This window comes from Talpa europaea, assembly GCF_964194135.1.
Source record: "Talpa europaea genome assembly, chromosome: 2".
NCBI classification, from domain to species: domain Eukaryota; kingdom Metazoa; phylum Chordata; class Mammalia; order Eulipotyphla; family Talpidae; genus Talpa; species Talpa europaea.
Genome location: NC_140068.1, coordinates 150,452,645 through 150,524,733, shown reverse-complemented (window position 1 = coordinate 150,524,733; position 72,089 = coordinate 150,452,645). Strand labels below are relative to the sequence as shown.

The window sequence follows — 72,089 nt, the reverse complement described above, 5'->3', positions numbered from 1 at the left end:
TTCATTCCTTTCTGTATTTCCATTTTCTATCATCTTTCTTCCTTTCACAATTCTGGGTTTTTTTTTTTTAAAGATTTATTTATTTATTTATACAAGCACTGGGTACAGTCAGAAGTGCGGGAGGGTGAGAGAATTCACCAGAGCCAGATCGGGGAGCAGAACAGGCAGACTGATGAAGTACACTGCTGAGGGGAGCAGCAGGCGAGACAGGAGAGGTTTGCACGCCATGTGGGACCCTCACCCAGTGCCCGGGGATCGAACTGAACCGGCGCTGCAGAGGCTGCACCACTGGGGAGGCCCTTCCTTTAACATTTCTGTATATGAATCTATTGGTCATGATTTTTTTCAACCTTTGCATATCTAAAAATGTCCTCAGTTCATCTTTTCTCTTGAAAGACATCTTCACAAGGTATAAAATTATAGTTTGCCACATATTCCTTTTAGGCTTTTAAAATATTCAGTATTTTAAAGTTCCTTTGTACATAGCAAATTTTCTTCTCTGTCTGATTTTAAGATTTTCTCTTATCATTGGTTTTGAGCAATTAATTATAATGTTCTTTGATGTAGTGTTCTTATGTCTTTTGTTCCTTGGCATTCTAGAGCATCTTGGATCAGGGGGCTTATATATTCCATCATATTTGGAATTTTTTCAGTCATTATTTTTTCATACATTTTTACTGCATTTCTCCCTATATTTCTCCCCAACTTTTTCTCTCTTCTCCTTTGGGATCTCCAATTACAGATTTTTTTTTAAAGATTTTTTTAAAGATTTATTTATGCATACAAGAACTGGGGTACTGGCCAGAGGTGTGAAGGGGAGAGGATTCACCAGAGACAGAGTGGGGAGCAGAACAGGCAGACTGACTGAAATACACTGCTGAGGGGAGCAGCAGGCCAGACAGGAAAGTTCTGCTGCACCATGTCGGTAGCTCCCTGGCCAGGGATCAAATTTGTTGTGCAGTGGTTATGGATAGATTCGTAGGTTGCATCTTAACCCCTTGTGCCACCAGGGACGCCTCAATTACAGGTATTTTAGGCTACATGAAATTGTCCTTTACTCCACGGATACTTTATTCATTTGTGTTTTCACTCTTTTTCTTTGGTATATTTCATTTGGGATTTCTCTTGTTATGTCTTCAACTTCATTGGTCTTTTTTCTGCAATGTCTAGTTGGTCATTGCTATTGACTAAATGTTTGTGTTTCCCCAGAATTCATATGTTCGAATCTTAACACCGAGTGTGCTGGTATTAAGAGAGAAAGACTTGGGTAGTTGTTGGTACATAAAGATGGAGTCCTCATGAGTGGGATGTGTGCCCTAATAAAAGAGCCCCCAGAGAGCTCTCTCTCCTTCCTTCCACCATGGAAGAATACAGCAAAAGTTTGCAATCTGGAAGACGGTCCTCACTGGAACCCAATGTGCTGGTGCTGATCTCAGACTGTGTCTCTAGAACTGTAAGAAATAAATTTCTTGTTTATAAGCCATCTAGCTCATAGTACTTTGTATAGAAGCTTGAACAGACTAAAACAGTCATTAATCCCGTCAGTTCATTTAAAAGTTTTTCTGTCTTTTTCATCTCCAAAAGTTCATTTTGGGTCTTATTAACATCTTTCATGACTTTACTTAACATGCTCAATTTTTCCTCCAGCTCTTTGAACATATGGAATAAAGTAATAGTACATTTTAATGTCTTTATCTGCTAAGTCTAACATCTGTGTTAGTTTTGGATCTGTTTTGGATGACTTATTTTTCTCCTAATTGTGCATTATATTTTCCTATTTCTTTGCATGACTGATAAGATTTTTAGTAGCTATCTGACATTATCAATCTTACCTTGTTGGGTGCTGCATAGCTTTGTGTTCCTATAAATAGTCCTGATCTTTGTTTTGGGAGGCAATTTCATTATTTGGACACAGTTTCTGGTCTTGTTTTTATGATTTATTAGTGAGGCCATAGTGATTCTTAGTGAAGGTCTGATTTTTCCCCTTTACTTAACACAAGTACTTTGTACCTTCCATATATTCTAATCTCTGCCTCCTAAGCTTTGCTAGTCTAGCTGGTAAGAACAGGCACTGTGGAAATTAAGTGCCTTTCCCCGTAATTCTTCTTGGTGGCTCCTTCCCAAGTCTTGGGTTACCTTCTCAGATGTCTGTGCTGATTAGCCTGAGGGCTGATCAGTCAAGGGGACCCTCTTCAGTCTGGAGAGGTTCAGTCTCATCTCGAGCCCTCTGCCCTGAAAACTCTAACTACCCTTTCCTCCCTGGACTCCCAGCATCTTCTCAATTCAAGGAGGCCGCTGGGCACTTCTGAAGTTCTCGCTCCCTGGACCATCACCTGGAATCCTTCTCAAGACTGTTAACTGGAAGGGATCACAGGACTCGCTCTACTTACTGCCATCTCTGAGGGGTCACTGCCTTTCATTGATGTCCAGTGGCTTAAAAAACATAATTTTAGGTATTTTGTTTGTTATTGTTTCTCATGGGACAGTCAATCTGGTTCTCCTCTTGTCCAGAAGTAGAAGCTCCCAGACCAGGTCACATCAGGGAAAAGGGAAAAAGTGGGGGGCATCACCCTAATGAATTTCTTGAAGCTGTCTAGATTCATAATAATCATAAATTAAGATCATTTTTTTTTCTTTTTCACCCTCTGTTTCTTTTTATATAACAGAGTGAGGAAAGAGGACAGGTGAGAATTCTTTTTTTTCCCCCTCTTATGGCAACTTTAAAGCGTTTTCTGTGTTTTTTCCTTACCAGAATGGGAAATAAAAAAATCTAAAAATTGATGCTGAATTTAATTCAACCCAAACTAAAAGCATATGAGAATAATAAGTTGAATACTTTCCTCTAGCAGTTTGAGGTGGTATCACATTTGCTGCTAACAATTGAAAGCAGACTTTTATTATATTGTACCTTGTCCTTTGAAAGTAAGAGTCTCCCTGCTAGATGAATATCACTGCCAATATCATTGCAAATATCTCTCGCTGTTGCTCTTTCAGCACATAGCTGCTAAATAGTCAGATTAATAGTTGGTTGGATTTAACTCTACAGGGGAACAAGAACAAACTCAGCAGGAAAGTTTTAGGCCTGCTCACTGTGGATAATTCTGCAATTACTCCTGTTAAGTCTTCAGATACTATGCGGAAAAGAACTGAGGTTCTGTTGACTACAAAAAAAAAAAAAAAAAAAAAAAAAAAGGAGAAAACTGTCAGGGGAGAAGAATAATCCCCACTACAGTGCTTGCTGGATCACATCTCTGTCTGAACCACATCCTACATTGCCCACTGCTGCTAACACCTGTGTGTCAAGTGAAATACATTTAGAACCAAGTGGAGGAATTGTATCATGCAAAACAATTCTATCCTATAATGGGTGCAAGAGAATCTTAGCAAAGGGAATAAGAAGCAGCAGGATCCATCCAAAGCTTGATAAACTATCCCCTTTATGATTCTCAGGCTTCTATTATGATGTGTATAATAGTGACATGGCTTTCTCCAGAACATGCACAAGATAGCACTAATTCTCTTGGGGACCCATCCAGTCCTACAAGCACTGATGTGGACATTACCTATCTCCCTGACCTCATCTTCACATTTTTTTTAAAGATTGATTGATTGATTTATACAAGCACTGGGTACAGTCAGAAGCGCAGGAGGGTGAGAGAATTCACCAGAGCCAGAGAGGGGAACAGAACACGCAGACTGACGAAATACACTGCTGAGGGGAGCAGCGGGCAGCAGGAGAGGTCTGTAGCGCCATATGGGACCCTCGCTGGTGGCTGGGGATCGAACTGGCGCTGCAGAGGCTGTGGGCAGCTTCGCAGCCTAGCGCTCAACCGTTGCGCCACCAGGGGAGGACCTCATCTTACATTCTAACTCCTGTGCAGTCACACTGGCCTCCACATGTCCCATCTGCCACAGGAATTACCATTCCCACTGCTTAGAGCACACCTTCCAACTACATCCATGAGAGTCATTTCCTGTCTGTTTTTTCTGACAACCCAAACCAAAATCTCACTGCCCCCCAGCTGCTTTCTCCTCCTTTCAAAACCTTTTCTGCACATCACTCTTTGCCACCATGTCCTGTAGTATTTATCTGCTTGTTTATTTATTCCTCTGCCCCCTAGACTCTAAGTTCCATGAAGACTGGGGTTTGCCTTTGTTTTTTTCTCTCATATCCTCAGCACCTGGGACAGCGCTTGGTGCTCAGTGGGAACTCTATAACTATTGGTTGAATGAATAAATAAACAAATTTGTAGAACCAAAGGCAGGTTACATAAGTGTATATGGAATATAAGAAAATTGGTTGGATTAGATGTAAGTAACAAGGTTAACATTTAATATGTTGACAGTTGGAGATATTATAGAAGTTTGTAGGCACGGGGTCAGCTGGGCTGCCTTGCTAGCAACCCAAGAAAGTGATAATGAGGTGGGTTGGGGCTGAGATCCCCCAAAAAAGGATTAGTAGGGAAAGCCACAGGAAGTCCAGACCTCAATGATGGAACCTGCAAAATCATCCCACAGCAGGTTGACCTACACTCCCCAGACAGTGGAACAGCACAATTCTTTTGACCCATCCACCTGAAAGTGTGGTGCCAAGGAACATAACCACAAGCATAAACTAACTATTGGGAGCCACTCAGGACCATTTATAAAACTGAGCTGGAGCTTTGCATTAGCACATTTCCCTTCCAAGCAGGCATTTCTAACAGACTTTATTCTTTTTTAAGAATGAATGAGTTTCTCACTCTAGGACCACAGCATCCACTTGACACTACTCTTTTTTTATTTTCTTTTATTTTTTTTAAATATTTATTTATTTATATAAGAACCTGGGTACAGACTAGATGTGTGGGAGGATGAGAGGATTCACCAGAGACAGAGCGGGGAACAGAACAGGCAGACTGATGAAATACACTGCTGTGGAGAGCGGCAGGTGAGGCAGGAGAGGTCTGCTGCGCCATGTAGGTTTCTCTGGCTGGCCCGGATCGAACCCGCACTGCAGAGGCTGCAGACAGCACCACAGTGTGGTGCTCAACTGCCTGTGCCACCAGGAAGGCCCTACTCTTATTTAAAAAAAAAAAAAAAAAGTTTTATTTATTTATGCATACAAGAACTGGGGTAGAGGCCACAGGTGTAGGGGATGAGAGGATTCACCAGAGACAGAGTGGGGAGCAGAACAGGCAGACTGACTGAAACACACTGCTGAGGGGAGCAGCGGGCAAGACGGGAGAGGTCTGCTGCGCGATGTGGGTAGCTCCCTGGCCAGGGATCAAACTTGTGCTGCAGTAGTTGCTGATAGCTTCATAGTGCTGACGTTTAATCCCTTGCGTCACCAGGGGGGCCCTGACTCTATTTTTCTAGCTACTTGTCACTAGAAGAATTGACAATTCCACCTGTTGACACAAAAGGTGGTTTTAAAGCAGACATTGCCATGGCCATGGGCCCAGCAGATAATCTGACAGAGAGTAGAAGCCCAATCTGTGTTTGGGGATTCCAGTTATTTCTGCAAGAATGAGGTTGGTGCCACTTGGTGTGAGGATGAAGCCCACTCAGGTGCAGACAACTTGAAGAACTAAGCTCCTCTGTCCCAACAGAAGTTGGCACAGAGTATAAACATGTCCTTGTCTGTCCCGACCCGCGGGATTCGGAGGCACGAAAAGAGAAGGGCTGAGGATTGAAATGAGGGGCTTGAGACAACCTGACGCTAGCGGTTGCGTCTTTATTTTTCCTTTATCCTTTTCCTACTTTTCCATGCCTTTCTTTTCCCTGTCTTTCTTACTTCCCTGGCCTTCTCTCTGCTCCTCTCGCGGTACCCCTCGCCATATCTCCTTCTCACAGTCTCCTTGCAGTCCCGCTCTCTCTCTCATGGTTCCCTTTTTATACCCCGGTCACTCCTCCCATCGTGCCTCTCAGTCTCGCGTGATTTACAGGAGAACACAGGGGTTTCTCTGAAGGCAAAACAGTAAATTGAAACCTAATTCATCGAGCACATGTGCAACACGGCGCATGCTCCAGGCGGCTCCGGACATCTCCCCCTTTTTTCTTTTAAATGAGACACCTGGCCTGTCTTAGGTTGGCACATCCCATAACCAGCCTTACCCGTCATCGCTAATCCGGCGCACTTGGTCCGGTCTGGACCGCTGTCTTAGGTTGGTCTGGACGGGCTATGCTCTTACCCGTCTTTGGCTCTCAGGTTCTCTAGGGCTAAGTTGACCCATCCGGATGCCACTGGGGAGTCCTGGTCATGGCGCCAAGTACTTGCCTGACCGCCATAGCACAATAGCTCTTTGTTTCGCCTCTGTAGCCGACGGAGAAACCATACACTGAAGACACAAACAGTCAAGAGCTAAGGCTACCACCCTGCCCCAAGCTTGCAACTCTGGGAGGAGTCCTTTAAGCCAGGCAATGAGACCCTCACCCGTAACAGGGGTAACAAATAAAACTGTACAGAGGGTTACAAGGCATGTGAGCGGTTAACAAAAGTGTGTCTACCTCTTCTTACATGAGCTAACTGCTGACTAAGCATAAAAAGTCCATTTCGTAAATGTCCATTCATATTTTGCTGTGTTGGTAATGCAAAGGCGACATTGGCAGCTAAATTGTTTATAGTGTCCGTATTTGCAGCAGCTTGAGCAACAGTGACGGCGGCAGCAGCTGCAGTGATGCCAAAATCACGTCTCCTCCTAGGTAGAACAGGGGAAAGACGTGCAGAAGCATCCACGGACATGATTAAAGTGGAAAAAAGTGGAAGGCAGACAGACGATCACAACCCTCTCTGCACTCCGGGTCCAGCAGGCAGAGAGGGCGCAGGGCTCCGCTGAACAGTTCAACACAATGGCATTTCCTGCATTATTGGGGAGGACAAAAAAGAAAGGAGGGGACAGACAGACAGCAGAAGACATACTCTACAATCTATTATTCTGAATACTAACAGATTGTTCAATGGTAGAACTAACGTTTGCAGAGTAAATGCCATTAAATAATTTCACCTCACCCTGGCCCAACAGGGCACTATCCAATGGCTTGGAAGCCAGACCAATAGTAAGATTAGTGGCAAATACTTGTGGAAAAGTGGAATCATGACGATCAATGAGGAGCAAAAAAGGCAGCGGATGCACAATCGCCCATCGTACTAACATCTGGGACGCTTGTGTCATCAAGGTTAGCAGGGTCAGGTATATTGACAACCCAAACCAATCGAGCAGGAACCCATCGGGGTGCTTCTGCATCCTGTGGGAAAAGACAAATGCTGCCTGGCAGCTGTATTAATACTGGCGCGGGTGGTTGCCACTCATTATTGACCTCATCCTTCCATCTTGCTTGCAGCATCGTGACCTGCCGAGGGTCTGGCAACCAGTGCCGATCAGCAGCTGACCGCCCCTGGGTATCTAGGGTCAAAAAATTAAGGGTAAAGAGAGCTGTAGTCAAACGGTCCCTGGGGGAGTGTTCTCCCCCTGTTTGTTTTAAAAGCATAGTTTTCAGAGAACCATGGCACGTTCAACTCTACCCTGCCCCTGCGGGTTGTATGGAATTCCCGTTTTGTGCACATTGCGATGGACCGCACAAAAGGAGGCAAAAGCCTTACTGGTATAACCAGAACCGTTATCTGTCTTAATGACACGTGGGCGTGTCATTACCGCAAACGCTTGTAGCAAATGTGAGCAGACATCAGAAGTCTTTTCACCGCACTGTGGGGAGGCGAAAAGAAAACCAGAGAATGTGTCAATGGAGACATGGACCAGGCTCTGTCGTCCAAAAGAGGGTACATGAGTCACATCGGTTTGCCAAATATGGTTAGGGAGGATGCCCCGGGGGTTAACTCCTGGGGGAGGCACAGCAGCTGGAGCAAAAGGTGCACACTTGTGACAGGCATGAACAATGTCACGAGCTTGACGACGAGTCAACCCGTAACGACCCTTAAGTGACGTGGCATTGGTGTGCAAGACTGCATGTTCTTCCATAGCACTCTGAAGTGCTGGACAAATTAGACGTCCCCTAGTAAGAGAATCAGCTGCAGCATTGCCAGCCGCTAAAGGTCCTGGCAATGGGAGATGACCTCTGATATGACCCACAAAAAGGTGATGAGTTCTCTTACGAATCAGTGTTTGCAACTGATGAAGGAGGGGTGCAGTGGAGCTATGAACAGAAATATGAGCAACAGTTTCCAACACATTTAAAGCACATACCAAATATTTGCTGTCAGAATACAAATTGATAGGTTCTTGTGAGTGGCTCTCGAGAGCCGAGAGGACAGCTGTCGCCTCAACGACTTGGGCCGAACCACTGGGCACCGAGACCACCTTCCGATCCCCTTCAGAGACAAAAGAGGCTGTACCATTACTGGAGCCATCTGTAGACACTGTCCGCGCCCCCGCAATAGGTTCAGTAACGAGGATCCTAGGGAAACAGACTGGATGATTTTGTAAAAATTTGCATAAAGGGCTGCTGGGATAATGCGAATCAAAAAGTACTGACGTGGTAAAATAAAGGATACTCCATGTTTCATCGTGGCGTATTAACCACTGAATTTGTTCTTTGTTATAGGGGAGAATCACCGCTCGCGGGTGAGTACCTGAAAGATGTAGGCTGGAGTCCAGAGCCGTTTGTACAGTTCTGGCAACCGAATGAAAATAAGGCTCTAAGACTCATTTTGGACAGATGTTAAGATGGATCCAATAAACGGGACCATCTTGCCATATAAGTGCTGTGGGAGTAAGGTTACTACAAAATACCAAGACATCAAAAGGGCGAGAGACAGACAACCTATTTAAGGTCACCTGGGCTAGAGCCTTTTCGACTCTAGTGATCGCTTCACAAGCTTCCTTCGTAATGACTCTAGGAGAAGCAGGGTCTGCTTCTCCTTTCAGCATGTCAAAAAGAGGCTTCAGCTCTCCCGATGTAATAGAGAGTGAAGAGCGTATCCAAGCTAGATCGCCGCATAGATATTGGAAATCATGCAAGGTGCGAAGGTGAGCTACTGCCAATTTTGGTACTGCTGGAGCATAACTGCCTTTACTCAAATGGTATCCTAAATACTGAAAAGGCTCAGCCATTTGTAACTTCTCAGGAGCAATCTTTAGGCCTGACACTAGTAAATGATTCTCCAGGTCCTGGAAACAGGCATACAGCAGGTCAGATTGGGAGCTGCCAGTAACAAATCATCCATATAATGATATACATGCACCTGCGAAAGTTTGACTCTAACAGGAGCAATGACTCTGGAGACATAAATTTGACAGATGATGGGACTGTTTGCCATACCCTGAGGAAGGCACACCCATTGATATCTATCACGTGGGGCAGCAGCATTAATGGCCGGGATAGAAAATGCAAAGCGTTTGGAATCTTGATCATGTACTGGAATAGTGAAAAAACAATCCTTAAGATCTAGGATCAAGATATAATGATCTCGCGGAATGGCACTTGGAGAGGGAATGCCAGGTTGCACTGGTCCCATAATCTCCATCGTTTCATTCACTACCCTAAGGTCCTGTAATAGTCTCCATTTTCCAGACTTCTTTTTGATAACAAAGATGGGAGTATTCCAGGGGGAGGTAGATGGGACTATGTGTCCGACCTGTAGCTGTTCTTCTACTAACATTCTTGTGGCCTCTGACTTCTCTTTCGGCAGGGGCCACTGTGGTACCCACACAGGTGTGTCAGATTTCCAGGTGACAGGAATGGGCATGGGTGGAGGCCTAATCACAGCGGCCCCTAGAAAAAAGGGTAACCGAGCCCTCGTTTATCCCCTGCTTCCCTTGTTACTTACTGTAGATTAAAAGAGGGATACCCTTGCTGTTGTTTACCCAACCTTGTCCAGGCACGTAGCCCTGATTAACCATCATTTGGCCAGCTGGACTATCCGTGACTAACGAAGCTCCCATCTCCACCAGAACATCTCGTCCCCAGAGGTTCATGGGGATTCTGGAGAGGACATAAGGTTGAAATTGCCCACTATGGCCCTCATTGTCCCTCCAGGGGAGCACAGTAGTACTCCTGGAAGGGTTTTGGGATATTCCCAGACCCTGCAAGGAGGTGTAAGCGGTAGCCACGGGCCACTGTGAAGGCCAATGCTCCTTGGATATAATGGAAGTGTCTGCCCCAGTATCCAAAAGGCCCTTAAATGTTCTGCCATTAATTATCAATTCAATTAGAGGCCTCTTATCTAATGTCAGAGCCAAATTCACAAGAGGGTTGCCTGAAGAGCCGAAACCTTCAGCACCGCGAGTTACACGCTGGACTTTTCCATCACTGGCTAATCTTGGTAATGGTATAATTTGAGCTATTCTGTCACCAGGGGATATAAGATAACTCCACGAGCAACAGACGCAAGAATCTTAATTTCTCCAGTGTAATCAGTATCAACGAGGCCTGGGATGACCTGAAGGCCTTTAAGGGCACTGGAGCTGTGGCCAATTATTAGCCCCACAATTCCATCGGGGTGAAGGACCATACTGGCCCGTAGGTAAACATTGCACTCCCATGCTAGCAGTAAGAACAGTATATGCGGAGACACTCAAATGGAATCCGCCACTTCCTGGGGAGGTGCGGAAGAGGTCAGAGAAAAACTTTGCCTTATTTGAGGATTGCTCTGAACTGCCCCTATAATTGGCTGAGAGGGTCGCCAGGGCTGCGCCCTCCCCCACGCATTTCCTGGCTATCCTTCCATATGGGGGGTCAGCGGATTTCCCTGATAATCTGTCTTAGACCGACACACGTTTGCCCAATGACTACCCTTTCGGCACCGTGGACAAACTCCTGGTTTCTTTTGAGGGTTAGCAGTTCGTGGTGCCGTAGCACCCCCGCTCCACCCCAAAGACGGGCAGGAGGCCTTTATATGCCCTTGCTGACCACAAGCGAAACAGACACGGTTTCGGGGTCCAGTGACTGGACCACGCAAGGCCTGAGTGATCACCGCACCGGTAACTTGCGCTTCACAAATATCTTTACAAAGTCTCACATAATCATCCAAACTAGCCCTAGCTTTCCAGGGTCTAATAGCTTCCTGACACCATTTATTAGCATTCTCAAATGCAAGCTGTTTAACTATCGGTAGGGAGGCATCAGTGTTACCTAGAATTCGGCCAGCTGCAGTCATCAATCTTGCTAGGAACTCCGCAGAAGGTTCTGTCAACCCTTGAATGACCTTTGTTAATTGAATGTCAGCTCCTCCTCTATCTCCTATTGCCTTCCAGGCTGACCTTCCTGCTGCTGCGACTTGGGCAAATACAGCCAGATCATAATCCTTTGGTCGGTCATTACTATCATATTGCCCTTCTCCTGCTAACATATCCTTGTTTCTAACAGGAAATCCAGCATCAGCATTGAGTTTAGCTGTATGGGTGCAGTTCTCTAAAACTATACCTTTCCATACCAGATAATCCCCTGGGGAAGCCACCGCTCTGACTAGCGCCTTCCAATCCTTAGGAGTCGGATTCATGCCGATCCAGCTATCCAATAAGGTATGCGTAAAAGCACTCTGGAGGCCATACTGAGTAACTGCCTCCTTCAAAGCCTTCAAATCTTTAAAAGCTGTGGAGACATGTACTCTGGTACGCACCCCCTGAGGATCTGTCCCTTCCATGACTGGATAAGCATAATTAGGGGCCTGGGAAGCCAGAACTCTTTCCATCATAGAGCACAGTCTTTCCATTAACGGAAGATCAACCCTGTCGAATGTTCTAGGAGGTGGCTCCCCAGGTGTTTTCCATCTCCTCTTATGCTTCCCTGGCTTATAACAACCGAGGCCTTTCTCATCCTGTTCCTCGTCTCCTCCCGACTCATCAGTAGAATCATCTGGAGAAGGGGCTGTTGTTATTTTGTTGTTATTTTTTGAGTAGAGGAAGGGGGACTTACCGCGGTAGAACTCATAATGGAACTTCTATCTTCTTCCTCCGTTTGTCTCGCTCTCCTGACAGCCTCAGTGGCTAACTGAGTGGCAGCAATGCCACCGGCATGAAGAGCATCTCCCACCACTCCCCAGACCATCAAAGTAGTGCCAGGAAGAGACTCAAGGCCATATAATTGCTGATGCAAGACAATATCTCCTTTCACCTTCTTCCAATTGTCACTATCGACCTGATCCTGCTCCAGAAACCATTTGCTAGTGATACGAAGGGTCTCTACAAATCCTTTAAGAATTTTTCTACTGAGAGGAACCCCAAACTCTTTTAGGAGAGCTTCCAGGGAAATAACTAACTGCCCTTTGGACACTGAATTGCCCATGATCCCAGCTACCTTACCTTACTTTACTTTACTTGCCAGCTCACCACAGCTGGTCCTTCAGCGGGTCCTTCGTTCTTTTTTGTGCCCCACGTTGGGCGCCACCTGTCCCGACCCGCGGGATTCGGAGGCACGAAAAGAGAAGGGCTGAGGATTGAAATGAGGGGCTTGAGACAACCTGACGCTAGCGGTTGCGTCTTTATTTTTCCTTTATCCTTTTCCTACTTTTCCATGCCTTTCTTTTCCCTGTCTTTCTTACTTCCCTGGCCTTCTCTCTGCTCCTCTCGCGGTACCCCTCGCCATATCTCCTTCTCACAGTCCCTCTCTCTCTCTCTCTCTCTCGCTCATGGTTCCCTTTTTATACCCCGGTCACTCCTCCCATCGTACCTCTCAGTCTCGCGAGATTTACAGGAAAACGCAGGGGTTTCTCCGAAGGCGAAACAGTAAATCGAAACCTAATTCATCGAGCGCATGTGCAACACGGCGCATGCTCCAGGCGGCTCCGGACACTTGTCTCTTTGTGAAAGTCCCCCACAGCTCCCTCCCTTCAACAACCTCTGTGTCTCCTTCTCAGTCTATCTCTGTCTCTGCCTCTATCTCTCTAGCTTTCTCCCTTTTCTCTTGTCTCTCTCTCTCCGCCTCCTCTCTCATCCCAACCGCAAACGACAGTACCTGTACCTGAGTGAGTTTCACAGACTTCACAGACAGAGAACTTGGAGGCAGCCTCCCTGTGATGATTCGCCTGGCAAGACTCAGCATTCAACAGACCTCCTCGGGGAGAAGAGCTATAATTTCCCTCCAAGTAATTCTGACTATCAGGCCCTCGTTGCAGCTTCTTCTGAAAGAGAACAGGGAACAGGCAGCTCACTGTCGCTGCTATAATTGCAGGGCCTGATGAAGAGAAGGCAGAGGGAAGGAAGATGAAGCAGAGCGTCACGGGGCTTTGTGGACCCCATCTATGCTCAGAAGGGGGCTTACCTCCGAGAATGAATGTGGACAACATCCACTGTGAAAAGGGCACTGCTTGGGTCCAATTGGTGGCATATGACACTTGTATTCTCTTGATTTTTCCTAGAGGTTTGGGCCTTGGCACCCTGGATGAGAGGGCCATCGAACAATTTGGTATGATATGAGATGGATGCAAATTTGTGGGTAAAAAATACACCAAACAAAATCTCGTCCGAAGGCTGATTTACTCAACAAACTGTTTTCATGGGCCTCCGTGGTGGTGCAAGAGGTTGAGCGCAGCACTGTGAAGTTATCCACAGCCTCTGCAGCACATGTACAATCCCCTGCCAGGGAGCTACCCACATGGCACAGCAGACCTCTCCTGTCTTGCCCGCTGCTCCCCTCAGCAGTGTGTTTCAGTCAGTCTGCCTGTTCTGTTCCCCACTCTGTCTCTGGTGGATTCTCTCACCACCCCCGCACCTCTGGCCTGTACCCCAGTTCTTGTATGCATAAATAAATAAATCTTTAAAATAAAACCAAAACATTGTTTTCTTCATGTAAGTGATGTTAACTTGATACATATGTTAAGTCAGAATTTAGAGTTTTCCTCTACTGTATAATAAAAATTACATTGACCTTAGATTTAAAAATATAGTCTAACTCCCCTTACATAATTACTGAGAGTAAAGTAATTCAATGCTTTTTTGATTTCTGTGAAATCTAATCTTCCCAGTAACTATTCGGACTATTGCTGGCTCCTATTTTAAGATGACTCAACTGGGACTGAGAAAAGCGAAATCACTTCCCAAGGTCAAAGTGAAATCAGGTTATTTTCCCTCCAAAGTCCAGGTGCTTATTTACTGTGCTCTCTGCAGTGTAATTGGAGAGTCTTCTCAAATGAACAAATTCTGGAGGATCAATCTGAGGGAGTCTGATCCAGTGCATGCTGGAGATCTGCATTTCGGACAAGCTGCACAGGTTATTTTGAAACACATGCTGCAGCATCTCGCTCTGAGAAGCAGTGCCGCAGAGTCTAGTATATATATATTCCGCATCTCCCAGCCCAGCCCCGTCTCTAGAAGAGTGAGCGGCCAGGGCTCAGAGATTAAATAACTTTCCAAGGCCAGTCCGCTAGCCCAGAGGAGGCTCAGAATCCAGCCAGCTGGCCCAGTGTTTTTTCCTCCACATTCCAGTGCAGAAAAAGTTCGAGTCTCTTCGAGAGCTTTGTTCTTCCCCTAGTCTCTCAGTTCTGCAAGCAGCCAAACTCCCCTGGAGCGTCAAACAATATGTTCAAGGCCAGCAAGGAAAAATCACACCACTAATTCGAAAAGTCTCAGTGTTTTGTGCCCACGTACTGCCAAAATTGGAAGCAGTGAAAATCATTTAAATAATACTTTTCCTTAATTGTGAGAATATCAGTGTGTGAAAATTGCCATGTGTAACCTTAAGAGTTGTTACAGCTTTCTAAAAAGCAAGCTTGCCTTTCCAACCGCCATTCAGCAAGTATTGTTTTTCCTTTTACACATCCCTATTAAGCTCTCAGCCCAGTATTAGGCTCATATAATATCTAAATGTGGCTCAGAGCTGCTTCTTAAGGGTAGAGGTAAATGTAAGTTTGATAATTCTATGAGATTATTGTGGCTGAATTTACTGTGTGGTGGCCATTCTCTGAGCTATTAGCCTGATTGGCGTTTTACTCTCTGTATTTACCCAGTTTGTGTTGAATGAGCAAACATCGATGGTTGGCTTCGTGCCAAGGTTCCGCAAACAATTGTCCCCCTGTTTGTGGGCTTTTTTATTTATTTCTGCTTCTTCTCTACAAGAATCTGTCATACCGAGTCCCTGAAAGGGATGCCTAAAATATGCTCCCACTCTGCTTTTTGAGGCAACTCCATTAATTCATTGCGGGTGTTCTTGGTAGCATTTGCACATGGATTGCAAAAAATCTTGATTATGCAAATGTGTCGTTTTGTATTTTTTGGTGACAATATTCTGGTACAGTTTTCCTTTAGTAATAGTTTTATCACACAACTGTTCAACCACAGATTTGTAGCTTTCTGAATGCACTTGGTGCTGTTACTGAGGCAACCTGCCCCAGTGGATTCCAGAGATAGCGACTTCAGAGGCCCCTCACTGCTGAGCTACACAACGTGTGTGGGAATGGAGAGGAAGGCTTTCAGAGAGGCAGTGTTTGTGTTGAAGTGTCTGACAAAGGGACTTGAAGGAGCTGAAGAACATGGGGTTTTAAAATGAGGTCCTTAAATTCAAGATGACACTTGAAAGGCCGCCCCATTTCTGACAAGCTGAAACTCTCTTATTTTTCCAGAAGCTACTACCACGTCCCCTATGCCACAGCCTGCCTGTTGAACAGAGTGTTCGGGAAAGCCAAACCCGGGGAGGGCATTAGCGGCTGAGTGAAGCCACTTAACAAAAAGCTTTGTGGGCCTGGGTGTTCAGTTAACTAATGAGATAAATTCCCCTCACGGGGCAGTGCTTCTCTGGAAGTACTTGGCCTTTCTGGAAGCGATACAAATGCTTTCAGTCCATTGGAACTCAACTTTGTGTACCTGGTCCTTGTATACGTTTCCTGTGGAAATTTTATTTTATTATTTTTATTTATTTATTAATGCATACAAGAACTGGGGTACAGGCCAGAGATGCAGGGGGTGAGAGGACTCAACAGAAACAGAGTGGGGAACAGAACAGGCAGACTGATGAAATACACTGCTGAGGGGAGCAGCGGGCGAGACAGGAGAGGTCTGCCACACCATGTGGGTAACTTCCTGGCCAGGGATCGAATTCTTGCTGCAAAGGCTGCCTATTGCTTCATAGTGCAGTGTTTAACCCCTTGCACCACCAGGGAAGCCCTCCTGTGGAAATTTTAAATCAGAGATCAGCAAACAATTTGCTAAAAAGCTGGTCGATAAATACTTTCGACTTTGTGGGTCGTGTGGTCTTGGTCACGAGGCTCAGATCCACCATTGTGGCAGGAAAGCAGTCATAGTCTATAAACAAATGGGGAGTGTCTGTGTATCAATAATACTTTATTTAGAGACATTGAAATTGGAATCCATTTCAGAAATCAGTAAATGATGTTCTCCTTTTTTCAATATTTAAGAAATTATTCTAAAATGTAAAATTTATTCTTAGCTCATGTGTCATGTAAAGACGGACAGCTGACCTGATTTGACCCATAGTTTTCCAATCCCTGGAGGATGCCAGGACTTGACCTATAAAATAGAAAATACCAGCATAGCCATCAGCATCTCTCATTTACCTACCTTAGCAAATACTCAGAAATTTGAACTCTTGTCATCCCAGTTTGTTAGTTAAGACACGTTTGGGACTGAAGGTCAGCATATAATTTTTTTTTAATAATAAATTTTATTTTTATATTCCCCCATACAATTGCAAACGCCCCATTCTGACCCCAATCCTTCCCCTCCCGCCTCCCACCCCCCAAAAAGTGTCTCTGGTTCATAGTTTTTTGTTGATTTTGATTTTCACTTTCTTATAGTTATTCATTTTCCTGGTCCCTTATTTAAGTTTTCTAGATTCCTGCTATGAGTGAGACCATCCGGTATTTTTCTTTTTCTTTTTGGCTTATTTCGCTGAGCATGATCCCTTCCAGCGCCATCCATGTTGCTGCAAATTGCATGTGTTTATCTTTTTTGAATGCTGAGTAATATTCCATGGTGTATATGTACCACATCTTCTTGATCCAGTCATCTATTTTTGGGCATTTGGGTTGTTTCCAAAGCTTAGCTATTGTAAACAGTGCTGCTATAAACATAGGGGTGCAGGTGCTCTTTGGAATTGATGTTTCTGTGTCCTTTGGGTAAATACCTAGGAGTGGAATTGCTGGATCATATGGAAGCTCTATGTTTAGTAGGTCCAGAAATCTCCACACAGCTCTCCATAGTGGTTGGACCAGTTTGCACTCCCACCAACAGTGCAGAAGAGTTCCTTTTTCTCCACACCCTCGCCAACATTTGTTGTTGCTAGTTTTTTTAATATGTGCCATTCTCACTGGTGTGAGATGGTATCTCATGGTAGTTTTGATTTGCATTTCCCTGATTACAAGTGATGTTGAACATTTTTTCATATGTCTGTTGTCCATTTGCATAGCATATAATTTTTTTATTCATGGGACAATGTTAGTAAACAGCAGATTTGATGTTGGGAGCCAAATTGATTTCTCTGTGTGACTTCTTGGGAATGGTCAGGGTCTGAACTGAAGAGTTTCAGGGTGAAATCTGAAACCTCCCAGCTGCTGGTACTGGACCCCAACCTCTGTATATGGCTGCCAAGTACTACAGAGAATCTCCCCTGTCTGGCTTTACCAGCGAACCCTGAAGAGTAACTATCAGAACAGAGAGATTAAAAACCCAACTCCTGGGCCTCCCCTGGTGGCGCAGCAGTTGAGCGCTGGGTTGCGAAGCTGCCCGCAGCCTCTGCAGTGCGGGTTCGATCCCCGGTGGCCAGCGAGGGTCCCACATGGCGCACAGACCTCTCCTGCCGCCCACTGCTCCCCTCAGCAGTGTACTGCATCAGTCTGCCTGTTCTGTTCCCCGCTCTGGCTCTGGTGAATTCTCTCACCCTCCTGTGCTTCTGACTGTACCCAGTGCTTGTATAAATAAATAAATAAATCTTTAAAAGCCGAACTCCAGAACTTGGGTTAAGCTAGTAATGATTTTATTTACTTCTTCACCTTTACCCACTAGCTCACAAAAATCCCTACTCCAAGAGGGAAGAAGGATAAAAAGCTGGCTTAGCACTCAGGCTCCAGTTACAATTTTATTCAGAAAGGCATAAAGACCAGTGTTGGTTAACAACATTGTATACAATATAGGGGTACAGGTTCACCCCACTGAGGTGTATGTTACCACACCATGGCCACCATCAAAGCACCAATTACCTTCACCATGGACCACTGCCCCTTTTCACCCTTTGTGCCCACCAGAATCAGCATTGTAACACAATTTCTGGGATGTGCTTGGAGAAGCACCTTTCCTTGCAATATCCCCATTGCTTAAGAGAAAAAAAAATCAGGATAACTCTTGGGTTTAAATAAATATTAGAAGGAAGTGGAGAATTGAGTCTCTTTGATTATTCAAAGCTAAAGAGAGAAATCAAAGACAGTAGCGAAACTTTAAAATGAACAAGCTTTGGTAACCATCAGAGAGTTTTCTCCTCTAAGAGTCTTCAAGGTAGAAACAAGTTCTACAAAACCAGAACGTGGTAGTGAAGGACTCAGCCTACATCTTTAGACAGCGCCCCAGCTCTAGCATGGAGGGAGATAGAACCGATGGGATGACCCAGGCCCCTTCTCTGCAGAGGCAAGGGTAGACAGAGCAGAGCCATGACATGACATTCTAGAATATAAGGACAAAAAATGGTGGTGTTGTACTGATAGATGTTCAATATCTAGCAGTGGCAACAGGGTGGAAAGTGGGAGAGTGATTTGTATAATCTATTTTCCTAGTGGACAGATCCCCACCTTGGTTGACCTCAAGCTACCAATGTGATATTTCTGAAAATGGAACTGGGGAAAAATACACAGTGGCACTAGAAGAGGGTTCTATAATCCAGATACAGCAGATAGAAATGAGCTCAAAGGCACACGACCAGTACATTGTAATAATATAACTAGGAGCTGAAGAGTTGTATTTAATACCTTTGTTTTTTTAAAAGATTTATTCATTTATGCATACAAGAAATGGGGTACAGGCCAGAGGTGTGGGGGGTGAAAGAAGTCACCAGAGACAGAGTGGGGAACAGAACAGGCAGATCGAAGGAAATACACTGCTGAAGTGAGCAGCGGGTGAGTCAGGAGAGGTCTGCTGTGCCATGTGGGTAGCTCTCCGGCCAGGGATTGAACTGGAGCTGCAGTGGCTGCGGATAGCTTCATAGGTTGTGCCTTAACCCCCTGCGCCACCAGGGAGGTCCTATTACCTTTGTTTTTAATAAAACCAACTGAGTTGTAAGTTTATGCAATTTAATTTTTAATAATGACTGCGTTTAACAATAAGCCCACATAGTCCCGACAATCAGCTCTCACGAGAAGGGACGAGCAGGCTCCAGTGCATCCCTAGAAAATGGGTATTTTCACAACTCTGCACTATCCTCATCACATGCTTCAAAAGCTACCTGCACAACGCATTTGGGTACAACCTCATGCATTCACATACTCACCTAGCAAACCTCTGTTGGCAGGTTGCCCTGAAAGGAAAAAGTTTTATCTGCAGTATTCCACGCTTACAGTTCATCCTCCACACTTTCCTTGAACACCCTCAAGAATATTTTATAGGTGACCTCTGTGTTGAATTATTTCAGTTGGGAATTTTCCAGTTTCTAGTTGGAACATTTCATGAGGCTTATTACACCTATGAGTTAATACCATCAGGGAGGTTCCCAAAACACCATTTTAGCCTTGTTTCCATGCTTCATTCACAAATTTGAATGCTACTTGTTCAGTGATTATGCTTTGACTTGAGTCTCATTTCATTTTCCCCCATCTTCAGTTTTAGTAAAAGGAAAATTGACAGGCAACATCCTCCAAGCATGAAGAAGAGAGTGATATGAGCTGAAATACTATAAAGTAAACAACCAGCTTCTTATGTCAGAACTGACCACTCATTTCCGTAGAAGGATCCAGACTTTTTACATTTCCAAGAAGCTTTACTAGTATTTTCCTGGTGTCATGGGTACATGGAGGGACTGAGTGAGACCACGTGGCTCCTTACCTCAGATTCCTCATTAATTACCCATCCTCCTTCCATTTAATCTACTTAACCCTCTGAGCCTCAGTTTGCAGCCTATAAAATTAGAGGCTGGTGGAGTGATCCCTAACTACCTTTCAGCGCTTTTCATTTTTTTTTTTTTTTTTATTGAGGGAACATTGGTTTACACTGCTGTATGTGATGCAGAGGTACAGGTTCACACTTCTTCAGATGGATATTACCACACCACACCCACCACGGAGGCACTGAATAGCCCCCACCAAAACATTAATTGAAAAATGGAATTAAAAGGGAGGAAATCTGGGCCTCCCCTGGTGGCGCAGGCGGTTGAGTGCAGAGCTGTGAAGCCATCCACAGCCTCTGCAGCATGAGTTTGATCCAGGCCCGCCAGGGAGATACCCACATGGCACGGCAGACCTCTCCTGTCTCACCCACTGCTCCCCTCAGCAGTGTATTCAGTCAGTCTGCCTGTTCTGCTCCCCACTCTGTCTCTGGTGAATCCTCTCACCCTCCTGCACATCTGACCTGTACCCCAGTTCTTGCATGTGTGAATAAATAAATCTTTAAAAACAAAAAAGGGAGGAAATCTGGATAAGACATTATTTAAACAGTCTACCGGATCTGCCTTTTTTTTTTTTGATAGCTTTAATTTAATTCTCTGAGAGAAATTTGCATACCCCTGCTCTCCTTACGGTGTGACAGCTCCTAAAATGCATCTTTCATAAAAATGATTTGCGCCACCCATTTCGCAGCTGCTGAGCTGTTGATGATCCTGAGAGTCTGGTTTTCTTCATAGTGTGGGCTTGTGTTTGGGAGACTGTTCTCTCCGAGGTCGCCCTGTAACGTGGCCGTCTGGTGCTGTCTGGGCCGCCCCCACTGACCACCTGTCCCCTCGGGAGCTGCTTCCGCTGGTCTGACTCCCAAGTCGCCTTCTCACGATCGCCTTGGACACAGTCCCCACAAGAGTCTGAAGCACAGACGCCAACCACTTTAGTGCTGGGCCCAGACACCGGGTGGGCTTGTCTCTCGGCGCCTACGGGGAAAAAAAATACGTCCCTGAAGGGTGCTTAGGACAACCATCCTTTTTTTTTTTTTTTTTGAGAAAAACACTTGTTTTTAAAGATTTATTTATTCATGCTTGCAAGAACTGGGGTACAGGTCAGCTGTGCAGGGGGTGAGAGGATTCACCAGACACAGAGCAGGTAGCAGAACAGGCAGACTGACTGAAATACACTGCTGAGGGGAGCAGCAGGCGAGACAGGAGAGGTCTGCTGCGCCATGTGGGTAGCTCCCTGGCCGGGGATCGAACTCATGCTGCAGTGGCTGTGGACAGCTTCATAGGTTACATCTCAACCCCTTGAGCCACCAGGGAGGCCCCACATTTATTTTATGGTGAATCTGAGGTGACTTTCATTTTTTTATTTTTAATATTTATCACATCATTCTTCATATTTGTACAATGTATGATTTTCCCGTGACATTCCCACCACCAAGTCACCCGTGCACCGTCACCATAATCCCAACCCGATCCCTCTCCCGCCTCCCCTACAGAACGTCTCTGATCAACAGATGTGCCTGTTGATTTTGATTTTTACTTTAATATAGTTACTCCCCCCCCCCCACCCCACCCCTTGATCTCTTATTTGGTTCCTCCATCCTTTTAAAACCAGCTTGGGCTCCAGCAGCCTCTCCCCTCCCTCAGCTCTGGAGAGGTGTGCAACTTGCCTCCCGGTCGTGACTTAGACGCCGCCGATCTTGCAGTTTCCAGCTCCAAAAATCCCATCGCCTCCCAGGTGCCAGGTGCCAGGTGCAGGTGCCAGGTCCGCGTGATGCCGTTTATTGTGGCAACAGTTCCCGGCAACTGCCCAGGTGCGGGGCGCCTCCTGCCGAGCCTTTCAGTGCGGGAGGAGGGAGAGGAGAGAGGTGCCGAGCGCCGGGACCAGGGTGCACAGCCCGGGGCGCGGGGGCGCAGACCGGGGGCTCCCGGGCTCCGGGGCGCAGCAGGGCGCGCGGCCACGGCCCGCGGGAGGAGGCGCGCGCAGGGCGCAGCATGGGCTGCGGACATTCCCAGCCTGCTGGAGAGCAGAGACGGGTCCCTGCGCCCAAGAAGGTCTGGGAAGAGGGCCTCAAGGTAAAACCAGCAAACTCCAGCAGGCATAGAAGTTGGGCCTCTCCGCGCCAGGCTCGGGGGCAGCCGGGGTCCGCCCGCAGGGTCGGAGCGCGCGGCCAGCGGGGTGGGCGGGGTGGGCGGCCTGGGAATGACCCGATCCAGCCGGTGTCGGCGGGCTCAGCCCGCACCCGAGCTCAGCAGGACTAGCCTGGGGGCTGGTTGTGTTTTAAGAGCCTCAAGGGCCGGTAACTTCCCGGAGGGAGTAACTGGATAAGCGGCTTGTTGGGCGCGCGGGGCCGGGGCTGGTGGTGATGCTCAGGGGTGTTCCTGGGAGTTAGCAGGTTTTGGTTTCCGCAAAGTAGGTCCTTGGGGAACGACTTCGATCTGGAAGAGACGGCAGAAACCATCTGCCTTGGTCCTCTTAACTCCCACAGGAGACTCTTGTAGGGCCAGAGGATGCACAGCTTGTCAGGGGACGGTGCTGGAGATACAGCATCTTATTTTCAAAATGTGCTTTTCACTGCTGTTTGCACGACCCCCTCAAGGCTGCATCCCCTGTAATTCCTCTGGGGTCCTGAAGGGAATTGAGGGGTAGGTTGCTCAAAGAAGAAGTGGGGGGGGGGGCATTGTTTCTTACACCATCACCACCAAAAAGATGCCATAAACAGGACCTGCAAGAGCCCTTCACGAGGGGTCACCCACAGATAAAGTTACCCTACGATTTATCATCAAAAAAGGATACTTAAAAAAAATTATTTATGCAGACAGGAACCGGGGTACAGGCCAGAGGTGCAGAGGCTGAGAGGATTCACCAGAGACAGAGTGGGGAGCAGAACAGGCAGACTGACAAAATACACTGCTGAGGGGAGCAGCGGGCGAGACAGGAGAGGTCTGCTGCACCATGTGGGTAGCTCCCTGGCCGGGGATTGAACTCGTGTTGCAGTGGATGTGAATAGCTTCCTAGGTTGCGACTTAACCCCTTGTGCCACCAGGGAGGCCCAAAAAAGAGGACACTTTTGAGAGTGAACGGGAACACTATTAATAATTTTGCCCAGTCTGATTTTAGTCCATACTGCTCATAGCAAAAGAGGATTACGGTCACCCTTCCTCAAGGGCATTTCTGGAACTATGGCTTAAAGAGCTCATACTTTTTCTCAGCAGCCCATGTGCAAGACACTATTCAGTGCAGTTGCACAGCACCCACTGTGTGTGAGGTCCATCTGCTGGACTCTTGGAGTACATCAAAACACAAACACCAAGTTGGTCGAGGCCGAAACCCAGGATCAGTCCCCGGTGCCTTAGGGGAAGCCTGTGTCCAGATGTCCACGGTCTTAGTTGCTTTCTTCTTTCTATCCCAACTGCTGCTGCCTGCTCCCTGGGGCCTGTTACCTCTTCGTGGGTCTTTCTGCCTCTCTAATTGCCGTCCTAGCCAGTCTGCCTTCCACACTGCGATCTGTATTCCTAAGAAAAACAATTCCGGGAGTGAGCCCTTTACATGTGTCCTCGCGGATCCTCCAATGCCACCCTCTCTGCTGTTCCTCTCCCTCCTGGTACTCACTCTGCCAAACCAAGAACCTGCACTGCTCAGTTACTCCAGGCCGCCTCACGCCCCATGCCATTCCCCGTGCTGCTGGGTGCAATGAGCTCCCGCTCAGCCTGATGAGCTCCCTTGGTGTTAAAGGGTTAGCCCAAACCCCACTGCTGTGGCTCTCTTTTGTCATCTTATCACATGACAAGTAAGAAGCGCCTCTCTCTCCTAGGTATGTGGACTTCTTGCGAATACTTTAGTCATCTTTATTATTCATTATTACTTTGGACTAATATGTAGGAACACTTTTATTCACTTTTTCCAAAAATGCATTAATTTGGCCTCCCCTAGTGGCGCAGCGGGTTGAGCGCAGCGCTGTGAAGCTGTCCACAGCCTCTGCAGCAAGGGTTCGATTCCCGGCTCAGCCAGGGAGATTCCCACATGGCACAGCAGCCTCTGCAGTGCTGGTTCGATCCCCAGAAGCCGGCGAGGGTCCCACATGGCGAAGCAGACCTCTCCTGACTTTCCCGCTGCTCCCCTCAGCATTGCTTTTGGTCCTTCTGCCTGTTCTGTTCCCCACTCTGGCTCTGGTGGAGTCTCTCACCTTCCCGCGCTTCTGACTGTACCAAGTGCTTGTATAAATAAATAAATCTTTTAAAAAAAATAGTTAATTCAATTATTATTATTATGGCAGTTATTTATAATATAAAATATTAAGTCCTTAGCATGTCTTATTAGCCATCTTTGAGTTGATTCCTGTCATATTCTCCAGTCTCATCTTTCTACACACTCACATATTTCAGTCAAAACTTGTAATTAGTTAACCAAACTCATTCTGTTTCTACTTACATGATTTTGCATCCACTTTCAGAGCTTCTCTTCTCTCTTTTTAAAATTTTTTTGCATAGAAGAATTGAGGTATAGGCCAGAAGTGTGGGGGTAGAGGGGTTGGTGAGAGGACTCACCAGAGACAGAGCGGGGAGCAGAACAGGAGGATCTACTGAAATACACTGCTGAGGGGAGCAGGGAGTGGGACAGGAGAGGTCTGCTGTGCCATATGTGGCTTAGCTCCCTGGCCAGGGATAGAACTGAGGTCTTAGTGATGATGATGCTGAGACTTAACCCCTAGGCCACCAGAGGGGCCCACTTGGCTCCCTCTTCTTGAGCCACATTATAAATATGTACCTAATTTCTTTGTTTCCATGGTTGCCTCTCCTCCTGAGCTGTTACTTTCTTGGGAACAGGAACTGTTTTTTTAATCTTTGTATCTCCGGTGCTTACTACAGTGCCCAGTGTCAACCAGACACTGATGAATATTTCTTGAGTGATTTCATGTCCCTCCCAGTTCCGCCAACTCCTTAGTGTCTTCTTGTCTCCAAGTCACATAACAAGACTAGTGACAGTCTTGTTATTCAATATTAAAATGTCCTGAAAATAGGCTCAAGAGTCTACTCACACATAGAGCTCTTTTCTGACACCAAGCACTTGACTTTGGAAATCTGATCTGGGAAAGGTTTGGTTATTAATTAAACACTCTATATAAGGATAGCAGTGTTTTTGCTATCTTCATAAATGCATAGCACTGAGAGTTCAGTAATTCAGCAGTGTCTTTAAAATGAGATGAACATGTTTGCTTGTGTGAAATATTGATGTTTCTTAGCTCACAACTTTAAAATATTCAGAATCAAACTTCTTGAAACCTACCCACAGGCTGTTTCTTTGCTTCTGTCTTAGTCTAAAGTGGTGGGAAGCTACTATAATAAAATAATGCATTAAAAAATGTAGAACTTTTCTTAGCTGGGAAATATTATCCTTCTTTGTGATTGACTCAAAGTTTCCTACTTTTTTTAAAAGGGAAGAGACTAGATCGGAATAGATGATCCCTAAGGATCCTTCACAGCATTGCCCTAATCATTGACAGGAAATTTCTTGTTTATTGTTGTTAAATTACTTCTTAATTTAATTTTTTAAGAGATCATATTTCTCAGTGTTTTTTGATGGTTGATCGTTATTATTAGTCATTAAAAGTAAACTACAAGAAATTAAATTTTGAAAAACAAATACTTCCTATATGTCAACAAATATATTTATAAAATGTACCTGCCAATAATTTGATTTAAAGAGGTCCCAGCCCTAGGGTACCTTGACAAATCACCTCCTTCAAGCTATTGGGCAAATTTGTTTCCCAAAATCTTTAGGAAACAGCGTGATGATGCCTCCATACCAAAAATACAAACAAACAAAAAAACTTGTTTAAGTTAAAAAGAATACCTTTTTTTGGGAATGCTGATTATTCCCATACATAGCTGTAAGCTTAAAATTCACAGTTTTTCAATTCTAAAATTGATTAAAATTTTTGTAACACCAAGACAATGAAATATAAAATAAAATTGATATGAAATGCAGAAACACTTTGAATCTGTTCTGCTACAACTTTATCTCAAGGATAGAACACCCTTCCAGCTACCTCCTACCCTCCTCCAGTACCACCAAACACAGATTTCCCAATCCTGTGAAATATTTACTCTGCATGCAAACTCGAGCAAGAAAGCTGTTTTGCCACAGCCCTGAGAGGCATAGATCTAATTAATTTGTAAATGTATTTGGTCTTTGAACTATGTTTATGCTCAAGTCTAGATTATGAAATTGGGTTAAAATTTCCAGAATGTGTTGCATGTAGATAACACATTTAAAAGACATTCTTTGTTTTCAAAATGAAAAAGCCTTAAATTTCTCCTCTGGAAAGTGAAGATCAGAATATGTTATTTTATGCTGAAAGGTTGTTTTCATCTGCTGCAATTTCAGCTTTGGACACTCAAGGGCCTGAAGGCACACTGTATCTGAACAGGAATAAATGGATAAAGATCCTTGCTAAGGACTGGATTAGTAGCTTTGATGAAACCAAGGGGAAGTCATTCAGGGTTGTGCCATTGAAATCTAGTCTGAGTTGTAGTTGATAGAAAACCTTCGTGGAAAGGCATTTTCAGACTGAAAATATTCAAATCTTTCAGTTCCAATGTAAGCATTTTGTTTGTTGCAGTTGTTAAGTCAGTTAACTTCTTCCAGTTCTGGGAACTGTTAATGGCAAAATTAGCCTTTGGGCATAACTCAGTGCTTTGCTAGTTTCAAAAAATGAGAGCTCTGAAAAACAGAAGAAATATATGAAAATACCTTTCAAACTATCACTGCAGATATTGGGTTTTAACAGTTCACTTGGAAAGACGAGAATGTCCAACACAATCTTCCCCTTCAGAATCAACTGGGAGCCTCTGAAAGAACAGTGGAGAACTAAAAAAACTTAACTGACTTAACAATTGCAACAAACAAAATGCCTACGTTCGAACTGAGAGAAGATTTGAGCATTTTCAGTCTAAGAACAGCCTCTAAACACCTTCATCATCAACTGGGAGCCTCTGAAAACAGCATCAGACAGCATCTCTTTTTTCCTTTGAACTCATAGTTACATATAGCCCAGCAAGAGGAGACCCTGTCTGACACAATGATTATTTTTACATAATAATATAAGAGCAGGACCTCCCTGGTGGCACAAGGGGTTAAGTCTCAGCACTATGAAGCTAAGTGCAGCCACTGCAGCATGAGTTGGATCCCCTGCCAGGGAGCTGACCCACATGGTGCAGCAGACCTCTCCTGTCTCACCTGCTGCTCCCCTCAGCAGTGTATTTTGGTAGAGCCACCTGCTCTGCTCTCAACTCTGTCTCTGGTGAATGCTCTCACCCCCTGCACCTCTGGCCTACACCCCAGCTCTTGTATGCATAAATAAATAAATCCTTAAAAATAGATATATAAGAACATTTGACATCATATGTAAAGAATCTTTTCCTGGCTTGGCTGGTTATTGGGAAGAATGTCATTCTGTGAAGAATGACAGATGGAGAAAGTAGGGAAAAGCACACAGTTGCTCTTGGGTTTTCTCCTCGTGCTGATTCACATTTCACATTCGTTGAGGTTTTGTTGCTTACTTGTTTGCTTATTCAGTTGGTTGATTTTCATAGTTTCCTGTGTCGTCCTGAGCCACAGAGTGAATTAATTGTCAGTGACACACAGAATGAATTAACTGTCGGCACAATGAACTGATGTAGCTTTAGCTGGAGTGATCTTGTTATATAAGCACAGTGATATGGAGCCAGGCGAGTCTCCCTAAGAAGATGCAAGAATTGCTAATCGAATTATGGGCAGCGATGGGGCCATGTAACCTAGCTGTTGTGATTTCTCCCTAGTCTCTGAGAGACTCCAAACTGGCGTGGTTCCAGAAAGTGGTCAAATGTGTTTAGGTTTTGAAAACCTGAATGATTTTTTATTGTGCAAGTACCAAGACTTTCACATCAATGTCCCATTTTATATTGTTTTGCTAAAGGAAAGGTTTCTGTTCAGTGCCTAGAGTCATAGTTTAGAGCTAGGAGAACTCTATTGAAGCTAGAAGGGCTCAAATTGAAGTTCTGACAGGTCTGTAATGTACCTGCCTGATATTTCTGGACCCACCTCTTTCATCCATGTTCCCTGCCAATGTACTGGTTCATGTTTAACCAGATTTCATCCGGACAATTCCAATAACCATCCACAGGTTGCCTTGTTCTGTGATTCCTTCAGCACCTTCATTTGTACTAACCCCAGAGTGATCATCAAAACAAACCAAAACAAACAAACAAACAAACAAAAAAGAAAAAGAAAAAGAACACATGGTCATTTTATTTTACTTTCATGTATACAAACCTTACAAAGGTTTTTATATTGCATTGTCACAAAAGACTTCCCTTCCCACCTCTCCAGCACTTACCACATTCTATCTCAATCCATTTCTACTACGCTAGAAAAAAGTCAAGTTCCTGGACATGTAACATTGCTTCATATCCCTTACTTGCATGTATCTGCTTGTGTTTATCTAGAATGAACTTATCCCCATGCCCTCTAGAAACTCCCTCCTGAAGACCCATTTTAAGCATCTTCTCCTCTTAAACTCCTCTCACTGCCCTCAACAAGATACAAACATGCCAATAAAACGGGTTGTGCTACAAATCAGGCTTGGAGAGTAGAGTTCTGAGGCCCTGTGAAGACTCCAGGGAGAAAGGACACCCTTTAGGTCCAAAGATAAAATCAATAGATGTAAAAAGAAAAGGCAGGAGATAATACACTGTAATCGATACTTATGTTCTTTTAGGTACACAGAGGTGGCTTCCTCTGGTAAGTGTGTCTTAGATGGAACTGTTGGTTGATAAATCTACTAGAAGTCTTGGCTTCCATTCAATAAGGAGGGGGAAAGTTGCAACCCAAGCAATGAAAGAAGGGCCAGGGACCTCCCTGGTGGCGCAAGGGGTTAAGCACAGCACTATAAAGCTATCCGCAGCCTCTGTAGCATGAATTTGATCCCCGGCCAGGGAGCTACCCACATGGCACAGCAGACCTCTCCTGTCTTGCCCACTACTCCCTTAGCAGTGTACTTCAGTGGATCCGCCTGTTCTGCTCCCTACTCTGTCTCTGGTGAATCCTCTCACCCCCTCCCCACACCTCTGGCCTGTACCCTAGTTGCATAAATAAATAAATATGCATAAATAAATCAATCTTAAAAAGAAAGAAAGAAAGAAGATCCAGTGCCGGAAGAAGGGTCAAGGAGGTTATAGTTTTTCTGAACATAGTCCTATTGAACACCCCCCAACATAAATGCCAGTTCTTGAAATTGAGCTTAGCTTTATGAAAAACTTGTTACATTTTTCTCATGGACTTTGACAACTTTGACATGGACCAGCATTTGGAGCCAGTCGTCGTGAAATCACACATAGGCTCTGTTGAGTGTACTTTGAACTCCACGAGCAGTAGAGTGAGGTTATATAAAAAAATATAACATCCTTAAAAGGAAAAAGTGGGATTTATGGATGACCCTTTAGAAACAGTTTAATACAAAACAGGAAAGTCTTTCGATCCAGAATGTCACATCCAGGAATTGTTTCTCGGAGTAATTGGGTGAATTTGTGGTATTATATATTCATGGTTATTATGCCTGCACTGTTTTTTATATTGAAAAGTTAAAAACAACCCAGATATATTCCAGTAGGAATTGGCTAAATAAATAGTGATATAATTACTTAATGGACTGTAATACAATAGTCAAATAAACAACTCCTCCTTACCATTAAATAGCATGAGATAGACCTCTGTGGACTGGGATAGGTAAATACTGTTAATGGAAAAAAACAGAAATAGATTATCATTTAACATATAATCTGATTTTATTTGCAAATGCCATTATTGACATATAACCCACTTATCACATGACTCATCCATTTAAAATGTACAATTCACAGTCATCATCACTATCCAGTTTTAGAACACTTGTGTCTTCCCTAAAAGAACCACCTTCCATTAGCAGCAAACCCCCACTTTCTAAGCAAACACTAAATCTATGTTTTCTTCTATTAATTTGTTCATTTGGAATAGTTCATACAAATGGAGTGATCCTTGTGACTTTTCACGGTATAATGTTTGTAAGTGTCATCTATGTTGCAACATCTATTGGTACTTTATTCTTTTTTATTCCTGTATAATGTTCCTCTGTAGGGATATATAGCACATTTAAATTATACATGTATCAGTTGATGGACATTTGGGTTGTCCCCACTCTTTAGATGCTATGAATAATAATGAACATTTATGGATGAGTTTTCGTGACTATATTTTTATCTTGCTGGGGTATATACATTGGAATAGAACTTTTGGTCATCTGGTAACTCTATGTTTAACTCTTTGATGAACTCTCAAACTATTTGCCAAGGTAACTGCATCAACTCTTCTCTCTGACAACATTGTATGAGCGTCCTGATTTCTCTATGCCCTTGCGTATGTTCCTATGATGTGTCTATTCACTACAGTCCTTCTAGTAGGTGTGAAGTGGGAGCTTATTGTGGTTTTATTAGCATCTCCAATGCCTAATGGTAGCGAACTTCTTTTCATGTAATTAGTGGTCAATTTTAATGTACTTTAAAATATTTATATGCACAAACACATCTGGAGTCAAACATGGAAGGTGTTAATAGTGCTGAGGCCTAAGGAATGGTATTTCTTTTTTCTACTGCATTTCTTTATTAATCAGTGTTCTACCAAAACATTACAGGCAATAAGATGAATGAATAGAGAGGAGGGCAAAAGAACAAACAAGGCGAGAAAGGTTTTACAAGGAAATGGCTTATGCAGCTCTTGTGAGGACTTTGCACCCATCTGGATAATCGTGGACTACCTCCCTGCTTCATTGTCCTTAAATTAATCACATCTGCAAAGTCCCTTCTGCCATAGTACCCTTAGTGTCATAGTGCCACAGATGCTTCTTGGGCTACATACTCATAAAACAGATCTTACAGCATAGTTTTTGTTTTCCAGAAAGACATTTTCTAAGAAATCTTGATTCACAAGACTATTTTCCTTTCATAGGCTGATGCTGGCATGACTCATTCCAGGGAGAATTGCAGACCCCAAACTGAAGCTGCCCTGAGCAGAGACATCGTGGGCAGCCCTGAAGGCCTGGGAAAACAGGACCAGTTAGGAAGCTTGCCTGGAACCATTCCAGAAAGTTCTCCATGTTCTAGTGAAAGAAATGGAAAAGTGAATTCAGGTAAAAATCCCTTCGTGCTGATGGCCACGAAGTACTGGTTCTTTAAATATATTTTATATTAAGTGTCTAGTGACCCATTTTTCACAGTTTTGTGAGCCAGACAGTACCCTAAAGAGCAAGGTCGCTAATCATTAGACTTTAGCCTTAGGGCTACATCATGTGAGTAAATAATTCTAACCATTTATCTTCTTATCCATGAAGTATTTAAAATTTTTTTTTCCCCATAGAAACTAACCCCTCACTGGTGGTTGAGATCAGGCCTTGGGAATAGGAACTGAACAGACTTTGGTTTAATTCCTTTAAACTCCCATATGTTAACATTTTCCCCAGAGAAACAGCTTATGTTTATTTATTTGAGAAAATAAATAAAACCTACATCAGTCTGTGGCTCCTGTCTCCCTCCATCCAAAGCATCAGCAAATATACATTAAAAGAATCTTTCAAAAACATAAACAAAGCAATTATAACCTGGTGAGCTCTTCTGAAACGATTGGTGTTTTTTCCTATGGTTTGTTTATGCTTTGCTTGAGTTCCCAGGCATTGATTTAAGAGTTCTTGATATTTTACCAGCCTTTGAAACAAATTGAACTAAACAGCACTCAAGGAAAAGTACTCTTATTTGGGGAGAAAGCTTTCATTTCATTCCTCATCATTCTAGTTCTTTCCCTAAATACAAGTTAAAATTGAAAAATAGATAGTTTAATAAATGACATTCCTTTCCTTGGATTTCCATGGCACACTCGGGTTATCCCAAATTTCCTATTTGCCCATGATTTGAGATTCTGATTTAGTGAGGATGTTACATCTCATGGAGTAGCAGAAAGTAAGATGCCTTGCAGGGGCAAATCCTCCCTCTGTGTGTTCAATCAGTACATTAATTTATTCTCCCTGATATTTCTGTTGGGGATCCCTCCCAGATTGCAGCACCCATATATTGATAACACTTAGACTTGAACAATATCTTTGGTGTTAACACTATGGTTTTTTCCAAAGATTTATTTATTTATGCATACAAGAAATGGGGTACAAGCCAGAGACGGGGGAATAAGAGGATTCACCAGAGACTGAGTGGGGCACGGAACAGGCAGACTGACTGAAATATGCTGCTGAGGGGAGCAGCGGGCGAGACAGGAGAGGCCTGCTGCGCCATGTGTGTTGCTCCCTGGCTGGCGGGGATTGAACTCGTGCTGCAGGGCTTGGCAGCATTGGCAGCAACTTTATAGTGCTGTCTTTAACCCCTGCACTACCAAGGAGGCCTTGGTGTTAATACTATGGACCTAGGTGTGTCCTTCCAGTTGAGAGCATTAAAGGTAGGCCAGAGAGTGCTAAGAAAGCCCAGCTGGGGAGGGAGTAAAGTGCCAGAGGCCATGTTTCCCAAATGTAGTGTGAATGCATTTTCAGGAACTGTCTTATTACAGAATGAATAACACAGAGTGCCCTGAGCTCTGTTCTAGTCCCAGTTTTCCCCTCTGCCTCCTTTCTGCATCCCTGTTTTTACATCGGCAGCGTATGTTTGTTAAAAATTTCAAATTTTCCAAGTATTTCCTTTTGAAAAGTTCTCATGGTGAAGAATTTCAGATTTAAGCAACGTTCCCCCTACTCAAAGAATGCCTCTATTCTTTCACAAATGTTAACCTTAATATCCCATTTGCTTTAGCATATTGCCCCCCATATATAAGTATATTTTTTCAGAGAGTAAGTTTTAGACATAACCATACTTAATTCCTAAATATACCAGTATGTATTTCCTAAAAAGGACATTCTTTTTTCTTTTTTTTTTTTCTTTAAAGATTTATTTATTTATTTTTGTATAAGCACTGGGTACAGTCAGAAGCATGGGAGGGTGAGAGGATTCACCAGAGCCAGAGCGGGGAACAGAACAGGCAGACTGATGAAATGCACTGCTGAGGGGAGCAGCAGGCACGGCAGGAGAGGTCTGCTGTGCCATGTGGGACCCTCACTGGTGGCCAGGGATTGAACTGGCGCTGCAGAGGCTGCGGGCAGCTTCACAGCCCAGCGCTCAACTGCTGCGCCACCAGGGGAGGCCCTTCTTTTTTTTTTTTTTTGATTTGTTTTTATTTATTTATTTATGCATACAAGAGCTGAGGTATAGGCCAGAGGCCAGAGGTGGTGGAGGTGTGTGTGTGAGAGGATTCACCAGAGACAGAGTGGGGCACAGAACAGGCAGATTGACTGAAATACACTGCTGAGGGGAGCAGCAGGCGAGACAGGTGAGGTCTGCTGTGCCATGTGGGTAGCTCCAGGGCCGGGGCTCGAACTCAGGCCACAGTGGCTGGAGATAGCTTGTTAACACTGAGACTTAAGCCCTTGTGCCATGAGGAAGGCCCCAAAAGAACGACATTCTTTCCAAATCACAGTATAAGAATAAAATCAGGAAGTTATTACTAATGCAGTACTATTATCTCATCTACAGACCACATTTAAGTTTCTGATTTTTTCATTTTATGTCCTTTATAGATTTCTGGTTGAAGATCTAACCCAAGATCACTTGTTCAATTTAGTTGTTATGGGGTTTTACTCTCCTTTAGTCTGGAGCAATCCTACAGATTGTCTTTGTCTTTTATAACCTTGGAGAGCTAAGTCATTTATTTTGTAGACTGTTCCTCAATATGGGGCTCCCTGATCCATCCTGAGGCTATATGTCTTTAGCAAGAATACCAAAAATAATATTGCATCTTGCTTTGTACATCAAATCTGGAAGAAATAATATCTATATTTGACTTTTTTTTTTTTTGCTTTGCCAAGTTTATCAAACTTTTTTGAATTTGGATGTTGAGTCACATCAAAAAGCCTTTGCCTACATGAAGGTTAAAGATGAATTCACCCACATTTCCTTCTAGATGTCATTCTTTACACATATGCTTCAAAGGGATTTCCAATAGCTCAAGCAAATGTTAATGTAAATGTTAAGTACATAGGAATCAAAACTGTATGCTCAGTATGATGTCAAATTTTTGAAAATCAAATTTTATATACTAACAGTGGTAATCTCTAAATGATAAGAGTATGGGCATTTTTCTTTTCTTTTTTACTCTTCTGAAATTTCCAAGTTTACTGTAAAAACCATGTATTACTTTTTTTAAAAAAAAGATTTGTTTATTTATTTATACAAGCACTGGGTAAAGTCAGAAGCGCAGGAGGGTGAGAGAATTCACCGGAGCCAGAGTGGGGAACAGAACAGGCAGACTGACGAAATACACTGTTGAGGGGAGCAGCAGGTGCAGCAAGAGAGCCTTGCCGACAGCCGGGGGATCGAACCAGTGCTGCAGAGGCTGCTGGCAACTTCGCAACCCAGCACTCAACCGCTGCGCCACCAGTGAGGCCCAAACCATGTATTACTTTTATAATCAGAAAGAAACTCGATGTTTTTTTTTAAACATTCCCTCAATGTTCTTCCATGTGCCAAAAAATCATGAATATTAGTTGAAATGACTGACATAATCTGGTCCTCTCTGTGCAGTAAGCTAGTGGAAATGTCAAGCTAAATACTTTGGTGTTCTCAGAAAAGAATGGCTTGAACTAATTAAAATAATTTTATGTTAGGGACAGATGTCAATGATGACTTTAAAAAAAAACATCCAGAGGAAGCTGGTCATGTGACATATTTGAGAAGGAATGCAGTGAGGTGGTAGAGGGCAGGATGTTAAAATCAAATAGACTTGGGGCCTCCCTGGTAGCACAGGGGTTAAAGTCTCAGTGTTATCACGCTAATTCATGCCACTGAGGCCTGAGTTCAATCCCTGGCCGGATGATGACCCACATGCACAGCAGACCTCTCCTGCCTCACCCGCTGCTTCCCTCAGCAGTGCTTTCGGTCTGTCTGCCTATTTTGCTCCCTACTTTATGTCTGGTGAATCTTCTCACCCTCTGCACCTCTGTCCTACAGTCCAGTTCTTGTATGCATAAATAAATATAAATAAATCTTTAAAAAAAAAAAAAACAAAGTCACATAGACTTGGCTTCCAATGCTATTACTTCATTTACTACCCATTTCAACTTAAGCAAATTAATCAGCCTCTTTCACATCAGTTTCTCTTTAAGGATAATAATACCTCTCAGAGAGTTTATGTTTTAGTTAAATGTTATGTTTGAATTAGATGTCACATATAATATATTTAGTATAGTGCCAGGCACAGCAGAGCTCAAGAAACAGTACTTATTATTATGTGACCCTGCAAACCCACCTTCGAACACAAATATCTTTCTATTTCCTTGAAGAGGAATCACCTCTCCATTTTTTTGTTGAATTTCCCCCTGTTGTTTCAAGTTTCTAGTTAATTTATCTGAAAGATATGTGTTACTACTCTGTACCAATATTGTATAGAGCAGTTCAAAATGAGCTTTAGCTCTATTTCGAACACTTACATGGGCAGAAGACAGCACTGGCAAGGAAATAAAGGGAATTTATAAAAATAAAGGGAATTTGCAGGGTTAGTTAGAGGAATATCTTCAAACAGGAAGGCTCATATTCTAAAGTGAGAGACATCTGGTTAGAGTGTGTGTGTGTGTGTGTGTGTGTATTTCTATCTTCCCACCATAAATTCATGAAAACTGCCCTGTTAAGCAACAAGGTTAGAAATTGTCATAAAAAGGCCCCATGCACTCTCTGGAATGCACTTGGATACTGTCAGGACTTTCTAGTGATTACAAAATAGAAAATAGCTCATTTCTGAAGACTGAATTGTACATTGCTGTGCTGAAACAGAAACAACTGCTTGTTTGTTTTTTTATATACCTGACTGCCAAGGCCCTGGGGGTGGGGGGTGGGGTCTCTCTCCTCAGTGCAGTTTATAATCCCCTATAAACTATTTCAGTGCTCATTTTAAAATCGCTAAAAAAAAAATGTAGCCAATATCACCAGATTCCACTTTTGATTTGGTTCAGACTCTTCAATGAGACCTACTTTTATTTATGTCAATTTAGCAGATGGCGCAATTGTAAACTCAAGGTTGCAGAACTAGAAGTCTCTTGGCAACATCATGCTGTTTTTCCTTTGTATACAAAGCATAGAAACCAAACTGTTTGCAACTCATGAGAGTCACTGAAAGAATAGCTCATTCCAAGCTGGGGTTTAGCTTCATAATTAGTGCAGAGTCCATGCTGTTGTACCCAAGTGTATAAGTGTCGTTACAACAAGAAAGTTGTACATAGCAGCACATAAAAGACTTTTTTGTTATGTTAACATGTAATCTGCTAAGTAAACAGGACATTATTTTGATGTGTAACCTCTGTAAGAACATTAAGAATTTGAACTTCAAAGGACTACAAAGATTTATAGTAGAAACAGATCTTTAGGTAAGAAGATTGAGACTAAGATTTAATTTGGTAGCATGATTTATAAGACATTCCTTTAGCATTTGATTGATAAAATCTTCATGCTTATATTTCCCTTTCTTTTTTCTTTTCCTTGGAAGACCTAGTGACCAATGGATTAATCCATAAATCCCAGCTCCTAGAGACACGAGAGCGACAAAAGTCATCAGACATTCTGGAGGAATTAATCATTCAAGGAATAATACAAAGCCACAGCAAAGTATTTAGAAATGGAGAATCATATGATGTCATGGCAAGTAATTTTGTAATTAACATTAGTGTATAGTTAAAAACCAGAGAGTATGACTGATCCTAAGTTTTTCTTTTCTAGGATATGTATCTTAAAGCCAAAGCACAGATGACGGCATTTATCTAAGCCAGTTTTTTCTTCTGTGATTTTTAATGACCCTCCACACAGCATTTTTCTCTATTGATTCAGGAATTGTCCTTATTATTAATGATTAATGATTCTAATAAAATATGCTTCTGTTTTCCTAAATTTGAGACACAAAACGTCCCATTAAACACCATGCCTTCAGTCTTTCAGAAATTTTTATGAAGCATTGCCTATATACAAAGCATTGTAAATATAAAATGCATATAAACTGTGATTTATTCACTAAGAACATAAGACTAAATGCCAAAGCTAAAACATGTACTTACACATTTATATATACACGTTCAGGTCCAACATGAGGAAATAATGCAATTGTTGAAATTGTTATGTTATTGTATTTGATGATTCATCATCAATTTTTAATTGTTAATGATAACTAATTTATCATTATTTTTGCATCATATTAACAGTTTTTTAAATTCTAATTTTACCTGGTTGTGGACAAAGTCTTGAGTTCTTAATTTTTTTAATAAGTTCCGGGGAAACTTGCAAAGAGGTTTTGTTGCTGTTATTTTGTTTGTTTTCTTGTTTGCTTGGGTTTTTATTTTTTAAGTCAACACTGAGGCTGCATAGACAGAAGAAAAGTGAGAAGAAGAAATAACACAAAAACAACACAGAAAAAGGAAAGTGAAATAAAGAAATATTGTAGAAATAGTGGAAATTTAGACCACAAATTATATCAAGGGCTCTTGAGTGGTTTTCAATCTCTGTTGTAGGGAAAGAGTCTATTAGGAATAAAAAGACTATTTAAATCAAGTTTGCCATAAATGCCAAGTCACTTAGTGTTTAAATAAAGATGATTTCCTTCTCTGTGTGCAGAGAATGCTGAGAACTCATGAATTCAAGCTGAAGTGGCATTTTCTTTTGAAGAAGGAAAATGTTTGGAGTATTTGGGGAAAAGACCTTGTCAATATATTGTCCAGTACCAATAATCGGAGTGGGTGGACAGGGGAAGATGAAGTCGATACCAGGACAATTTATATTTATGCAATGCTATTATGATCCAAGGCATTTGAAGTATCTTATCTTTGTTTTAAAGTACTAAGAGCAATATGGGTCTTTAATATGCAGGAGAGGATTTTTTTCCTAGTTGTTAGTCTCTGAGGGTCAAAAAAATAAATAAATAAACTGGGGCTAAAGAAAAAGAAGAAAAAGAACAATGTGGTGGAGGGTAGATTGTGGAAATAATAACTTCTTAAAGAACTTTGCTGCTCAGGCCAGTGGGAATAGCATTAAAACACTTTTCGGTGATTCAAACATCCATTCAGACTTACATTCAGACAGGGCCTTGCAAAAGCACCAGCAAGGTTAGTTAATATAGTTGCATTGTGAAAGAGAGGTATCTACTAAAAATGAAACTCAGCTTGACTTTCCATAGCATCATTAAGCGATCCAGAGATGGGGACTGTTTTCATATTATATAGAAATGGAACTGTTGTCAGGAACATGATTGGGATGCTCTCAAAAGGATTTAAATGTTACAGGACATCAGAGGTAGTTAAGAATGGACAGTTTTGTCTTGTTTTTGCTTTGGAATCGACCCAAGTGTCCTTGTATGAGCCCAACTTGCCAGAGCAGTAATGCACATTTCTAAGTTTTGTTGTGCAATGCAGTGGACCTCAGCCTGCCTGCGCATTCGAATCACCAAGGAAGATTTCAGAAATCCAGGTATCCAGGCCCTACCTGGGACAGGGCTGAGGCCTGGGCCCTAGCATGAATGCTTTTGAAAGCATCTAAGGGATTATAGGTCGTGCTTACCTGTGGGCAGCTCACCTGTGGGCTGAGAACCACTTTCCTGAAGTTTCAGTAAACTCACCTAAAACCCCAATTCACTATAAAGATTGAAATTGAAGCCCCCATTCATTGTGAAAGAGGATTCTAAAATATTCCTGGATATAACACATTTCATTTATAGGACTAAGATTACATTGAAGAAACATATGGACATGATGGAGCAATGGCATTGCTCAGTGTCTTGGTAATGTGTTTTTTTTTTAATTCAACAAAAACTGAAAACATAAGTGTGTCAGACACCAAACATCTTGCATATTTGGGAAAAAGCTTTGCGGTCAGTGTAAAGAGATAAGAATGAATATTGAAGGGCTGAGAAGGAATCCATATTAAGAAAGGAAATAACACTCTCTCCCTACCCAAAGCATCACTATGGCCCAGACGTGCTGTGTAATTTCCAGGTCTTCCAAATAATTGTAGGGGAAAAAAATGGAAATATTATTAAACAGTTAATGCTTTAAATATCTAGTAATGATTTTTAAGAACACACAGATTTGATAAAAATGGCTAAAAACAAGTCAAGTGAGGGGAAGCAAAGGGTGGTCGGAAAGGGGATGTTAATATCAGCAAGCACTACAGTGTGTTGAGTCCAGTGAGACAACTAAATGTTAGCTCTCTGTTGCTAAAAATAAAAAAATAAAAAAATATTAATTTAAAAGAATAGAATAATAAATAGGAACACCCTTTAAAAATAAGACTTCTTCTGGAGATCAGTAGTATACTTAAATACAAGGGCATTTTTAGACACTGAGCTGCTTCTTAGCCTGCTCATTATCTTTAATTCAGGCACATTTTAGGTAAAATGGAAAGATACTGAAAAGTAAGTGTCCCCCATTCAGCTTTGAATCAGGGGCCTTCCCTGTGAGCCAATTTCTTCCTAGGGGTCCACAGAGGTATCTCTGTCCACCACAAGTATGCCTGTCTTCTTCTTCCTTAATTTTTGTCATTTTTTAATCATTTGCTTTCAATTAAGTACTGTCATGATTTTACAGTGCCCTCTGGACATGCTCTTACTAATAGTTGCTACGATTCCCTTCATTTGACTTGTTTTTGGCCATTTTTATCAAATCTGTTTTTTCCTAAAAATCTTTACTAGATATTTAAAGCATTAGCTGTTTAATAATATTTCCATTTTTTCCCCTACAATTACTTAGAAGACCTGGAAAAAGTTATAATGATATGCCAGACATAAAATATTAAGAAATTAAATATCAGTTAAATGACTCAGTATATTTTAAAACATTCTAAGGCGACTTCAGCAGCTGTGTTACACTGTGTGTTGTTCTGTGTACACATGCAAATGTATGTATGGGTTAATATAGGTCTCCCTAGAGAAATATGATTGGCTTTCCTTTATCCAGGTAGGTGCTTTTCCCTATAGGTGTCTTTTATCCCAAATTCATTTCTCCCTGTTTCATAACACATTCTAGGTTTCCTGGCACAAGGGCAAATTCTCTATTGAGTCCTCCTGTCTCTGGTGAAAATTGATATTTTTCTCCGGTCACTTCTGTCCTTGGTAACCTCTAGTGTGGTCCGGGAGTTAGTTCACATGACATCAGAGCCTCTAACATTATTTGCTGAACCTCATGGGGAGTTTTTTAAGAGGAAGTTGGCTAGGTGAAGACCAGTGCCAGTTAATACTGGGTGACCCTCCCCTGGAGGTCCAGCAGTGGCTTCTGGAATGAACAGAACTCCTGCAGGAAACGTTGGCTACCAAGCCCATCAGGGAGTGTAGCCAAGGTGGGTTCATCTGTAGGTCACAAGTGAATTAGGAAAACTCTGAGTAAGAAGTATGACATGCAAGTTAGGTTGGCTAGAAGGTCCAAATCTTATCATAGAATTTTTGCATTGGGCAGTCGCTGATGGAATGCTTTTATTTATTTACTTTTATTAATGTATTTATTTTCTTACATCATTGTTAATTTTTGGACATTATTTGAATCCTCCCCTGAGGTGTAGACTCTCTAATTCTCCTACCACCACAGCATCCGCGATCCATCACCACAGTCCCTGGTGCTCTTCCCTACCCTGTTTTGACCCCCCTCCTTATCCCTCCCCTGCTGGATGTCTCACATCTATGGTCAGCTTGCACGTTGCATCTTTTCCTGACCCTTTATTCTATTCCTCTATATTCCCCGTATAAGTAAAACCATTCGATATTTATCTGATGGAATTCTTAAGTAACTGGACTAGTAACTTCTATCAGTTTTCAAGCTGATTTGTTTTGAGACTTTTTATTGGTAGTGTCAATCTAAGCAGAATATGATCATTTTCATCATTTTAAAATCCAACAGTTTATAAATCCTAACTTTGTAAAATCCATAAAGAATATAGATACCTGCCCTTGGATCTTTCAATTCTTTTACTCAAAATGTCAGACTCAGAGGGGATGAGGGCTGCTCAGTTACGATTAACTCCCACAGGAGGGAGGAAGAACATGATTTCACAGGCCTCACTGTGAGATAAAGGCCAGGAATTGTCCCCCAAAGCAGAAAGCCCAAGTTCTCTCAGAGGTCCAGTCTCATCGTTTTAGTCAAGGTTTACACTTCTACATTGAGTATGGTGGAGTCTTTCCTTACGGGATCTTGGATTACCATTATATTTTGTTTAGCCTTCTGAGTGAACTCCTCTAAAAAGCTGTTTTCATACTAATTTCATACTTTGTACTTAAGCCACCATAGCAAATATGTCCCTCTTTTCAGCAGATGGCTTTTGCCACAAAAAAAAACAAGAGCTAGTTGTTGAAAAAAATAATACAATGATGGGACGGGGGCCTTGTTTTGACAAAATAGTACTGTATTCACATAGCAAACAACTCATGACCAAAAAACCAGCTGAAGGCAGTAACTGAGGCCAAACTTCAATGAATGTTTTCCCTTTAAAAGCCTTTCCAAGAATCAGAGATCTTAAAGCTAGGAGGAAACCCATTGCCTTAATCCCGACTGTTTGGACATTTGAGGGAAACTGAGTCCAAAGGGAAGAGGTGTCTCATCTTGGGTCATGCAGTGAGTATTAGCAGAAGACCAGGATAAAGCCCAGGCCTCTGTCCCCTGGCACTGAGGGTGGATTCTTAGTCTTCCCTTTTGTGACAACAACCACACCTTGGTTAGGATTTGATGTGATGGCACAGAAAAGCTACTGTTTTCACTGACTAAAAGTAACCTTTACTGCTGAGTGACTAATATATATATATATATTATATTATATATATAACATATATATGACTAATATGCATAATATAATATATAATATAAAATAAAATAAATCATATTATTTAATTATATTATATTATACATTATATACACTATGATTTATTATTATATATTATATACTATGTATTATATTATAATGTATTATATTATATGTTATATTATATTTATTAATATATTATAGTAATATATTATTGTAATATATTACTATAATATATATTATATATAATATATAAATATAATGATATAATAATATATAAATATAATATAATATATATTATATATAATAATATATAAATATAATATATAATTGTGTTATATGGTATATAAATTTAATATAATATATAATATTATATATTATAATAATATATAAATATAATATATATTAATATAATATAATATTATATATATGTTCCCCATTTAAAGCAATTCTGTGAAGTAAGTCTTATTAAACTTCCTTTACAGTTTAGAACTCATGCAAAGGCAGAATTCAAACCCAGGTCTGTCTGGGCCTGGATCTGGGACCCTTTCTTATTATACTAAATTACCTCTCTGATTTATCCTTTCAGTAAAATAAAATACTCAGTCTTGTAGAATGAAGAGTCAGTCTTTTAGGTATTCCAATGAATAGCAACAGCTCCTTTGTCTTTAAAAGTCTTTAGAGAAATTATCTAGAAAAATATTCAGTTTGTTTTATTATGAAGCCTCAGCATCCATCGAGGACTTCCCAAGTTGTGATAAATCTATATAATATATATATACTGACTGAGCAAGATGCCCGTGTTAAATTAAGGGAAGAAAGCAAATTTCAGAGCAGTGTACATGGTATGATTCCATTTATGTTTGGCCGAATATTCCTGATGTACTCAACAGCTAAATGTATATAAATAGAGAATGTTTGAGAAGATATACAACAAATTCTTTAAAATGGTTCATGCTAATGAGTGGATTCGGGGGTCAGGGGATTAAACCAGGGATTAGGAGATTATTTAAGTACCATTTTAATGATATGATATACATTCTAACCAATGTATATTATATAAAAAACTAATTTTAAAAGAAAAGCATGTAAATTAAAACTTTCTTTATAAACCCTTTACAATTCTACTTTATAACTAGAAATGATGGTCAGAAATTCATTCCTATTGCTTTGGACTGTGAAAGGGTAAGTCAAATACATAAATTGGGAGGATTCCTTCTGCTGTGATGAAAGTTGTGAAAAGCCCAGTGCAGAGTTACTAGTAAGTAATTTTCTCCTCCACTAGACAAAAAGTGGTAAGACCTAATCTCTATCCCAAATGACAATAGTTTGCAGTGTGTGGAATGTTATTGAAAGATTGATTTCCCTCTGAATACTCAGAATAGCTCCCCCCACCCCCAACACATCCAGAGTAGGCTTTTTCCAATAAATGTCACCCAGGCATGTGAAATTAAGGTTAATTGAGCCCCATGAGCTTCAAGAGAAAGCCAGTCATTACCCAAAAGAATGAAGACTGCCCAGATTTAAGGTTAACGCCAGGGACAAATAAAACACAACTTTTTATTGGAGAAACTTATTAATATGGCAGGCAAACACCTAGAGGCACGTTTTGTTCTTTGAGTCACCCTCTCCTCTTCATTTGAGAGACTCTCTCCAATGCCCCGGGCGCCTATCCTGTTCCTTAACTCAGGCTATTAATCTTCGGTTTGTTCTGTTCACTCTAGAACTTTTAGCCATGTAGATTCTTCATACATTGTTCTTTTTCTTCTACTGATCTGTCTGATTTTAATTTGCTTAGTCAGAGCAGAACCCAGAGGGATGCAGGAATTATCAAGTTTGACTTTTTATCTTGAATTAAAAATTCACTGCTCATGCAGGGCCTTTTGCCCTCTTGCATTCATTCCCAAGGTGTTTTTTTTTTTTTTTTCTTCTCCTGAGTTCTTTTCCAGCTTCAAAATATCTTTGCATATTTTATCATTTTGGTAATAGCCTATAAATAAGTCTGGGAATCTAAAAGATTTTTATCTTTGAAAATTAGCCTTACGGTTACCAGGAATTAGATCTTATTTTTTAAAGATTTATTTATTTATGCATGCAAGACCTGGGGTACAGGCCAGAGGTGTGGGGGGTGAGAGGATTCACCAGAGACAGAGTGGGGAGCAGAACAGGGGATTGACTGAATCCCCTCACACTGCTGAGGGGAGCAGCTGGTGAGAAAGGAGAGGTCTGCTGCACCATGTGGGTAGCTCCCTGGCCGGGGATTGAACTCATGCTGCGGTGGCTGCCAATAGCTTCATAGGTTGCGTCTTCACCCCTTGCGCCACCAGGGAGGCCCACCACGAATTAGATCTTTAGGGATTGGTGCATTCATCTTGTTTTTAAATCTGCCAATAGAAAGGTTAGAATTTAGAACTGACATTTTCAATTGTGTTTATTCTGCTTTTCCTGCCTTTCTCCTTGGCCCATGAATGTCTGTCTCTCCATTTTAAAAAGTATCTTCCTCCAGGTAAACCCGACAGACACGCCACTGAGAAAACCGCCAACCAGACTGAAAAAACTTAAACTCAAAAAGGAAGTCAAGGCTTTCACGATGAAGGACATAGACGAGAAGTTGCAGGCAGCAGAGGAACGCAGGAAGGTATTGGAATGCTCCCTGGGGCGAGTACATCGCGCCTGAGCTCCAGGCAGGGGCTCCTATCAGCAGCTTTGAGACAAATTGCAAGGATTTGTATTACATTTTTTTTTTAATAGAGGCATGTTTTATTTGTTTGTTTGTTTATACACGCACTGGGTACAGTCAGAAGCGCGGGAGGGTGAGACAATTCACCAGAGCCAGACCAGGGAACAGAACAGGCAGACTGACGAAGTACACTGCTGAGGGGAGCAGCGGGCGGCAGGAGAGGTCTGCGCGCCATGTGGGACCCTCCTCTGGTGGCCGGGGAGCAGCCGGGGATCGAACCGGCGCCTCAGAGGCCGCGGGCAGTTTCGCAACCCAGCGCTCAGCCGCTGCGCCACCAGGGAGGCCCTATATTACATTTTTTTAATTTTTTTGTAAAGGTTTATTTATTTATACATACAGGAACTGGGGTACAGGCTAGAGGTATGGGAGGTGAGAAGATTCACCAGGGACAGAGTGGGGAACAGAACAGGCAGATCTACCGAAATACACTGCTGAGGGGAGAGTAGGAGCGACAGGAGAGGTCTGCTGCACCATGTGGGTAGCTCCCTGGCCGGCCAGAGGATTGAACTTGTGCTGCAGAGGCTGCGGATCTCTTCATAGTGCGGTGCCTAACCCCTTGTGCCACCAAGGAGGCCCCGTCTTACATCTTGAAATGATCTATCTGCTTTCTATGTTGCATTTTTTTTTAAATTTATTTATTTATTTATTTATTTATTTATTTATTTATTTATTTATTTATCCATACAAGCGCTGGGTATAGTCAGAAGCGCGGGATGGTGAGAGAATTCACCAGAGACTGAGTGGGGAGCAGAACAGGCAGACTGACGAAGTACACTGCTGAGGGGAGCAGCAGGCGTGGCAGGAGAGGTCCGCCATGCTATGTGGGACCCTCACCTGGTGGCCAGGGATCGAACTGGTGCTGCAGAGGCTGCGGGCAGCTTCACAGCCCAGTGCTTAACTGCTGCGCCACCAGGGGAGGCCCTCTATGTTGCATGTTTGATACCCTGTGTATGGAAGGAATAAAACAATATCTTGACACTGGTTGAATTGGGTGCATCGGACCGCCTAAGGAAACTGTAGCTTACTCTCAGAACTAAGTACACTGCGGAGTTTTCTTTATATGAAAAAAATAATAACTTCCCTTGGGGCGGGGTTTGGGGTGACAGGGTGGAAGGTGGGAGATGCAGGCCATCAGCTTTTGCTCTGGTATCCCCCTAACTTGTTGCCACTCTTCTGGAAAGCAACCCAGCCTCAGAGCTTTGGTCTAACAGCTTTCATTTCCATCTCCCTAGTGACGGCTCAGAAAACAGGGACTAGACAGAAGCTCTGTGATTCTGTCTGTAGCCTTCAATAGTAGTAGCTCAACCTGTTTGGTAAATGACAGACAAGGACCTAGAGAAGCCATCAGTGTCCATTACAGGCAATATTAATGAGCGCTTGGAGGTTATTCTTTTTTTTTTTTTTCACTCTCTATAATGCTTTTCAGACTAAAGAAGAAGAAATAAGGAAAAGACTACGCAGTGACAGACTTTTGCCCCCAGCCCACCATTCAGGTTCTGCTGAACCCAGGGCTGAGGTTCCTTTTGCCGAAGGACTTAACACAGTGAGATCTTCCGTGTTTGAACCACCTGACCCGCAGGAAGGGAAGCCTTTGAAACGGAAGAAGAGTCACAGTGAAGCCACCTCAAATGAGAGAAATTATAATGGTGAAGGTATCGGCGTCGTGGTGGAGTCGGACATGTCCTACAACCAAGCAGATGACGTATTCTAAAAGCTATTTTACATGAATTTCATGACAAAGCACCCATTCTCCCCAGTTGTGATGTTTTTAGTATGTGTTATGTTTTCTTTGATTGCCTGATCTGACCCCACTGGGATTTCTGCCTTGGGCTTAGGAATGATTGTATGAGCTGCATGGTCCAGAGGTTAGTTGAGTAAATTAAGCAGCTGTGCTATTTAAAAGTTGGGGGGAGAGAGGTAGAGGGGAGACTTGTGGAGCATCCACATGATGAAGCTGGCATTCTTCAGCATGGCTTCAAACATGGTGAAGATGCCTTTTATTTTTAAGTACCCTCCAGCTTACAGCCATGTGTCTGTGCCAAGTAAAATCCTTCCTTTTCAAACCTGCCCCTTGGCTGTGTCCACCTTCAGAGGATCCTTTAAGACAAATTGCAGAGTTTCGTGCTATGTATTTCATTGACCTGTGTGCTTCTTAGACTCTATGTTTAGGCGTTGGTCCTTTGTATGGCCAAGTTGTGTTGTGAAGAATTAAAACAATATCTTTTGTTCTTTTATTTTTTTATTTTCTTACATCATTGCTCATTTTTGTACAATGTTTGATTTCTCCCCTCAGGTGTTGACCCCATAATTCTCCAGCCACCACAGCACCCATGATCCATCACCACAGTCCCTTGGTCCCTTGAGCTCTTCCTTCCCTTGTTTTGACCCCTATCCCTCTTAATCCCCTTCCCCTGCTGTAGTCCTCAGATCTATGGTTTGCTTGCAAGTTTTGTCTTTGTTCGGTTTTCCTATATTCCTGCTGTAAGTGAAACTATCTGCTATTTTTCTTTTTCCTTCTGACTTATTTCACGGAGCATGATCCCTTCAAATTCCATCCATGTTGTTGCAAATAGCATGAGTTTATCTTTTTGATTGCTAAGTACTATTCCACTGTGTATGTAGACCACATCTTTTTGATCCAGTCATCTGTTTGGGGCATTTAGGTTGTTTCCATATCTTAGCTATTGTAAATAGTGCCGCAATAAATATAACAGTGTAGGTTTCCTTTTAAATTAGTGTTTTTGTGTCCTTTGGGTAGATTCCTAGGAGTGGAATCCTGTGGTAAATCCATTGTTAGTATTTTGAGGATCCTCCTTATAGCTTTCCATGTAAAGCAATATCTTGAAAGTGGCTGAACTGAAGTTTCATCCATACAGCTTAAGGAAGCAAAATCCAAGTCTCAGAACTCAGTAAAACATGAAATTTTCTTCATGTGAAAAAAAAAATACTTCAGTTGGGTTCAGGGTAGGGTGGAGCACCTGGGAGGGATAGATGGGGAAGAAGCACTATTGTCAGTTCCCTACTTCCTTCTGGGCACCCTGCGTGGAGGAGTTTCCAGCCCTCTCTTGTTAGAATTAGGCTTTGCTCCTTCCTTCTCCCTGGCCATATACATCTAACCAGCCATCATGTCTTCTGAGTCTGCATTCTTAAGATCACTTGCACCTTCCCCTGTGGTAAGGTGGTGACCTTACCATCATTCAGCTGAATGACTACAGGAGCTTCCTCTATCTTTACATCCCAGCCCTCTGCTTAAAAAGTTTTTGTTGGTTCCTTTCATGGTCAAGGAAAAGTCCAAACCCTTTTTGTGGCCACCATGAAGGATCTCAGCTTTCACAGTTCATCCAGTTCCTCAAATGCAGCTCACTCTCCCATACTTCTGGGTCTTTGCATATGCTGTTGCCTTTGTACCTTCCCCACTTTATTTAACCTACACCTTCTGTTGTTCATGCTTCCAGATAGCCACCCCTTTCTTCAAACGCCGTGAACTGGGTCAGCACCCCTCTCTGTGTTGGCTGTGACAACCCAGGCTGCTCATCTTCCACTCATCACCCTGCCCACATTTTCTTGTGTGTTCCTGACACATTCTCATCTTCATCACTCGAGACTGTGGTTCTAACATGGCCAATGGGCAACCAGTCTTGATCATAGTTGTACCTCACAAAATGAATATTGGCACACAGTGCGTGCTGTGTCAATAATCTCTTTAGTTATGAATTGATAAACCCATACATCATCCAGAAGCAGGACAGCCCCAGGAGATGGCTTGTTTCTCTGGGAATCAGTGGGGTGAGGCTGGGGGCTACATGCTGACTTTAGTTAAGGACCCCCCAGCACCTCCTGCTTGGACATTCCCCTTGGGGTGTTGCAAATGGGCATCTTGTGTTCCTGTTGCCAGTAGGACAGAGAGTCCTACAGCCAGTGAGGCATGGTGAAGGTGAGAGAAAAGTTTTGTTTAAAACTCATTCCACAGGCCACCCTAGTGGTGCAAGGGATTAAGTCTCAGCACTATCAAACTATCACTAGCCACTGCAACACAAGTTCGATCCCCAGCCAGGGAGCTGACCCACATGGCACAGCAGACCTCTCCTGTCTCGCCCACTGTTCCCCTCAGCAGGGTAATTCAGTCAGTCTGCCTGTTCTGCTCCCCACTCTGACTCTGGTGAAGCCTCTCGGTGCCCCTCCCCCGCACTTCTGGCCTACACCCCAGTTCTTGTATGCATAAATAAATAAATCTTAAAAAAAAAAAAACTCATTCCAGAGCCCTTTAAGAATCAAAGTCTGCTTCTTACAGGGTGATCTTTAAAGTCCTACAGACTCTCTGTGCCTCCAACACACTCTACCTTAGTTTGAGCTAGCCACTTTCAAGGAGTTGTACCAAATGATTTTTTTAAAGTCCTTTGTAAACAAGAATATGCCATAATATTAATAGTCTTTTATTGATATAAAATCCCATGGGAACAACGTGGTGTTGTTCATCCATCTTGAGTTTTTTCCATGGAGATGACCTTGCAGGTAGGTCAATCTTACGAAATATTAGAGAAGCTAAAAGTTACTGGAGTAGCATACTTAGCAAAAGATTTGGGTATTATGCAGAGCGCTGCAGAAAAATAAAATTTAAATGACCCAAAATTACATTCAATGCAAATTTAAACAACTGTTGTCAATAAAATTGCCAGATTTGATAAATAAATAATGCCTTCTCTTGAAATCTGATGCTCTTGTCTATGTTATTTATAGTGGCTTGGATGGTTACTGGGTTAATCTATATATGGTCTAGATGTGAACCTAATCTTTGACAAGAGGTTTGAAAACCTCTTGCATATAATGAGCTAAACATGCCAAAGAGAATCAGACCCTAAGTGACAAGCTGTGTGTTTTCTTAGTGATGCCATACACTTTAACAGGATGGGATGAGAAACACGGAAAAGCAGTGCCTGGATTCTGGGAACTGCTCTGAGCTCAAGGTATATTTCTACTCAAAAAACCATCTGTGGGTGGGCCTCCCTAGTGGCGCAAGGGGTTCAGACACAACCTATGAAACTGTCTGCAGCCTCTGCAGCATGAGTTTGATCCCCCAGCCAGCCAGGGAGCTACCCACATGGCACAGCAGACCTCCCCGGACTCACCAGCTGCTCCCCTCAGCAGTGTATTTCAGTCAATCTGCCTGTTCTGTTCCCCACTCTGTCTCTCGTGAATCCTCTCACCCTCCACACCTGGCCTGTACCCCAGCTCTTGTATGCATAAATAAATAAATCTTAAAAAAAAAATCTGTGGGTTTAGGGAAGAGGAAAGAGAGGCTAAGATTCTCAGCATCTCCTGCCTTCTCAGAGCCACTGGCACCCCCAAGACAATGCTTGCATGAAATTGTCTGCCTGTCACCAGCTACCAAGTCTATCCCTGCAATTAAAAAAAAAAAAAAAACAAACTTCAAGTGTAAAATGATTTTTCCCCATGACCATGTTTTTTTTTTTTCCTATTTTATTGAAAATTGTTTTATAATATTGTTTTTTTTTTTTTTTTTTAAATAAATTTTATTGTTATATTCCCCATACAATTGCAGCCCCCCCATTCTGACCCCAATCCCTCCCCTCCCGCCCCCCTAAAAGTGTCTCTGGTTCATAGTTTTTGTTGATTTTGATTTTCACTATCTTATAGTTATTCATTTTCCTGGTCCCTTATTTAAGTTTTCTAGATTCCTGCTATGAGTGAGACCATCCGGTATTTTTCTTTTTCTTTTTGGCTTATTTCGCTGAGCATGATCCCTTCCAGCGCCATCCATGTTGCTGCAAATTGCATGTGTTTATCTTTTTTGAATGCTGAGTAATATTCCATGGTATATATGTACCACATCTTCTTCATCCAGTCATCTATTTTTGGGCATTTGGGTTGTTTCCAAAGCTTAGCTATTGTAAACAGTGCTGCTATAAACATAGGGGTGCAGGTGTTCTTTGGAATTGATGTTTCTGTGTCCTTTGGGTAAATACCTAGGAGTGGAATTGCTGGATCATATGGAAGCTCTATGTTTAGTAGGTCCAGAAATCTCCACACAGCTTTCCACAGTGGTTGGACCAGTTTGCACTCCCACCAACAGTGCAGAAGAGTTCCTTTTTCTCCACACCCTCGCCAACATTTGTTGTTGCTAGTTTTTTTAATATGTGCCATTCTCACTGGTGTAAGATGGTATCTCATGGTAGTTTTGATTTGCATTTCCCTGATGACAAGTGATGTTGAACATTTTTTCATATGCCTGTTGGCCATTTGCATTTCCTCTTCAGAGAAGTTTCTTTTAAGCTCTTCTGCCCATTTTTTGACTGGATTATTTTCTTTGTTGTTGTTGAGTCTCATCAGCTCTTTGCAGATTTTTGTGATCAGTCCTTTATCATTAGTGTTGGGTGCAAAAATGTTCTCCCAGTTGGTGGGGTTTCTCTTTGTTTTTGTTATTGTCTCTTTTGCTGTGCAAAAGCTCTTTAATTTGATGTAGTCCCAGCTGTTTATCTTTGCCTTCACTATCACTGCTTTGGGTGATGTGTCTGTAAAGATGTCTTTGATGTGCAAATCACGTAGTGTTTCGCCTATATTTCCTTCTATATATTTTATGGTTTCAGGTCTTATGTCTAGTTCTTTAATCCATTTTGAGTTGATTTTTGTGTATGGTGTGAGGTGGTGGTCAAGCTTCATTCTTTTGCATGTAGCGACCCAGTTTTCCCAGCACCATTTATTGAACAAACTTTCTTTGCTCCAATGCATATTCTTTGCTCCTTTGTCAAAGATTAGTTGACCATAAATCTGTGGGTTTATTTCTGGATTTTCTATTCGATTCCATTGGTCTGTATGTCTGTTCTTGTTCCAATACCATGCAGTTTTGATGATTATGGCTTTGTAGTATAGTTTGAAGTCTGGGAGTCTGATGCCTCCATTCCCTTCTTTTTTTTTCAGGAGAGCTTTGGCTATTCGGGGTTTTTTGTGATTCCATATGAATTTCATCAATAATTGTTCTATTTCTTTGAAGAATGACATTGAAATTTTGATTGGAATAGCATTGAATCTGTATATTGCTTTTGGAAGGATGGCCATTTTAATAATGTTTATTCTTCCAATCCATGAGCAGGGGATGTCTCTCCATTTCTTTGTGTCTTCTTCTATTTCTTTTAACAGTGTTTTATAGTTTTCTTTGTATAGGTCCTTTACCTCTTTTGTTAGATTTATTCCCAAATATTTGATTTTTTTTGTTTCAATAACAAAAGGGATGGTCTTTTTGATTTCTTCTTCTTCGGATTTATTGTTTGTGTATAGGAAGGCTACTGACTTTTGCGTGTTGATTTTGTATCCTGCCACTTTACTGAACTGATTGATGAGTTGAATTAGCTTTTCTGTGGAGTTTTTGGGGTTCTCTATATATAATATCATATCGTCTGCAAATAGTGATAGTTTGACTTCTTCTTTTCCTATTTGGATTCCTTGGATGTCTTTCTCTTGTCTTATTGCCCTGGCTAGGACTTCCAGTATTATATTGAAAAGCAATGGTGAGAGTGGACATCCTTGTCTTGTTCCAGATCTTAATGGAATTGCTTTCAGCTTTTCACCATTGAGAATGATACTGGCTGTTGGCTTGTCATAGATGGCCTTTATGATGTTGAGGTATGTTCCTTGTATCCCAAGAATTTCAAGGGCTTTTATCATGAATGGGTGTTGCACTTTGTCGAAAGCTTTCTCAGCATCTATTGATATTATCATATGGTTTTTATATTTCTTTTTGTTGATGTGTTGGATAACGTTGATTGATTTTCGGATGTTAAACCATCCTTGTGCCCCTGGAATGAATCCAACTTGGTCGTGGTGAATTATCTTATGGATACATTGTTGGATTCTGATAGCTAAAATTTTATTGAGGATTTTTGCATCAGTGTTCATTAGGGAGATTGGCCTGTAGTTTTCCTTTTTTGTGTTGTCCTTGTTCGGTTTTGGTATTAGTGTAATGTTGGCTTCATAAAACGTGTTTGGTATTGTCCCTTCCTTCTCAATTTTTTGGAAGAGTTTGTGAAGGATAGGCACTAATTCGTCTCTGAATGTTTGGTAGAATTCATTTGTAAATCCATCAGGTCCTGGGCTTTTGTTTTTGGGGAGGTTTTTTATTACCATTTCAATTTCGCTAATTGTAATTGGTCTGTTTAGGTGTTCTATTTCTTCTTTATCTAGCTTTGGGTGATTGTAGAGTTGTAGGAATTTGTCCATCTCCTCTAGATTGTTGAACTTGTTTCCATATAACTGTTCATAGTAGTTACTGATTATTCTTTTGATTTCTGCTGTGTCCGTTGTGATTTCTCCTCTTTCATTGATGATCCTGTTTATTTGTGCTTTCTCCCTTTTTTCCTTTGTGAGCCTGGCTAGGGGTTTGTCTATTTTATTGATTTTTTCAAAGAACCAGCTCTTGGTTTCATTGATCTTTTGGATTGTTTTTTTAGTTTCAATTTCATTTATTTCTGCTTTGGTTTTTATTATTTCTTTTCTTCTACTGGTTTTGGGGTTTTTTTGTTGTTCTTTTTCTAGATCTTTGAGCTTCGAGATTAGGTTGTTTCTTTGCGTTCTTTCTTGTTTCTTGATGTGAGCTTCTATTGCTATATATTTTCCTCTTATTACTGCTTTTGCTGCATCCCATACATTTAGGATATTGGTGTCCTCCTTGTCGTTCAATTCAAAAAATTTTTTAATTTCTTCTTTGATCTCCTCATTAGTCCAATGGTCTTCCAGTAGTGTGGTTTTTAATCTCCATGAGGTAGGAAAGTTCCTTGCCTTCTTTTTATGGTTTATTTCTAGTTTGATGCCTTCATGGTCAGAAAAGATGGTTGATATGATTTCAATCTTGGTGTATCTGTTGATGTTTGTCTTGTGCCCCAGTATGTGATCGATCCTGGAGAATGATCCGTGTGCGCTTGAGAAAAATGTGTACTCCGTTTTTTTGGGGTTTAGTGTTCTATAGATGTCTGTTAAGCCCAATTGCTCTAGGTCCTTATTTAGAGCTTTAGTTTCTTTACTTATTTTTTGTCTTGTTGATCTATCCATTGTTGATAGTGGTGTGTTGAAGTCTCCCACTACGTATGTGTTTTCTCTGATGTCTGTTTTCAGAGAGGACAACAGTTGTCTGATATATTTTGGTGCTCCTTCGTTTGGTGAGTATATGTTAATGAGTGTTATTTCTTCTTGAAGTATTGTCCCCTTGATCATAATGTAGTGACCGTTGGGGTCTCTTTTTATCTTTTTGAGTTTGAAATCTGTTTTATCTGATATAAGTATAGCTGTTCCTGCTTTCTTTTTTGGTCCATTTGCTTGTAGGATTGTTTTCCATCCTTTAACTTTGAGCCTATTTTTATCTTTTGTAGCTAAATGTGTTTCCTGGAGACAGCAAAAGGTTGGGTTTTGTTTCTTAATCCAGGCTGCAACTCTGTGTCTTTTTATTGAAGAGTTTAGTCCATTTACATTCAGAGTTATTATTGATATGTTAACATCTGTATTTGCCATTGTGTTTGTCTTTCCTTTGATTTTATTTATTTATTCTTTTAATAACTTTTTTTTTTGGCCTTCTTTCATTGTTATTCGTCCCTCTGAGGTTCTGGCTTTAGGACTCCTTGTAGTATTTTTTGGAGTGGGGGTTTAGTTGCAATGAAATTCCGGAGTTTCTGTTTGTCTGGAAAGGTCCATATTCTTTCTTCAAAGAGGAAGGAGAGCTTTGCGGGATAGAGTATTCTTGGTTGGCATCTGTTTTCTTGGAGTCTGTTGACTATGTCCCTCCACTCTCTCCTTGCCCGTAGTGTTTCTTCGGAGAAGTCTGATGTCAGCCTGATTGGTTTTCCTTTGAATGTTATCTGTTTCTTCCCTCTTGCCAGCTTCATTATTTTTTCCTTGTCCTGGATTCTTGGGAGCTTTACTATTATGTGTCTTGCTGTATTTTTCCTTTCGTCGTGGAAGTTTGGTGTTCTTCTTGCTTCTTGTATATCAATTTTCAGCTCCTTCTTCACATTTGGGAAGTTCTCTTCAATTATCTCTTTGAATATTTTCTCTGTTCCTACATCTCTCTCCTCTCCTTCTGGTATTCCTATAACTCTTATATTTCCTTTCCTCATGGAGTCAGATAGTTCCCGAAGTCTTTCTTCGTTCTTTTTCCTTCGTACTTCTCTTTCCTTTTCTGTTTTGGTTCTTTTTATTTCTATGTCTTCAAGATTACTTATTCGTTCTTCCATTTCATCTATTCTGCTTTCATTGCTTTTCCCAGAATTCTTTAGTTCTTCCATTAATTCTTTGATCTCCTGCATTTCTTTTACTTCCCTCTTTAGGGACTCAATTTCTTTCTTCTGACCATTGTTTTCCCTCTCTAGGGACTCAATTGCATTCTTCTGATCGTTGATTATTTTTCCCTTATCATTGTTTTCCTTTATGACTTCTGTTAGTTTTTTAATCACGGCAATTTTAAATTCTCTTTCTGGAAGGCTCAGAAATTCTTCCAAGTTATTGTCTTTGCAATCTGGGGGCTGGCTTTCTTTTTGTGGTGTGCTTTTTCTCTGGAGAGTTGCTAGGTTGCGTGTGGTTCTTCTCTTCCCTACTGTCTGTTTTCTAATTTGCCGTATGCGTTGGGACACTGTGTAGTTGGGACTGGCCGGCATCTTGGGTGGGCTTCTCTGTTCCCCTCTGGTTCTTCCAGGAGTCATCTGTCAGTTTCAAGCAGTCTTTACTGGAGAAAGGTCCCTGTTCTAAAATGCCGATGTAGGGACACACTCCCCTGTGCGCCTGGTCTGCCCCGGCGGTGGGTTCCTGCTCCCCTCTGGGCTTGGACTGCAGGCCAGAGGGGGTCTGGCGTGGGCGAACTTCCCCCGCTCACCTCTGGCTCCTGAGGAAGCCTTCTGCAGGTAGTCTTTACTGAAGAAATGTCCCTGTTCTAAAATGGTGATGTGGGACACACTCCCTGCGTGTCTGGTCTCAGGCACACTCTTCTGCGCACCTGGTCTGCCCCGGCTGTGGGTGCTCGCTCTCCCTGTGGGCTCAGACTACTTGTTCGGAAGGGGCCCGGTGTGGGCAAACTCCCCAGCTGGCCACTAGCTCCTTCAGGAGCCTCTGCTGGCTTCAAGTCGCTAGGTGGTGCCAGAGATCTCTCCTAGAGCCCTTGGGGAGCTGATTTTCCACCCCGTGGGACAGGGAGCAGAGCGGGGATGGTAGGGTACACCTCAACGGCTTTGGGGTGCTGTGTCTGCCTTGTGCCCCACCGTCGTGGGGAACCCACGCCCCTAATTTCGTGCCCCGGGTCTCTGTTCCAAAGCCCTCAGTTCCAGGACGCGGGCTGTAGCCCAGATCAGTGGGGCGGGAATGGCGCCTTTTGAATCCTGCTCCCCTGCCTGGGCGCCTTGTTCCTGCTCACTCAGGATGGGCCTCCGCTGTCTCCCCCTAATTTCGTGCCCAGGTCTCAGTTCCAAAGCCCTCAGTTCCAGGATGCGGGCTGTAGCCCAGATCAGTGGCGCGGGAATGGCGCCTTTTGAGTCCAGCTCCCTTGCCTGGGCGCCTTGTTCCTGCTCACTCAGGGAGGGCCTCCGCAGTCTCCCCCTAATTTCGTGCCCCGGGTTTCAGTTCCAAAGCCCTCAGTTCCAGGACGCAGGCTGTAGCCCAGATCAGTGGCGCGGGAATGGCGCCTTTTGAATCCAGCTCCCTTGCCTGGGCGCCTTGTTCCTGCTCACTCAGGGAGGGCCTCCGCAGTCTCCCCCTAATTTCGTGCCCCGGGTCTCAGTTCCAAAGCCCTCAGTTCCAGGACGCGGGCTGTAGCCCAGATCAGTGGCGCGGGAATGGCGCCTTTTGAATCCCGCTCCCCTGCCTGGGCGCCTTGTTCCTGCTCACTCAGGGAGGGCCTCCGCAGTCTCCCCCTAATTTCGTGCCCCGGGTCTCAGTTCCAAAGCCCTCAGTTCCAGGACGCAGGCTGTAGCCCAGATCAGTGGCGCGGGAATGGCGCCTTTTGAATCCCGCTCCCCTGCCTGGGCGCCTTGTTCCTGCTCACTCAGGGAGGGCCTCCGCCGTCTCCCCGCAAGCCTAGGTCGCAGGCGCGGGGACCTGGGCAGCTGCGATCCGGTCCGGATCCGCGCCGCTTTCCGCACGCAACCTTACCGGGAGGCCGGGGCTGTGTGCTGGTGCTGGTCTCCTCCTGGGGGGCGTGGCTCTCTTTAATGGCGCCTGGAGCTCACCTCCGCGGCGGATCCTGCAGGGTTCGCCTCTCCCGTTCACGGGGTGTGGTGGCTGCAATAGTTCCTTTCCACTCACAGTCCCGCTTGCTGCGTCCGTTTTTCTTGTTGGCCGTTTTGGTTTGTTGTTTCCCTCCTTTCTGCCGGTCGGAGAGTGCCGACTTTGTGGGCGGGGGAGGGGAGCAGGGTTCTGCGCTTCCCTCCCTTCTCGTCCTCTTTTATGGCAACTTTCTTCTTCGGGCAGTTTGCTGGCGTCGTCCGTTTATCTTCCGTGTCCCGGTTCTCACTGGGACCTGCCGCTTTTCCTCCCTATTAACTTTTTTTTAATGGGAGATCTTACTCGCAGCGTCTCCTCGCCGCCATGTTGCTCCGCCCTCTCTCCTTATAATATTGTTTAGGTTTCAGGCATACCTGTATTTTTTTTAGGATGATTTATGCTGAAGAGTAACAGAAAAGAAATATTGCAAGTTCTAGAAGACAGCCTCTTGGGATCATGTTATTTTATGTGTTGAGATAATATCACTGATTTCTTCATGCTTAAAACATAAAGTTTTGAACAACCGCCAGGGTATTTCAACTGAGATCAAACCACAACCTTCAGGAAGACAGGAATCAGGAAGACAAGATTAGGTAAACGTCTCTATCATTTTAAATGGGGGCATGTAAAACAGGCCCGTGTAGAGTTTTTCATAAATGATGACCTTCTGTGTGGTTTGATATCTATTAAGTCTTCTGGCATTTTTTTTTTTCAGGGGAGGGGAACATGCTTTTATGAATTACACTTAAAATAATAATTAAAACTTATTTTTTAAATCTATCTCATATACTTAAAATAATACATGTTCTAAGATATTTATGACATTAAAGTGATTTTGTAATCACAGGACCAAAAATAGAATTTATCACAGAGCGTTGCTATAGTGACCACTGGTAATTTATGACTGAGCCTATTTCTGTGTTCGGTATTCCATTATCAGTAAATAGCTAGTATTTGAAGGAGTAATTACATGGTAAATACTGCATTCTAAAGACATGCAGTGTCACAGTGTGTCGGTGAATAGATGACTTCTACACCCTCATAACCCTTCTACTCGGCACCTTCTCACAGGATGGTGCAATTTACTACCCTGGCAGGTCCATAAATGACATTATATATAAATAAATAAATAAATCTTAAAATAATAAATAAATAAACTGTGAGAGATGGCAGTTATGGTCCTTCTGTGTCACTTGCTATTTGTCTTTAAAAAGGAAGAGCTGCCTCTTTGTCTTTACTTTTTAAAAATTACAGTTATAACAAGAAATACCGAGAAATACAAAAAGCAAAAGACACCAGGAATCTAACTTTTGTCCCTTTAGCCAAGATAACTGCTGAGCCCATTTTGCTATATGCAGCTCCGCACTTTTTCCTTCCCAAAATGAACTCATGGACTCAGGTTGCTTAGCTCTTTTGTAATCTTAAAAAAACAAAAACAAAAAACAAAAAAAACCTCAACAGTGCAATAAACCAGTCTTCTCCCAGTATCATCCTTAATGATGGAACATTGTCTAGTCTCCCTATTAGGTTTCTAGGAGTTACTAGAAAGAGAGTCAGAGCTATCATTTTATTTTTTTGTGGGGGAGGGTGTTGAGGGGAGGGAAACCTTTATGGGATTACTTTCTTTTGTCATTTAGAAACAAGAAATTATAGTCAAAAATAAAGGATCTTTTTTTTTAAGATTTATTTATTTATGCATACAAGAGCTGGGGTATGGGCCAGAGGTGTGGGGGGTGAGAGGATTCACCAGAGACAGAGTGGGGAGCGAAACAGGCAGATCTACTGAAATACACTGCTGAGGGGGGGCAGCGGGCGAGTCAGGAGAGGTCTGCTACACCATGTGGGCAGCTCCCTGGCCAGGGATTGAACTCATGCTGCAGAGGCTGTGGATTACTTCATAGTGGGGTGCTTAACCCATTGCGCCACCAGGGAAGCCCCACCCTGAACTTTTTTTTTTTTTAAGATTTATTTATTTATGCATACAAGAGGTGGGGTACAGGCCAGAGATGAGAGGATTCACCAGAGACAGAGTGGGAAACAGAACAGGCAGACTGACTGAAATACACTGCTGATGGGAGCAGAGGGCAAGTTAGGAGAGGTCTGCTGCACCATGTGGGCTGTTCCCTGGCCGGCCGGGAATCAAACTCATGCTGTAGAGGCTGTGGATTGCTACAGAGAGCAGTGCTTAACCCGTTGCGCCACCAGGGAAGGCCCCCACCCTGAATTTCTGTAGCAGATCATGGAGTGCAGCTCTCTGGGTTTTAACAAGCCCTCCAGATGTCTGGCGCACACTAGAGCTTCCCTGAGCTTTCATCCACCCTGTAAGCACACTAAGCCATGCCCGGAATAAACCACCCACACTTCCCAGCATACCCATGTACTTCTGCCTGCAAGAGCTAAGTTGAATATTTATCGAGTCAGTTCATTCTAAAATCTATTAGCACCATTTATACTGGCTATTATATTTAATGTTAACCAGTATGTTTAATGTGGTCTATAAAGGACTAGATACACTGTTAAAAAATCTCCAAAGGATTATACACTCACATCATTTCAGAAAATGTACAAATTTCATCTTTTAATTTAAATGAACTTAAACTTCAAATGAAGATAATACATTATGGATGTGGCTTATGTAAGAATTCTGATCATGACTTGGTATTGCATCAAAGTATGTGCAAATGAAGGAATATGTTAATGCTTTGTGTTAAAATAAATTATTTGGGGTATATAGGCATTGTTTAAGTCTACCTGCCTAATGAACTGTTTTTTTCTTAACTAATAATGTCCAGCTCAGTGCATCTATTGCATTTGGGAATGTTTGTATAGCGTAATTTTAATATATTGATTAATCAATTATTCACTGGCCATTCAAAATTGCTCAAACACTTTAAAAATCACTTAAAGGGATTTGGAAACCTAAAAATGTTGGGAAATGCTGTTATTTATTTAACCAAACCCTGCTGTCAGAGAGTTATTTCAATATTATGTTATTGCAAATCGTTCTACAAGTCAACATGAAAATGCTAGCTTTTTAAATTAATCTTTAATTTTTTCTCATAAGTTCTATAAAATGAAAAATTTTCATTTTGGATTGCATATGCCACTGCAGAGAATTTGACAATGCAGAGAATTGCCATTTCTACAGAAATATTGTGACAATGAGTGACTGCTTGATTAGCCTAGATAACTTGAAACCATTTGTTTAATTCTCAAAGGAGGGGCTGTTTATTCCTTTGTCCTTCCAAACTTGTTTGAAATCTGTGCAGCTTGAATGCTGGAAATCCACAGCAGAAAACAAACAAACAAGCAATCTCCAGCTGCTGCTGAGGTAGAGAAACTCATTTGGACTTGAATCCTCAGTCCGAGGTGAATAATCACTGGCTAGAAAGATTAGCATCTCCTGTGTAACATACTGTACAAGGGGAAATAGTGGTGCCATTGGCAGATGGCTTTGGAGTAGTGATTTGGTTAATTGCATTCTACTCTCTGTAATGTAAAAATCACAGCATTGATAATTTCATGTCACTCAGCCTAATAAAAGGCTGCTATTTCATGTGATCAAGACCTTGCTCCCTCCAGCAAAGTGACAAGGGAGAGAAGAAGAAAAGCATGGTTTTGGGTGGGGTAGTGCCCCGAGACTCAAGGTGACCCCTGGAACCTCCCAACGATCAGGACAACCGAGCCCTCCTGGAGGTGGCTGCTAATTAACTGTTACTCCCCTTGTCTGTCTCCCATGCTGCCTCAACAAGATGGTGAATATTTTTCAATATATTTCTTCCCCTTCCTTCCTTGGACTTAAATGGAAAGTTCTAGAATGATATTATTTACCTCCCTTTCCAATTCTCTTTTTATTCCAAGATAATTTAGTACTCGTGATTTAGGATTGTTAAATTATCCATAAGGTAAGCTTTTTTGTTTCAAGAGTCCCTATATGAACTTACATGCAGATTCCCTAGCTGTTCACCCCTATTCATTTGGGTGGCCACGTATGTATAGAAATATCTTGTGTCATTGTTCATTGCTGTTTCTTGATATCACTTTTCCTATCTTAATGCATGTTTGGGGTTTTGATCTGGTTAGAGGCTTCCTTGAGAAAATTTCTCACTTGGGAGCATTTTGGTGATGAAATCTCTGAAATGGTACATCTCAAAATTCTTCAAATCGTGAGACAGGTTCTCTTAGCTGAGTATCAGATTGTGGCATGAAGTTGCCTTCACCACAAGTCTGTTTATTTAGTTGTACTGTCCTTTAGTTTCTAGGGGTGCATATGAGAAGTCCAATGCAATTCTGGTTCTTTATCTTTGAAAAGTGATTTGTTTTTTCCTGAAGGATTTATGCTTTTTTTCTTTCTTCTTTGATTCAGAAATTTCATTGGGATTTCCCCAGATGTGTCTTTTCTCATACATACACTCTGGAAATCCATATACCTTGTCAACCTGCAGGCCACCAATATCTATTCAACTTACAGGAAATGTGCTTTTATTATTTTTTAAAACATCACCTCTCTTTCTGGAGGCCTATTTATAGAATCAGGTCTCTTTTCCAAGTCTCTTATCATTACTCAATATAGTTTTTCCTCTGGTCATTGAGATATTTCTTAGACTTGCTTTCCCAAGGGCACCAATTTGGATCTTCACACTATATTTCTCTTCTATTTACCTTTGGAAATGTTTATTTGACAAATCATTGGTTTTTGTTCTTTTTTTTTTTTTAACCTTTGGATTGCTAGGGACTCTTTTTAACCTTATTTTTCCTCAACTAAATTGTTGTCTCCTCCAGCAGCTTCACTTCCTGAGACATGTGTTCTAGTTGTAACAAGTCGTCATCATTTTTGCTGACTCTCCTTAGGGTGAGCTCTGTAGCTGTGACTGTTGTTGTTACTCTCTGTCTCACTGGAGTGCCCAAGCAAGGTTGTCCAAATGCCCTTAAAGGCAGCAGTTACAGGAAGAGGGAGGCAAATCAGTCTCCACCCCAGGGGGCTTACAATGGCAGTCAGGTGTCCAGCCCCACTGGTGTGCACTGCATTAGACACGCTGGTCTCTGTGCACTTTTCAATCTCATGAACAGGGAGGGCTTAGTTAACCCATTTAGCTTTTTCACATGGAAACCCAGTCACCAAGCGCATTTTGTCAAAGGCAGATTGTGACTTTTGCACTTTGTCTCCGAAAGCTTCATTATTCCCAGTCATTACCCATCCTGAGCTCCTTGACAATGCCCTAAGAAGAAAATCTTTTGCTGGTCCTTTCTGCTGAAACCCAGCAAAACTTAGACCTTGCTGTCATCCAGCTTAAATTCATATATCTGCATTCCTTGCATACTTCTATGGCCTCTGAGAGGGCTTATCAGTCTTTCTCTATTCATTATTCAATTCAAATCTCTCACTCTTTGCATTTTCCCAAGTGCTTCTTCAATATATACCAAAAATAGGCATGTTATTTTTCTCCTCTGATTTATTGATGGGGTTGCATTATATCAGCATCTCTGCCAATGCCCAGCTGCTCTGTCATTGCTGGAACAAACCCCAACCAAGTCATTTTTTTCATTAAGATGTCTTCACATTAAAATAATAAAATATTGAGTGCACACCAATTTAACCAGAACACAAAAAACAAGGCAAATGCACAGTTGGTTGGTATAGTGCTTATTGGTCAATATGGGCCCACATTTTCTACCTCTCAGTTCTTCTACCCAAATTCGTTCTAAGGTGGAGAGATATTTCTTATGTCATAGGGTGGTTTTCAGTAGCAACTGAGGCTACATATTTCCTCACTGACCTTTGACAGACAATCATTTAAAGAACATCTTCCATAAAAGCACATAGGATGCTTCCTTAAAGACCCAGAAATGGGGACTTCCCTGGTTTAGAGGAGTTAAAGTCTCAGCACTATCAAGCAATCACCAGCCACTGTGGCATGAGTTCTATCCCAGGCCAGGGAGCTACCCACATGGCGCGGCAGACCTCTCCTGTCTCCCCGCTGCTCCCCTCAGCAGTGTGTTTCAGTCAATTTGCCTGTTCTGCTCCCCACTCTGTCTCTAGTGAATCCTCTCACCTCCTGCACCTCTGGCCTACACCCGTTCTTGTGTGCATAAATAAATAAAAATAATATTTCTTATTAAAAAAAGGACCCAGAAGTGTCTCCTTCTATCCCATGCTCCTAACCTGTGTCACTGCCAATTTCTGAGCCTGCCATTCTCAAGGGCTGGCAAGGGCATATATCTGAATAAAAATGTGTTGCATTCAGCAGAGAGAAGGGCCACTGGAAAAGCAAGCAACAATGTAAACCATAGTTGTGGGGTGTCATAATTTTAACATGATACTGGAGTCATTTTGCTCTTATTTTGAATTTTTCCTATTGGCATGTGGCTTTCTTCATTATGATTCTTTCTCATCAGAAAGATATCTCAGGAATTCTCTACCAGAAACCCAGCATGTAGGCACGCAGCCTAACTCCCTTCCCTGCTGCTAGATTTGGGTCTGTCTCCTGATGTTGCTCTTGCCTGCTATTTATGACCACCTCAAGGATCTTTGATGTTGCCCCTTTCGATGTATTTTTCATTTTTAGTTTTGGTAAAAAAAAAAAAAAACTCCATAAAACATAAAATTTTTGTTAAGTATCAACTAGCTTTAATCTTGCTTGTTTCTTCTCATGCCAGTCTTTGGTAAGTATAACTAATCTGCACCATAGGGGTGAAAATCTCACAAGTAATATTTAAGATGTGGTAATTGATTATAGAAAATTGATCCTCTATTGTATGGAAGGGGGTAGAGTACAAGTACACACGAAAAATACTTTAAAATGGATGGTGACACACGAAAAATATTTTAAAATGGATGGCCTATTCTCCAAAAAAACAAATTATATAATAATTAGACAACTATTCTGTCTCCTCCCTGCTTTCTTTTTTTCTTATCCCTTTGTGTGACTATTATATTTGTCTTCCCCCAAATTCACTTGCTTTTTTGTTTTCTTTTCCTTTTCTTTCTTCCTTAAATATTTCAGAAAATAAGCATTATGAAATTTATTATATTTACACTGATGAATTACAGAGTGATTATCCAATCGGTGGGTACACTAAACACTTTTCCATTTCTGGAATTTACTAAAATCACAAGAACTAAGAGGCTTCATCTCTATAGTTTTTTGCTTTGGCCTGTGTCCAGCAGGTGGCACTAAAGGATAGTTACTAGAGCAATACTGTCTGGATAAACTAAACATCTGTTAGGTTTTAAGGCATTTTGAATCATCCCTTCTGACTACATAATAGTCAAAAACTTGAAGTTATTCTTGAATAATTTGTCTTCTTGATGATTTCAATGAACAGGTGGGTGATGCTTCCCACATGCTTAATCCTCAGCTCTTTGTTGGAAAAGCTTTGATTTCTTCCTACTAGAAAGCCTAGAGCATTTTCCTGGGAAATTCTTTTTTTTTTTTTTTTTGTCTACACACTCACCTTAGGTGATCTCATGCGGTCTGATGGTTCAAATACCATCCATATCCAGATTGCTAAAGCCCTCTTCTCGCAATCCAGCTTAACATGTTCCCAGCACAGCTCCTTCCCTCCCCATGGCCAACACCCCGAACCCTGATGTCATTTTTTACATTTTCTATTCAATCCCTTAGCAGCTCTTCTTTCAAAATATAGTCAGAGTCTGACTGCTTCTCACCACTATACACTAAATCTTCGTCTGAGGCACAACCTTGCCTTTATCATCATCAACTTCTAATTCATCGCCCTGCTTCTGCCCTGTCTCCTTTCATCAGTTCCAAAGAGAGCAACTCAGAGGCCCCTGTTAAAACATAAAAAAAGAGAACTTGTTGCTCTTCTAATCAATATTCCAAAAATTATTTCTCATCTCACACCAAGTAAAGGCCAAAATCATTACAATGGAGCCCAATACCATACATGATCAGGCCCGCAACCCCACCCCTATCCTCCTGGATGATATTCACTGTTGCACAGGCACGTTCTGTGTGTTTCCACTTCAGAGCCTCTGTGCTTCCTGCTTCCCCTTCCTGGAGACTCCTTCCCAGGACAGGGCCGGTTCTTGTACTTCCTCAAGGCCAATGAGCTCTCCAAGGAAACCACAGACTCACCATTCTCATAATTCTCTAGTCTGCTTCTGGCTTTATTCTTGTCCATAGTGATTTACACACACACACGCACACACACATACACACACATACTTTTTTCATGTCTCTCCCCAACTATGGGTTCATGTAAGCAGAGATGTAAATCTGTTTTTGTTCACTGCTGCATCCCTGGGCATTAACAAGAGTTCCTGGCACTTCACTGGTCTTCAATACAAACTAGTTGAATGAATGAATGAATGAATGAATGAATGAATGAAGTGATTATTCTGCATTGACTTAGTGGTTGAACCCCAGAATAATCTGGGCACTCAAATATCACCTACCGCTCCTGACATTTGCCCAAAAGTATGAGCTTAAGCAGCTCTCTAAGTCCTTGGTCAAGGTTTTATTGAAAGGGAAGATTAAAACTCAAAACAAACCAATTCACATACCTTCGTAAATCACTTACTAATATATGTTCTGCCAATATTTCCCTTTCCTTGAGCCAGCTTTTATCTGAATGTACAACTCCTTGTGGCATAAATTCTACAGGGCTAAACACAATGACATCCTTTTAAAAAAAAATACCAGTAAGTGACAGAAAAACATCCTTACCCTTAGGATCATCTATAAATTTAGGGGTCCCCCAGCCTTGCCAATATTTTAGAAATCTGAGAATGGATGACTGTAATTTATTTTTTGGAACCACACTGAATTTCTTCTGTGACCACTTAGGTGTCTTCAAGCCCTAAGATACTTATTAATCTTAATAAAAAAGAAGGACTTTGGAGTCGCTAGCCTCCAAATTATAGCATGCCCTCCACTTCAAATGCGAGGGATGTTATTAAATCATTTCTCTGTTTTTTTGTCAGGTGAAATAATAGCTTTTTTTTTATTTTCAGAAGAATAAGACCACATCCAAACTCTCTTTCACACTGACCAGGTTTAAAATGCTAAGACATTTTTGAGAGGGTGGGATAAGGTATTGGGAAAGTGGCGATCATTCTTGTGTAGAGAGTAACAACAGTCTAAGGAAGTTCTTTTTTATAGATCTGAATATTTTTCATAGTGTCCAACCTTGAAAACATTTTCCAGGTCTAGCTACTTGATATGACCAACCCCCACTTAAAGAGTAATCTGTCTTTTCTCTTTAAGTACTTTTATGCTTCCAGAAAAAGTCAGCCAACTCTTTGTTTTTATAGTTTACCCTTGATATAGTCTTTCACGGACCAAATGTTAGTGTCCCATGTGTTTGGTCTGGACGCTGTGCTAAGTCTTAGGAATATGGAGAGCACAGAGCTACAGAGAATAAAATTTGGCTTTATTTATAGGGGCCACAATGCAATAGAATTAGATGCAAACAGATAATCAAAATGCAATGGGACGCCATCCAAATTAAAGCAGGGAGGAGAGAAGATGGAAAAGAAACTATTTCTGAAGAATTTTGTGAAGGTTTCATGGAGAAAGTGACATTTAAGCATAATCTTGACTGATGAGTGGGAGTCTACCCAATATAGAAGTAGAGAACAGGACTGAGGGAGAACACGGTATACCAAAGACTGAGGTGCACAACATGGCGGCACGGTGTGGGATGGGGGTGCCTGGTGTGTGTTAACCAGAGGTGTGGCATGAGGGGAGATTTTGCTGGTATAGTTGAAGTGTCTGTGCTTTATCTATTTTTTAAAAGATTTACTTTATTTATTTATGCATACAAGAACTGGGGTGTAGGACAAAGGTGGGGTGAGGAAGGTTGAGAAGATTTACCACAGAGTGGGGAGAAGAGCAGGTGGATTGACTGAAATACACTCCTGAGGGGACTAGCAGGTGAGACAGGAGAGATCTGCTGCGCCATGTGGGTAGCTCCCTGGCTGGATATCAAACTTGTGCTGCAGTGGCTGCTGATAGCTTCACAATGCTAAGACCCAACCCCTTACATCACCAAAGAGGTCCTGGTTGGGCTTTCTCTTAGGAAAGCATTTAGGTCATAGATGAACCCATGAAGGTGTTTTAGGATGATAACTTTGGTCCAAGAATTCTCAAGGTGTGGCCCCAAACCAACAATAGCAGCTGCACTAGAACTTGATAGAAATCCAAATTCTTTTTTTTTTTTTAATAGAGGCATGTTTATTTATTTATTTGTTTGTTTGTTTTTGTTTATACATGCACTGGGTACAGTCAGAAGCGCGGGAGGGTGAGAGAATTCACCAGAGCCAGAGCGGGGAGCAGAGCAGGCAGAAGGACCGAAGTACACTGCTGAGGGGAGCAGCGGGCGGCAGGAGAGGTCTGCGCGCCATGTGGGACCCTCCTCCGGTGGCCGGGGAGCAGCCGGGGATCGAACCGGCGCCGCAAAGGTCGCCGGCAGCTTCGCAACCCAGCGCTCAACCACTGCGCCACCGGGGAGGCCCAGAAATCCAAATTCTTGACGTCAACCCCAGACTTCAGGATCAGAATTCTGGTCATGAAGCTTGGGAATTCATGCTGGGTAAAGTGTCAGGCTGACTTGTGCACACTCAAGAACCACAGACCTAGTAACAGTGGAAGATGAGTGAGGTAAAGAAAGACTGAGGAACTGTTGATTGTTCTAAATAGTTCACCTCTGAAAAAATTGGCAAAGGGAAAGAAAGCCAGGGGCAACAATTTTGACAGGACAGGATACACGGTAGAGATCTTTCTGAAATCTCATGTTTGGCAGGAGATAAGCAAAGGATGTTTGGAATACCAGTTCTCAAATCTCACTAAAATTATCTGGGTGGCTTTTCAAAAATATAACTTCTGGATCCCATTCTCAACGTAACCAAACAGAATTAGCAGTCTGCTTTAGACTTTGCTTCCTCTGCTGTTCTTACATCTTTTCCTGAATTTTGTGGGTTTTGTTCATGGAATCTTCTTCCTTGCTAAAGTTGTTCAACCACCTGCCCTTTCAGGGGATTTCTGTAAGTTGCACCTGCCTTCTTTACAAAGGAAGTCAGTTTCACATCTTAGGCTATGGCTCTCAATCTCTGACACTCATTAAATCCCTGGAGATATTTTTAAAATGCTGACACTCACACTAAATAATGTAGAATTCCTTGGAGGGAAGTGTTTCTAAAATGTTCCCCAAGTAATTCTGATGTGTAGCTAGCACTATGAACTGTAAAGTAGGTTCAACATTTATTTTAATGGAAAGGAATTTAAGGAAAAAGAGAATTGATGATCAAGGAGGAGCATCTCATGTAACTGAGGTGAATGGAGACATAGTCATTTTCGAGGGCATACAAGGCAGAGGGGGTAAGCACTAAGAAGAGATCATTACATTAAGTAAGGAGTATGATTCTGTTGCCTCTTTTTTTTTTAAAGATTTATTTACTTATGCAAACAAGAACCAGGGCACAGGCCAGAGGTTTGAGGGGTGAGAGGATTCACCACAGACAGAGCAGGGAGCAGAACAGGCAGACTAACTGAAATACACTGCTGAGGGGAGCAGCGGGCGAGTCAGGAGAGGTCTGAGGCACAATGTGGGCATCTCCCTGGCTGGGGATTGATCTCATGCTGCAGAGGCTGCGGATAGCTTCATAGGTTGTGTCTTAACCCCTTGTGCCGCCAGGGAGGCCCCGATTCTGTTGGATTTTAAGGCACAGATGGCAAAACAAGCCAACTCATAGACTGTATAACTAAATAACTAAAGTACCAACAAAGTTTGGAAAGAACAATAAAAACTTACCAGCTGCATTCAATACAAAAAAAAAGAAATTTTATTTCACACACTTTTGGGGGTGGGGGGCTGGGGGGAGGCATCAAAGGAAGGAATAAAGGATTTTGCATTTGTTCGATCTGGTATGGCTCCTGGTGGCTTTCTCTTCCCCAGTAACCCTACTGAGAAAAGAACATGAACAAGTCAACAAAAACCTTGAGTCTTCTCCTTAAAGCAAATTTACAGAGAAGTGAACGAAAGGTGCTGGGGGAAATTGTGAAGCAGTTTCCCAAATTAGAAGCCCTTCTCTCCTTTGAGGTTTCTGGAAGATGCTGGAAAGATTACAAGGTCCTACCACACAACAAAACATGGTTTTGAGTTTGGATGATGAGCTAAACCTCATGGAGTTGGCTGTGTCCCTGGTAACAAGAAGAGTGGACCTTGAGCAGTCATAGTAGGTCAGGACTCTAGCAGAACTCACTTTCCTAAGCTCAGCCTTCAGCTCCAGCTTTCTCTAACTCCACCCTCTTCATGCCACAGATTACAGAAAAGTGGACTAAAAGCAACACCTAGACTGAAACTGGAAAGGTACAAAAAACTGGTTTCAAACTAAGGCGGGGGATAGATCAAGTAGAATCCATTATATCAGATGAGAGCAATTAGATGTTACTTAAACTTGAATAATTTCTGTCTGCTCTGTAGGTGTTCTATGGCTCAAAACGAAAAAAAAATTAAAAGTAAAAAGAAAAGAACACGCAAAAAACAAAAAGGGGGCAGTAGCAAAGAACCCCTTCTCGAAAAAAAAACATAAATTAGGAAATAGAAGTAGATTTTACATGAATGCACTAGGTTATAGAAAACTTTATCTAATTTTTTTATTCAAGAAGAGTCTAATATTAATTTATTTAAAGCTTATCTGCTGTGTTTGTCCTAAGAGAAGTTCTCCAACAAAATATGCTCTGCTGTTTAGTCTCCTTTAGGCACTTTTTAGTTAACAACTCTGAAAGTAGAAACTGGAAATGTTTACTGTGAGATGTTGCAGAATTTCCATTTTGAGGGATACTGTGTAGTTTCATGTCAGCCTAAAATTGGAAATTCTCTGTAAATTTTTCACCCCATTCAAAGCAGGTGCCATTATTTTAATTATTTTAATTTTTTATTTTTAGATTTGAAGTACATTGGTTGCCATTGTAGTTTGACAAAAGAATCGAGTGTTCTTAGACTGGTGGATCTCTTTCCTTTTTAATATCATTTAATAGTTGTATTTTATAGAACTTACTTTTTTTCAGGGCACATAGGTGAGAACACTGAAGTTTTGGGGGTTTTATTATTATTTATTTATTTATATATTACATCATTGTTCATTTTTGTTCAATGTTTGCTTTCTTTTCTCAGGTACAGTCCCCATAGAATTCCCACCACCAATTCACTGGTGCAGTGCCATTATTTTTTAAAATAAACACTTGATGTTAGCTTTCATAGTAAAGAGTTAGGGTTCTTAATGAGAAAGAGAGAGAGAGAGAGAGAGAACTGTTTTAGATGAATGGTGAGGCAGAAACCAACTCCCAAAAAATAAGAGTGGGTGTGGTATAGGTTAAGTTTTGAGGGTTTATCTGAGAAAAAAAAGAAGGAATCATTATTTTTGTTGTTTTTATTAGTAAGAGATGGAGACATTGAGCATATATCCAGTATAATGAAAATAAATAATGAAAAGTGAAGTCTTATCAGTCTTAAGAAGAAGGAAATTCTGATATAAAAAATAACCTAGTGAAATTTGAGGGCTTAATTAACTGAAATATGCCAGTCACACAAAGACAAATACTGTGTGATTCCACTTTGATGAGGTATCTGAAGTAGTTAAAACCATAGAAACAGAAAGTAGAATAGTGGTGGTTGCCAGGGGCTGGGAGGAGTTTGATGGGTATAGAGTTTCAGTTTTGCAAGGTGAAATAATTCTGGATTTCTGATGCACAGCAATGTATGTACACGTAACACTACTGTGGCCTTTAAGATGGAAAAGATGATAGTTTTTATGTATTTTTACCACAATTACAAATAAATAAACAAATTAATAAGTAACATGTGGTCCAAATAGTCATCTTTTATCACCTCACTTGGGATTGCTGCTCATCTTTTTGAACAATTTCCATCATCTCTGATGAAAATAAATCCTGGTTCAACAGAGAGGAAATAAAAGTCAAAATATGGAGAAAGACTGAATTTCAGTGGCCCTGGGCCCACTTACACCCGAAATCGTAAACCCTTAGAATTTGCAGTTGGGGGAAACAATTTAACTCTTTTTTTTTTCTTAAAGAAAAAAGAAAAGCATCCTATAGAATCGAGCATAAATTTTATTGTATATTTCAGATCACAATGTAGACGTAACTGGAACAGAATCATATTTTAAATAATAGGCTAATAACTTGTCTTAATAAGTTAATAATAGATTTCAAGAGCTGTCGCACAATTCAATCTGCAGTTATCTCAATAAGTGTTCATTAATTGTCCATGGATTGTTGTGGCACATTTTGTAATAATAACATAGATCTGCTGACTGGTTCAGTAGCAGAACAATGAACTGTGGTCTCTGCGTGGAGCAAAGCTACTCAGGACTATTCCACAACTTCAATAAGTTCTGGAAGTCTCACAGATGGATTTGTGAGATGATTCTTATGCATCCTTTCTGGGCTTCCTCTTTCCTACATGGTTATTTTTATTATTTCCTCAAGCTGGAGATTCTGTCTGTAATGGCCATGTTCCCAAACTGCTTTTTAAGGTGGTTGGCAAGGCTTTTCAAAAACATCCAGAGGGCCTCCCTAGTGGCACAAGGGGTTAAGTCTCAGCACTGTGAAGCTATCTGTAGCCAGGGAGCCAACACACATGGCGCAGCAGACCTCTGCTGTCTCCCCGCTGCTCCCCTCAGCAGTGTATATCAGTCAGTCTGCCTGTTCTGCTCCCCACTCTGTCTCTGGTGAATTCTCCTACCACCACCACCACCCACACACCTCCAGCCTATACCCCAACTCTTGTACACATAAATAAATAAAGCAAATCTTTTTTAAGAATAAGGTAAAATAGGGCCTCCTCGGTGGCACAGCAGGTCGAGCGCTGCGCTGTGAAGCTGTCCGCAGCCTCTGCCGCATGTGTTTGATCCCCAGCCGGTGAGGGAGCAACCCACATGGCACGGGGGACCTCTCCTGCCTCACCCGCTGCTCCCCTCAGCAGTGTACTTCGTCAGTCTGCCTGTTCTGCTCCCCACTCTCTCTGGTGAATTCTCTCACCCTCCCATGCCTCTGACCTGAACCCCAGTTCTTGTATAAATAAATAAATCTTAAAAAAAAAGGTAAAATAAAAAATTAAACAAAAACATCCAGAAATCTCAGGCTGAAATAGGAGGAACCCAAGAAATAGATCATCTAAAAGATGAATGGGCTGAATTTCTCATTTTTCCTATGTGCACTACAAAAAGAAAGCCATC

General features: G+C 42.1%; 1 protein-coding gene across 1 annotated transcript; it reads left to right on the top strand.

The window, feature by feature from the left end:
• Positions 1-21,960: 21,960 nt before the first annotated feature.
• On the top strand, positions 21,961-46,328 carry STMND1 (stathmin domain containing 1; the record flags this gene model as incomplete). The annotated part of the gene is made up of 5 exons (XM_084228024.1): positions 21,961-22,041; positions 30,986-31,166; positions 36,602-36,753; positions 44,384-44,515; positions 46,044-46,328. The coding sequence occupies 5 exons, from the start codon at positions 21,961-21,963 to the stop codon at positions 46,326-46,328; spliced, it is 831 nt and encodes a 276-aa protein (XP_084084150.1).
• Between the last annotated feature and the right edge of the window lie 25,761 nt (positions 46,329-72,089).